The following is a 72,089-nucleotide window of genomic DNA, read 5'->3' on the forward strand; positions in this document are numbered from 1 at the left end:
TCCTCTCTTTACTCCTGTCCAGTGTCCAGTCAGTGTGTGTGAATGAACCCCTCTCTCTCTCAGTGCAGTGTTCATGTACTGGAGTGTCCAGTCAGTCAGGGTGTCTGTGTGAACCCCTCTCTCTCTCAGTGCAGTGTTCATGTACTGGAGTGTCCAGTCAGTGTGTCTGTATGAACCCCTCTCTCTCTCAGTGCAGTGTTCATGTACTGGAGTGTCCAGTCAGTGTGTCTGTATGAACCCCTCTCTCTCTCAGTGCAGTGTTCATGTACTGGAGTGTCCAGTCAGTGTGTCTGTATGAACCCCTCTCTCTCTCAGTGCAGTGTTCATGTCCTGGAGTGTCCAGTCCGACTCTTAACGTGACTCTCCTGTCTCTGCTTCAGAAGCGCCGATGCGCCTTTTTAAAGTCCCTGAGCTGCGTGTCGGTGGAGACAGAAGATCAGGACGAGCCGATGGAGGCTACGGATACCGTAGCTCAGGAGAGGAAGAGCGAGGGAGAGGAGGAGCAGGCTGCTGGGAAGGACAAGAAGAGGAAGAGGAGGTGCAGGTGAGCAGACGGGGACGCGGCCCGGTCGTGTCTGTGATTCAAGGAGGAGTCTCCTCTTGCTGTTTGATGTCATGGTGACGTCTGTGTCTATGTCCCTCACACCTGCAATAACAATATTCTTTCCAGGTTCCTTTCCTGGTTCTGTACCTGATAAGATCTGGACTGGACTATACTGGACTGGACTGGACTGGACTGGACTGGACCGGAGCTGAGGGACACCAGACGACTGGACTGGAGCCTAGGGACAATAGGCTGGACTGGACCGGAGCTGAGAGACACCAGACTGGACTGGACTGGAGCTGAGGGACCCCAGACTGTGCTGGACCGAAGCTGAGGGACCCCAGTCTGGACTGAAGCTGAGGGACCCCAGACTGTGCTGGACCGAAGCTGAGGGACCCCAGTCTGTGCTGGACCGAAGCTGAGGGACCCAAGTCTGTGCTGGGCCGAAGCTGAGGGGTACCAGACTGTGCTGGACCGAAGCTGAGGGACCCAAGTCTGTGCTGGACCGAAGCTGAGGGACCCCAGACTGTGCTGGACTGAAGCTGAGGGACCCCAGACTGGACTGGACTGAAGCTGAGGGACCCCAGTCTGTGCTGGACCGAAGCTGAGGGACCCCAGACTGTGCTGGACTGAAGCTGAGGGACCCCAGACTGGACTGGACCGAAGCTGAGGGACCCCAGTCTGTGCTGGACCGAAGCTGAGGGACCCCAGTCTGTGCTGGACCGAAGCTGAGGGACCCTAGTCTGTGCTGGGCCGAAGCTGAGGGACACCAGACTGTGCTGGACCGAAGCTGAGGGACCCAAGTCTGTGCTGGACCGAAGCTGAGGGACCCCAGTCTGTGCTGGACCGAAGCTGAGGGACCCCAGACTGTGCTGGACTGAAGCTGAGGGACCCCAGTCTGGACTGCACTGGAGCTGAGGGACCCCAGTCTGGACTGCACTGGAGCTGAGGGACACCAGACTGGACTGGAGCTGAGGGGCCCCAGACTGGACTGGACTGGAGCTGAGGGACACCAGACTGGACTGGACTTTTGTAAAGCATCAATAAAATGTTTTAAAAAAAAATCTGTTTAGCTTTTGGTTTTTTCACTCCCCCCCCCAAGGTTGCTGCTGGGAGAGGTGTGAGTGGGGCCAGCAGGGGGCGCTCTCACCCTGCGGTCTGTGTGGGTCCTGATGCCCCAGTATAGTGACGGGGGACACTGGACTGTAAACAGGCGCCGTCCTTCGGATGGGAGGTCAAACCAAGGTCCTGACTCTCTGTGCTCATTAACAATCCCGGGGTGTCTCTGGAGAAGAGTAGGGGTGTTACCCCAGTGTCCTGGCCTGATTCCCCCCCTGGTCTTGACCCATCATGGCCTCCTTATCACCCCCCTCTCTGAACTGGCTCCATCCCTCTGCTCTCCTCCCCACTGAGAGCTGCTGTGTGCTGAGCGGACTGGATCATCATCCAGGGGGGGCTGGAGGGGATCCCCCTGACCTGGGAGGAGCTCTGAGTGGATAGTCCAGACTTATTAATTATTAATATAAGAAGTTTTCACAACCCGGACTCGTGAAGGTACAGGTCTTCTCCCATCGTCCGTAGTAAGGTGAGAGGCCACCCCCTCGGGGCGCAGTATCCCCGATGCACCCCCCCCCACCACCCAAAACGACACACACTTCTGTGACGATTGGGAGACCCCGGTTCGACCAGCCCCTGCGGTGGAGGAAACGACCCGCTGGAGAGAACACGCAGACTCCACACAGAAGGGTCACCTCGGCATTTATTCCAACAGCAAAACAACACCAGAGAGAAACGGTCTCCGAAAGAGAAGCGTACACCGGGAAAAACACGACGGGGTCATTACAAATGGGAATAGGAGTTCTTTTTTTCTTTTCCGGACGTCAGTTGTATCGTGTCCTGGTGATTTCTCCCGTTTCGAACGGAGTTTAATGTCGCGTTTCTACTTTATTAGAGAGAGGCACTGAACTTTGGGGAACGTGACATCCACCCAGTATTACTAGTAGATTGATAAATGTAAATGTTCTTTTTCCCCCTGTATTATATCTCGCGAAATATAACGATGGCCAACTCCTTAAGTCGAAATTTAAACCCTTATCAGCTACAAGACAGTCCGTCAACATCGCCGCGGCCCGAAGCGCGACCTTCGGTATGACGTTAGCCGAAGCGGGTAGGGTAAGTACGTCACAGCCGGGGGAAGCCCCTATCACGTGAGAGGGGTGCGGCGGGCGACGAGCCCCCGGGGGCGAAGAGAAGTTGATTTGCATGGGGTGTGGAAACACTACACGACCGGGCAAGCGAGCCGTTTTTTTTTGTTTGTTTTTTTCCAGAACATCAGAACAACTGCAGAGATGACCATCGATCCACTCCGGACGTTTCCTTTTTTGTCCTCTTTGGCCTCCAAAATAAAAAAAAAACTGGGATCCATCGTGGCGTTGCCAAATTAAAACGTCGACCACTTTTCGGGCTTTCGTGCTGTCCATGATGAAACCGTCATGGTTGTGTAAGGATACGTTACGTCACAGACCGGCGGCGCTCGGGCGTGAGGAGTGTCGTTACGTTTTTGAAACGGGCACGTCAGACAAGATCTCTGAAAAGATCTCCGAAAAACCCAAACCTGTAAGTTTTTTTTATATAGCGCCTTTCACAACAAGAATGCCCCAAGGCCCCGAACAAAGGAGTTGTTCCACACCCCCGCCACCCTCTGTGTACAGTAGAGCCCCCTGTCCTGACTGGAGGAACTCAGCCAGCTGTGTCTGGAGAGAAGCCAGGGTATCGGCTTCAACCACAGGGCTGGGCGGTTTGTTCCCCACCTCCACCACCCTCTGTGTACAGTAGAGCCTCCTGTCCTGACTGGAGTGACAGTAGAGACGGGGTTCATGGGTTATCTGGAGGGGGACTTCGCTCCAACAAAACGCCCAGCCCTGCTGCTCCTACCTCGGACGGAAGACACTTTCCCCAGCTGCTTCATCGTCTTCTCCCTGCGGGAGACCGGCCGCCTGCCGGATCGGGGGGCGCTGTCGCTGGGGCGGGCCGCGGCCCCGACGTCGAGGGGCTCACGGGGGGGGGGGCGCCCCGCTCGTCGTCGGCACCGGCGCCGCGTTCTCTGCCGCCGCCACCACCGCCACCACCGGCGTCGGGCCGCGGGCCTCACCTGGAGGCAACACACCGGCTTCTTTTAACAGATCACCTCGGGAATCGGGAACAACGGAGCTGTGTGCGGCCGTCTGTACGGAGGGGTTCAGCGCAGGGGGGCTCCGGGCTCGGGTCTGGACCCGGGGGGGGGTGGGGGGGACTGTCTGTGTGGAGTCTGCATGTTCTCCCTGTGTTCTCCGGGTCCAAAGACAGGCTTTTGGGCTAATTGGCTTCTGGGAAAACTGGACCTGGTGTGTGTGTGTCCTGAGATGGACTGTTGTCCTATCCAGGGTGTGTGAGTGTGTGTGTGTGTCCTGTGATGGACTGGTGTCCTGTCCAGGGTGTGTGAGTGTGTGTGTCTGTGTGTCCTGTGATGGACAGATGGTACCCAGCCTGGACACCCATGAGACACTGGCTTCCTCAGAAGACTCTCACGGAGGGCACACTGTCCCTAACCCGGGTCCAGAAGAAACTACAGTGATCTATAATTCCTGCGCCTCGGAATGGGTTATGACGTCTATGTCCGGCGCCCGCGCCCGCGCCCGCGGACCGGCGGTTCAGCGTCGCGCTCCGCAGCTCGAGCTTCGGTGCGAGGCAGGGCGGGAGGGAGTCGATGTGGCCTCGGCGCCATCTTTGCTGGTGAGTCAATTGTGACCGTTGCGGTACAATAAACCATCAATAAACCTTTTTCCACCCCGACCAGTATTTCTGTCGCGGCCCACGTCCCTTACAATCGACAAACTATAAAAAAACAGTAGCCCTTCGCAACATTACACGCCATTTTTTTTTATTTTAAACGTCCGTTAGATACGCAGGTGTCTCGATACCTGTCTTAACCTCGCCGGCGTCTTTATACCGGCCAGTGAATTTTATTTGGGGTCCCTCAGAATTGTGACAGAAATGTCAGTGAACCACAATAAAAAACGAAACTTTTTTTTTAAAGGCGATGAATGGATTTTAAGAGTAACCGTGTAGCGACTGACGTAAGGAAAAAAAAGTTGTCTTTCCCTACGAAGACCTTTTGGTACAGGACTTTCTTTAAATATCAGTTGTGCATAGCGTTTTACAAAAAGTTGATGATGATCTTGGAGATAATTGCAAAGGAAAATTGAGATAACTACCAAAACATTACGTGTGAAACGACAGGACAGAACTTTGAACCCACAAAGACACAAAGGTATGATATATTGCCTCGTCATGGGGGGTTGATAATTGTAATAAGTGTTCCTAATTTTCGTAAAGAAATGTATGTTATGGGAGTCACACGTGAGATTTAGTGTATATACGTTTCATATTGTGCATATATACGGGGTTAAAAAGTGGAATGAGTATGATTATAAACTCGTGTGTCCTATAATCAGATCATTTTTGAACAAGCTTTAATTAGACAGGTGAAAAACAACATCATAATATATTCTCACGTCTGAATATCAGCTTCTCCCCTCTGGCCAACATTTCAGGGCTCCCAGGTGTAGATCCCAAATTGAAACAAATATTCATTTGTTACCCAATTAAACAGTTAATAGAAGTGAGTGACCAGGGTAAATAAAGGTGGGTCAGTGTAAACTGTTTATTCTGGACCAGACTTTGTCATGTGTGATGTGTCATGACTTCTTATATTAAGTTTTATCTTTATATTTAGTTATACATGTGTAATAGATGTGATGTGTCCATAAAAAGGTTTCTCCAGGGGAAAATCAAGTTGGTTTTAAAACCGTGTTTCCTTTGTAGGGTACGTTTGCATTCCAAGTGTGGGGTTTTTGCCTTTTTATCATATTTTGGATGTGAATCCGTGGTATTTTTGCTGAGACAAGTTGCCTTTCTTATACGCGGAGGGATCTGCTCGAGAGATGTCCGCCCGGTCCATTTCTGAGCTCAGTATAAGGTGTAGAAAGCATGACTGTCATCATAACCCGCCTCTCACCCAGGTGTGGAATAATGTTGTGACTATTGCTTCAGCAATAACATGCTGATTGCATGTTTCTAGATGGGTATAACAGAGATCTCAACTACTGAGGGGCTGAGCTATATAATTGCTAACACTTATATAGCGCTTTTCTGGACACCCCACTCAATGCGCTGCACAGGGAATGGGGTATCCCTCTACCGCCACCAATGTACAGCCCCCACCTGGATGATGCGACGGCAGCCATAGTGCGCCAGAACGCTCCCCACACACCAGCTCTCAGTGGGGTGGAGAGCAGAGAGATGAAGCCAGTTCAGAGAGGGGGGTTATTAGGAGGCCGTGATTGGTAAGGGCCAATGGGAAATTTGTCCAGGACGCCTGGGTTACACCCCTACTCTTTTCGAGAGACGCCCTGGGATTTTTAATGACCACAGAGAGTCAGGACCTCGGTTTTACGTCTCATCCGAAGGACGGCGCCTGTTTACAGTATAGTGTCCCCCGTCACTATACTGGGGTATCAGACCGCAGGGTGAGCGCCCCCCTGCTGTCCCACTAACACCTCTTCCACCTCTTATTAGCCAGTGAAAAATGGTAGCTTCCTCAGAGACACCGCAGGAAGACAGGAGTTTGTGATGAAAGTTCGAGAGGGATGGCCACACCCTAGTTCGGTCAGACTCGGCTGTCGATATTTTAGCAATCACTCCTGACTCCTCTCCTGAAACACTGTTAATACTGCACGTGATCCCCCTCTCTCCCTCGCGTCCCTCTCCCACCCCGTCTCCACCTGTGTAGCTGCCCCCCCTGGTCACTCCTCCTCGCTGCGCAGGGGAGGTCCCAGCCTCCTCGTCCTCTGGCCAGGAGCCCTCAGCCAAGCGGGTTCAGCCAGATCATCACTCCATGATCCTTTCAGTATGCTAAATTCCTGGTGTTGTTTTTTTTCTCCCCAGAAAACTGACTGTCCGCCCCACCTCTGCGCTAAGTGGACGATGAAGTCAGGTTCCAGTGTGCCTGGTGTTTACAGGTAATACTTCAGACTGGTCGGCCTCACCTCAGGGTGTCTGGGCGTTTGATATTATACAGTTGCAATGCTGAGGCCTGTGACTGTGATGCTGTAAGGCTACAGGAGTCTCTCTGGAGATCCTGAGTGATTTCAGGCGTTCGTGCGGAAACACAGCCCCACCCTCCCGCAGTGTCCAGTCCGCAGAATTGCCTGGAGACGTGGCCTAGCCAATGGGCGACCCCGCCAGCGAGAGACTAGCTGAGGCAGGATGTTCTGTACGGTTCAGTTAATTAGATGCGCACAGATGTTGAGCTCATCGTCCTTTTAATTGTGCCATCTATGCTAACTGTAGCAGAGATCGAACTATCAAGGTGACAGATCAATAATTTTAAATTAAATAGATGCATGATATTGCTAGCGCTGATGCAAGAGGCAAGTCAGAGGAACTGAACACAGAATGGATAGGAGTCGCAGTGAGTGAGAGAGGAATGAGCTAAATTATTTAAGAGGATTAAAACACTGAAGAACAGGAGACACAGTGAGAGAGAGGAGATCACAGGAAATACCTCAGTAACAAACATACTTACACACAGGACAGGAGACACAGTGAGAGAGAGAGGAGATCACAGAGAATCCCTCAGTAACAAACCCACAGGACAGGAGACACAGCGAGAGAGAAGAGATCAAAGAGAATCCCTCAGTAACAAACCCACAGGACAGGAGACACAGCGAGAGAGAGGAAATCACAGGAAATACCTCAGTTTTAAGTGCAGACAACCGGACAGGAGACAGAGTGAGGAAGAGTAAATGAAACACAGTAGGATTGATAGGAGACGGGTTATGAAGAGATGGGACACACAGAGATGGAGAGAAGGGAGGCGACAGTTGAACTCGCTGGCTGAGTTAATTGACGCTGCTGTTTCTTTGGCAGATGAAGTCGGGGTCCAGAGTTTCGCTGACGTGGCAGAACCGTCCCAGCTCGGTCTCCTCCCATTCCTGCAGGTCAGTGCCCCTTCAGTCAGACCCTGTGTTCGGGGAGACACATGGGGAAGTTGCACACTGTGACAAAAGGCTCCAGAGACATCGCCGAACCACAGAATAGCTCCAGAGCATTTGTGCACCTTTTGGAATTCTTCACGTATAGTGAAAGGTGAAAATAAAACCAAGAATGGGTGACGCGTCTTTACACAGAGGCGGGTGGGGAACAAGCTGCCCAGCCTTGTTGTTGATGCCGATACCCTGGCTTCTCTGCAGATACAGGAGGATGAAATCATGGGTCCAATTAATCACTAACTACCAGACAGGCTTGAAAAACCGAATGGCGTTCTCTCGTTTTTAACCTTTCTTCAGTTCTTAGAAAACCTGCACGCAGAAAAAAAATAATTTGCATTTTTTTACAACTTCCAACGGTCAGGTCTGTGGGTATTTAAATCTGACTAGAATGTGTATTGCTCAAAATCTTTTGTTCACTATCAGTGTTGTTGTTTTTAGTGTCATTCTCATTACTCCTGTGGGTTTTATACTGTGGTAAAGAGTTAAAAAAGTCCTCATTTTGTGCTGCTCTCGGTTTGTTGACGGTGGCGTACTCCACATCACTGTTGGGTAGTGTGATGTCTGTAGAGAACAGGATACAGGTCAATACTTATGTTAACTTATACTATACAGGATAAGACTTACATTAACACCATACTGAACAACAGGGCTCACTGTTCACACTCGTATTGACACTGTACAGACAACAGGACTCACTGTTCACAGGCGTATTGACACTGTACAGACGACAGGACTCACTGTTCACGCTTGTATTCACGCTGTACACAACAGCAGGACTCACTATTATTACAAATGTTCACACTTGTGTTAAAACTGGACAGAGCAGCAAGAAGTTATCGTGATGTTTTATTTCTGCTAGTTTAATAGATAGAAGTAAAAGATCCTCACTTTGTGCGGCTCGGGGTTTGTTGACTGTGGAGTATTCAACAGCAGTATCTGTCTGTTTTAATTCTGCAAAGAATAAAACACGTGTTCTCACCCGTTAACACTGTGCAGAGCAAGAAGGAATTCAATGAGTTAACACTGTACAGAACCGGACTCACTGTTCACACTCGTATTGACACTGTACTGAACAACAGGACTCACTGTTCACACTCATATTGATACTTTTTTGATCAACAGGACTCACCGTTCACACTCGTATTGACACTTTGCTGAACAACAGGACTCATTGTTCACACTCGTATTGACACTGTACAGATAAGAGGACTCACCGTTCACACTTCTATTGATACTTTATTGATCAACAGGACTCACTGTTCACACTCGTGTCGACACTGTTCGCATTCGTATTGACACTGTACTGACCAACAGGACTCACTGTTCACACTCGTATTGACACTGTACTGAACAACAGGACTCGTGTCGACACCGTTCACACTCGAAACGACGCTGCTCACACTCGTGTCGACACTTGACACTCGTATCCAGTAATGATTGCCCAACCCACCACTTAGCAGAGCTCCCGGTGGTGGGGCTGTGGTCCAGGGGCTCTGCCCCGACTTCACCTCGCACTGACCTAGCAAGCCCGCGCACCACAGGCGTCTCGCCGCCCCCCGCCGCTGCCGTTTGAGCCCTGCGAGCCCTTACATGCGAGAAGGCAAAACCTACTTCCGCCCGCGGGCCCGGGATCCTGGATCACGGAGTAGTGGAATTCCTGTGTTGCCGCGGTTCCTGAAAGAGAGATAACGGTCAGGGAAGCGTCGCTGAAGACGCGCGGCAGGTAGAGATAACGGTCAGGGAGGGGGCCGTGTCGGCCACCCGCAGGCCGCAGAGGCAGCAGGTTCGGGATCGTTCCACGCGGCCGAGAGAGAGGGGAAAGAGACGCGACATTTCGACTGTGGTCTTTTCCGGCTTCACGCGCCCGAAGGAGGCTCCGCGGCCGAAACGCCGCGTCTCTTTTCCTGTCCTTCCAGCGCAGGGATAAACCTTGACCTGCTCTGCTGCGGGTGAAGACAATTCGGCGTCGCTGGGTTTTTTAAAAAAACCCGCAGAGCCACTTCATACTTCTGACGACGATGGAATGGGAATATTTACAAGTCCTGTTCTAAAAGGTCTTCGGATCTCACCGTTACCGGCTGGGAGTGGGGTTTGCGCCAGGCAGTAGTCGGAGTCCGTTTTCTCCAGGCGTTCTGAAACAACCCAAAACACAGGGTGAGAGACCGCAGTTGTGAAATGAGTTGAAAGCCGATCGTGGGCCGCCCGTTTGCTAACTGAACCAGGCTTGCTCAGGCCGGATCCATTAAAACCCACAAACTTCATGAATACAGGCGACCCGCTTTGACTTTGCTGGACCTTTTATTGACCATCATATCGGACTGCTCCAGTGAGAACTCCGCATTACAGATCTCTCAAGGTCAAACTCACAGAAGAGCCACAGACAGACAGAGACCGGATCAGAGACACAGGGGAGAGTCAGGACGGTGAAGGAGTCCTCATGGAGGAGATCAGATACAGATGCAGCCATTCAAAATGCGCGGTAAAAACCCGCGGTACAGTAACCTACCCACAAGCCACCGCGGGGCACCGGAGGGCACCGCAGGGCAAGTGATTGGCTGGCCAAAATGACCGACATGGGCACTCGTGGTGCATTGGTTGGTAGTGCAAAGATTTAATCATTTAATGTCTTTACTGTGCACATTTTAATCCGCTTAGTTTTGAATATTTATATGGATTTTACCACTAAAGGGAAATTTTAGTAGCTGAGCATAAAAAGAAGAGGAGCATAACGCATCTGAAGGTCATAAACGATATTAATTTAGGAACATAAACATTACTGTATGTATGTAAACTGTACTGTGTATGGCTGGTCTTGGTAGTTTAAAGAAAAAATACACACCAGTCTTCCATTTCTCCCTAAACATTTTAAGCATGAAAGTTTTATGAAACGGTACCCAAATATGCGATTGCTGTATAGAATGAATTTTAATTTAAAAAAATTATTTAACACGAACATTAAGCTGTTTACATCTTCCGCCTGAGAACAGTCACCCGTTGCTACCCAACGCAGAAACACAGCCACTAACTAGCAAAGAGAGGACATTAGCTTCCCAATATGATAAAGAAATAAATGATTATTTTGTTTATTTCTTTTGCACATTTATTTGAACATTTCCATTGATTGTACAAGCGCTTGGAAACTGTCCAATCCCTAGTTCATCAAGCATTTACCGGTCTGGCGCCGGTCTGTGTCTTCCAGGATATAATGCCAGCGAACTCTTGTTTTTATGTCCACTATAACAGACAATCTCCTTTGCTTTTAACCGAGCGTTTAATAATTCCCTAAAATGAAAATGATTTACTTTATTCCCCTCACGGGATCAATAAAAGTATCTATCATCTGTCTAAACTATGGGACAGAATTCTGGGGTCTCCCCATACCAGAGATTATGGTAGGGCTTCAGAATGGTGATTGGCTGACACCATCTGACACCCCTCTGATTGGAGAAAAAAGACGTGCTGGTTTGCTATACATACTGTACCAGGAAGAGGATTTCTTTCTATTCAAAACGTGTATTTTAAAAGTTTAAGAAGTTAAAACCTTACAGCGTACACAGATTTCTAAACTGATCAGGATCGTTATCTTTGTCTTATGCATAATAATGTTCACCGCTCTGTCCAGCAAATTAATCATAAACTTTATTTTATATAGCGTTTTAAACGAATAAGTAATTAGATTGCTCATAAACCTAATCACTTGCTTTTTCTTTTTATTTAGGCTCAGATTTCAACTATAGATCATATTATTAATAACCATAATAACAACCAACCAACAAAAACAACCATATAAACATAATACCAACCAAAAACATAGATAACAACCACAATACAAAATCAAATATATCAAACCATTTTACTCTCGCAAATTCCACCAATTATCATAATCCCGCCCCTTATGCAAAACCAAACCCTCCTCCCATCCCAGTTTATCCTCTTTATCATAAACAAAATCCACCTAAATTTTCAACATAAAGCATTACACAAAATCAATACCTCAACACTCCATACTCAACAACGATAATTCACAAACAGCCAGAACATGTAACTACACATTCCCAAACAGACCTAATTTCCATAGCCCCACCCCTTATGCAAAACCAACATCCCTCCCCTGTTCTCTCTCTCCCCTGGCGGTTGTAATTGTTTTTATTTTCAAATAAATTTTAGCAAAGTCATGTATTTTAAAAATCTTAAGATTTTTATATTTATGTCTTTATTTAGTGGTTTCATTAGTGACAAAGGCTAAACTTTCTTGGAAAAATGTCTTTTATGTAAACCATGTTTGCTATTAATTCATTCAGGGCTAAAATATGTTCATTGTCTTCTAATGAAAGAAGGGTTCCTTTCACCGTAGTCGGGAGCCTAGCCTTTAACTAGTAAGTACTGTACTTACTGGGTTTTTGAGGGGGGGAGGTGTCTTTCGCTGGAAATCTCGCCTCCTACCCGTGAAACCGGTTCAATTCGTCACAGCCAGCACTCCTGCAGAGAGGGGGGTTGTACTTGCAGTGTATACAGTACACGCGTTATGCTCTTCGTTAATGTCTGTGAAGTGTTATTTAATCTCTGAGCCATACTGATTCTTCTTGAAGCCAGTTTCCGCCAGGGAGTAAAAAAAAAAAACACACTATGGTATTCTCTCCAATGCAGTGCAGTTAAAAACATACCTCTGATGCTGCTCCTAAATGAATATCGTTTATGACCATCAGAAGCTTTATGCTCCTTTTCTTTTTTCCAGTGGATTGAACAGGGAGAGGCATTTCATGATGTACTTTTCACTGATGAAACAACAGTGGCTCTGGAACAGTTTTCAACCAAGTCGTTTTATAAAAAGGGGAGATATGTACACGTTACTGAAGCTAAAAGTTTAGCCTTTGTCACTAATGTAACCACTAAATAAAGACATATAGAAATCCCTACGTTACAGACTGTATATGGCTGGTATTGGTAGTTTAAAGAAAAAATACACACCAGTATTCCACTTTCTCCCTAAACATTTTAAGCATCAGAGTCTTACATGTGGTTATTTCGGAAACGTTTGTACGTGCTCCTTCTGACCATGTTACTGTTTACTGTTACTGACCATATTAAGTTTAAGTGCCTGTGGGCACTTTTCCTGTCCGTGGGGGGTGGACCGTCTTTCATTAGAAGATTAGTCTGTTCTACTCTGAGAATGTAGAGGGGGTGGAAAGTGCCCGCGGTCATTTAATTAGTATTAAAATTCACACTGATTCCCTTGCGAAGATACGGACATAGGAATATTCGTGCGTGGTCAAAAAATGGCATAAAAACGACAAAGTGAAGGCTGTGAAAACATTCACAATGTACTTTATACACAAAGCAAATATACCCCCCCCCCTCTCAATTTAATTCAAGCTGCTTTATTAGCATGACAGATGGGTACAATCAGTGTTGGGTATTTACTTTGCTTTGAGATGCCACTTTTAAAGGTGATATATAAAATCAAGGCTTTATTTTGCTTTAACTCCGCAAGTCTGAGTTCTTGTGTCTGTCCTATCCGAACCCGAAAGTATTACAATATGTATCTTTATAGCAGGTGGTGTACAGCTTTTTAGTATAGATTACACTTTTCTAAAATGTATTTAAAAAATAAAAACGATTACAATCTAATCTTTCCACTTTTGATCCCAAAATAAATCTAAACGGGGAGAAAGCTATGCTGAAAGTTTATTAAGATACTTAGAAGACAAAGATATCAATTTATGTGGCATTTGTCTGATTGTGAATCAAAAAACACATATATTTAAACCCGCATTTGCGATTTAAATCAAAACGTTATTTAAATCAATATAAATGTTTATATTGTAGTGCCTAGGTGACTATTCATTGTTATTAAAATGACTTAAATCCGATCATGTTGTGATATTTAGAAATATAAATTTGTTTGGTGCGAGTGAGGTTTTATTTAATCTCTGACTCAGTGATGGCCTGGCATGGTGAGGTGCGCTGGCAGCTATGTGGTGTTACGCAGTGGTGGCCTGACACGGTGAGGTGCCCTGGCAGCTGTATGATGCAGTGGTGGCCTGGCACAGTGAGGTGCGCTTGCAGCTGTGTGACGCAGTGGTGGTCGGGTATGTAGAGGTGCACTGGCAGCTGTGTGTTGTGACGCAGTGGTGGCCTGGCACGGTGAGGTGCGCTGGCAGCTGTGTGATGCAGTGGTGGCCTGGCACGGTGAGGTGCGCTTGCAGCTATGTGACGCAGTAGTGGCCTGGCACGGTGAGGTGCGCTGGCATATAATGAATATATTCATGTGCATCCAACACACAGTTCAGCTAGCAACTACACAAAATCTAAAATATGAGCTCTACTTGCCACTTACAATACCAACAGTACCAGCTAACTTCAGTAGTGACATTTTAATGGATCTTTTTAACAATAAAATTTACAACATCAGACTTCAGACACAATTAAACAGGCCTCAAAAAAGTCTGGTACAAACATTTTCAGCATGGTGAAACATGGTGAACATTTCCACCACTGCGTCACACCACACAGCTGCCAGCGCACCTCACCGTGCCAGGCCACCACTGCATCACACAGCTGCCAGCGCACCTCACCGTGCCAGACCACCACTGCATCACACAGCTGCCAGCGCACTTCACCGTGCCATGCCACCAGCTGCGTCAAACCACACAGCTGCCAGCGCAACTCACCGTGCCCGGCCACCACTGCATCACACAGCTGCCAGCGCACCTCACCGTGCCAGGCCACCACTGCATCACACAGCTGCCAGCGCACCTCACCGTGCCAGACCACCACTGCGTCACACATATTTCAGCGCCATATATTTCATGGATATTATGGAATATAATGGATGGATATCTTAGTTAACTTTCTAGTTCACAGGTTTGCATGCATAATTTAATTTTGAAAGCCACTGAGACATCAGGTACTACTGTTGTATTTATGAAAAAGAAACAAAACAAAAAACATACTAACAACTGTGCCATCCTACTCCTTAGTTAATACATTTTATTATTCATAAACAGTTAACATTGTTAGCAAAATATTTTGAATTATATTTAACCATATTTTTTCTTTAGTTTTGTATTTAACTTATTATATGATAGTCAGACTTAATGTATATTTGAACAATGAAAATATATTTTTACAAGATTTTACATTAAGCACTTAAAATTAATATGGTTAATAATAGTAAACTGTAACATGCTGTAACAAGATCGGTTAAACTGCGAAGAAAATGCTTTCAGAGAAAATGTTTCAGGTGTGAAGAACATAGATCTCCAATGCAATTTCAACCAAACCTGTTCCCACACACCCTGCCCCCACTACCATTAGAATATACACAAACATTTTAGCGTTTCATTCTGAGCAGAAGACCCTCACACCTAAAGAGTGCTGGCTGTGACGAATTAAACCGGTTTTACAGGTTTCAATCACAGACCATGTGACATGGGACTCGGTAAACTACAGTAACACCGTATTTGATAACGCTATAAAAACGCTATAAAATAATGTGACTTAGCACAGAACAAGTTTACAGCACAGTACAAAAATAAATGCTGACCATGACTTTAGAAGCATAAATTGCCTTACACTCAATTTAAACACAAGCTGTCTTTAGCCCTCTAAGCTGGTTCATACAGAAATGTAGAGATCCAGGCTCAGAACACACAGCTTCATTAGCGAATACATATGCAGGACAACTAGAGAAGACGTTTTACAGAGGATGGATTTTTAGAAACATCCCATCAGACATCCCATCATATTCACAACGTGAAATCTAGAAAATAATATTACGTAACCAAAATCCGCAATATGGAAACATAACCTGTGTAATTGTTGATAGATGATGTACTCGTAACATTTTTTCAAGACAAACTACAACATTTAAAAAATGACTTGTATGTACTTGATATCTCTAATCAATCCACGGGTCCCAGCACAAAACGAAACGAAAACGCATATCGTTTTGCGGTTCTTATTAGTTGCTCAAAAGTAATTTGACCGTATGAAATGCATAATATAAACCTTGAAACATATACGTGAGCAGTACTTAAGCACTGTAGTATCGGTGTTAAGACATACCTCTCAAATACTGTAAATCAAGTTAAAAATATCTCAAGACCGATTCTGCTCATAATGAAACCATGTTTCGTGTATGTTTTCTTTAAAGTACCGAGACCAGCCATATACTGTATGTTTATGTTCCAAAATTAATACCGTTTATGGCCTTCACACGCGTTACAGTATGCTCCTATTTTTTTATGCTCAGCTACTAAGATTTCCCTTCAGTGGTAAAATTAGATATGAATATTCAATACTTAAACGGGTACAGTTAAGACATTAAATATACATATACATACTGTATACAGTACAGTTTGCATACGGTAATATGTTTATGTTATGCGATTAAAAAATAAATAAATAAAAATGAAAAGTCCAGCACCAGCTGGATTTGAACACACAACCTGCCAGTTGGTAGTCACGCACATAGACCAGTAGGCTACAAGACAGCTCGCATGAACAGGCAGGGGAAACAGCCCTACACAGCCCTGCCGCAGTACACGGATATAATCATACCGTTATTAAATTCTCGAGATACGCGATTCCATATTATATTCCCTTTTAATCAAATTCTAAAAGTATGCTTGTTGACTCCGGTATCACGTTAGTTAAAGACTTCGAAGCTTACAATGTTTAGGGAGAAATGGATTACTGGTGTGTATTTTTTTCTTTAAAGTGCCGATTCCTGGAACACCCCTCTGAAGTGGTTCCATAAGAAAAGAAAGCGTTGATAAATACAAGTGTCTTTTAATACACTCTTTGCTGTGCTCTTGAGGATCCTTGTGATATTTTAAGCTCTAGTTGAATGATAGGTGTCGCATTTTAAATCATTTTCGTAGTTAGAAATTATGAAACGCCCTGTTAAAAGCAAGGAAGGTTTTATGCCCGTTGAAGTAAAACAAAATGCCTGACAAAGTATGGCTTGGACAGATTCCAAGTGCTTGTACAAATGTGCTAAAGAAATTATACTTTGAGTATACAGCTTGTCCAAAGTCATCCATTATTAATACTATTAGTAATATCTTCAGTAAAGGCTTTGATGCATAAATATTTCTGATAAAGGTAGGTTGTGTACTTTTGTCCAACTGAGCAATCTAGCTTTCATAAAATATACCAACATTTTAATGACTGATGATTAACATGCTGTAATACACAGTTCAAAATTAAAGGCTCAAATGCTGTACATGAGAGGTTAAGCTCCCCCTGGCGGTTTTACAAGGCGACGCCGGATAGTTAGTCACGTGACACACGTGAACCGCGTGATACCCCGGTGGGCGTGTCGCGGTATGCCGCGAAATACCTCACCCATTTTGAATGGCTGCATCTGTACACCGATACCTAGTGTTCTCGGTGCACTCCCAGTGTTCAGAGGATACCCAGTGTTCCCAGTGCACACCCAGTGTTCAGAGGATACCCAGTGTTCACAGTGCACACCCAGTGTTCAGAGGATACCCAGTGTTCTCAGTGCACACCCAGTGTTCAGAGGATACCCAGTGTTCCCAGTGCACGCCTAGTGTTCAGTGGATACCCAGTGTTCCCAGTGCACGCCTAGTGTTCAGAGGATACCCAGTGTTCCCAGTGCACGCCTAGTGTTCAGAGGATACCCAGTGTTCAGAGGATACCCAGTGTTCAGAGGATACCCAGTGTTCTCAGTGCCCTCCCAGTGTTCAGAGGATACCCAGTGTTCCCAGTGCACACCCAGTGTTCAGTGGATACCCAGTGTTCCCAGTGCACGCCTAGTGTTCAGTGGATACCCAGTGTTCCCAGTGCATGCCCAGTGTTCAGAGGATACCCAGTGTTCCCAGTGTTTGAGTTCTGCTTCTCCGGTGTTTCCTCTAAAGCAGCTTTCCTCCCCCGGAAATGCAGTCGGCCTTTCTTACCCAGAGGGGAAAGCATTCCTTCTCTGATCTAGGGTGTTTTTTTTTGTCTGTCTTCTATATCTGTTACCTTGTTTAACAATCGCTAGCTACCGTCATTAGCCATTTTTAATAAAGGTCGTACTTTTGGGTCATTGCAGTTTGCACAGGCCCTGCTTCCTGTCGAAGAGGACATCTTGAGCAAGAGTTTGACCTGCCCAGTGTAGACTTCAGAAACCCTTAATAGGTCTCCACCAACCTGTCCTGCGTTTTTCTGAAGGAAATACAAATGTAATGTAATATGAGCGTTATGTAACACAAGCATGATGTAGTATTGTGAGTATCACTTAGGGATAATTGTGTCTGGGCTCTGCCCACGACATCAGGGAACAACAAAGGCATCCTTTCTGTCCCCTTTAACCAATGTGCAAACAACGTATCTTTTATTCCTCATTTATGTAGAGGCTGGAGACCCTTAATGAAGTTATATACTTTTTCACCTGAACAATCAGTGCAACATGCATCACAATCTGAAAGAGAAACAGAGTTTGATGACGCCCTGCACAGCCATCCTGTCTACTTCAGCCCCCGCTGTCCCCTTTAAACAGCATATAATTTATTTTTAATTCATATAGAGGTCGGAGACCCTTAATGAAGTTATATACTTTCTCACCTGAACAATTAGCGCTGTTTTTATTAAAGTCTGAAAGAGAAACAGAGTTTGATTAGGTACAGCAAAGCCATCCTGGCCCAGTGTTCCCTAGTGCCTAGTGTTCAGTGGATACCCAGTGTTCCCAGTGCACGCCCAGTGTTCAGAGGATACCCAGTGTTCCCAGTGCACACCCTTGAAGTGGTGTTCCAGCCATACTCACTGTGACTTGTGGGAGCAGGAGTGGTGGTGCTGGATGTTGTTAAGTCTGGGAATGAATGAAAGACGTTAGTTCAGCACCAGCTCCAGAAACCAGTGGGAGAGCTGACTTTGGTTTTGCAGGGAGAGCTTTTAAAAAATCATTTGACAGCCCAGACTGATTAATTGATCATTGACTAACTCAACTAACTTGTTCATTAACTAACTTGATTTTTGACTGATCTAATTGCTTGCTGGGTTGTCAGAGGGTTGGCTGATCTGACAGATCGATTCACTGATTTATCCCAGGCAGTTCCTGGTCCAGTCAGTCCGGGGGTCTGTGACTCCGGTCCAGTCAGTCCGGGGGTCTGTGACTCCGGTCCAGTCAGTCCGGGGGTCTGTGACTCCGGTCCAGTCAGTCCGGGGGTCTGTGACTCCGGTCCAGTCAGTCCGGGGGTCTGTGACTCCGGTCCAGTCAGTCCACGGGGTCTGTGACTCCGGTCCAGTCAGTCCACGGGGTCTGTGTCCCCGGTCCAGTCAGTCCATGGGGTCTGTGTCCCCGGTCCAGTCAGTCCATGGGGTCTGTGTCCCCGGTCCAGTCAGTCCAGAGGTCTGTGTCCCCGGTCCAGTCAGTCCATGGGGTCTGTGTCCCCGGTCCAGTTCTGGACACTCCACTCAGAGCTCTTCCCAGGTCAGGGGGATCCCCTCCAGACCCCCCAGTGTGCACCCCCACCTGGATGATGCTCCAGTCCGCTCAGCACACAGCAGCTCTCAGTGGGGAGGAGAGCAGAGGGATGGAGCCAGTTCAGAGAGGGGGGGTGATTAGGAGGCCATCATGGGACAAGACCAGGGGGGGAATCAGGCCAGGACACTGGGGTAACACCCCTACTCTTCTCCAGAAACACCCCGGGATTGTAAATGAGCACAGAGAGTCAGGACCTCGGTTTGACGTCTCATCCGAAGGATGGCGCCTGTTTACAGTCCAGTATCCCCGTCACTATACTGGGGCATCAGGTCCCACACAGACCGCAGGGTGAGCGCCCCCTGCTGGCCCCACTCACACCTCTCCCAGCAGCAATCTTAGTTTTTCCCAGGAGTCTCCCCTCCAGGTACTGACCAAGCTCCCACCTGCTGGGCTCCAGTGGGGAGGGGGCTGCCAGCTGGGAGCTGCAGGGTGAGATGGCTGCTGGGCAAACGATGGCTAAAGAGCTTCCTAGGACACCCTGGACTTCGTGGTCGACTTCCTTCTCTTCAGACGGAGGTGGCTTGAAATCTGTCTCGTTACAAGGAGTATTGGACACGATGCCCCCCCTGCTATATCCCCGCCAACTGGTGGCACGCCGACGACGAGGGCTCTCGGCCTCAATCCGTCAACCACAAACTCTCCGGGATGAAAGAGAAGGACAGACTCTGTTCGTTGTTCCGGGGGGGGGGGGGAGGGAAAAAAACAAAAGCTAAACAGATTTTTTTTTTAAAAATTTTATTGATGCTTAACAAAAGAACAAAAATTACAATACAGATCAATGTCAAGGGTTTATTTAGTGACCCCCCCCCCCATCTTACGATCATCACAGGACCTTAAAATAATACTTAATAATACAAGGTCATGCAGACGGTCTGAGGACTCAGGTGGAGATAATGTGAAAGTTTTCCACAGTCCAGTCTGGGGTCCCTCAGCATCAGTCCAGACTGGGGTCTGGGGTCCCTCAGTTTCAGTCCAGTCCGGTCTGGGGCCCCGCAGCTTCAGTCCAGTCTGGGGCCCCTCAGCTTCAGTCCAGTCCAGAATGTGGCCCCTCAGCTTCAGTCCAGCACAGACTGGGGTCCCTCAGCTTCGGTCCAGCACAGACTGGGGTCCCTCAGCTCCAGTGCAGTCCAGTCTGGGGCCCCTCAGCTCCAGTGCAGTCCAGTCTGGGGCCCCTCAGCTCCAGTCCAGTCCAGTCTGGGGCCCCTCAGCTCCAGTCCAGTCCAGTCTGGTGTCCCTCAGCTCCAGTGCAGTCCAGTCTGGGGCCCCTCAGCTCCAGTCCAGTCCAGTCTGGGGCCCCTCAGCTCCAGTCCAGTCCAGTCTGGTGTCCCTCAGCTCCAGTGCAGTCCAGTCTGGGGCCCCTCAGCTCCAGTCCAGTCCAGTCTGGTGTCCCTCAGCTCCAGTCCAGTCCAGTCTGGTGTCCCTCAGCTTCGGTCCAGCCCAGTCTAGGGTCCCTCAGCTTCGGTCCAGCACAGTCTGGTGTCCCTCAGCTCCGGTCCAGCGCAGTCTGGTGTCCCTCAGCTCCGGTCCAGCGCAGTCTGGTGTCCCTCAGCTCCGGTCCAGCGCAGTCTGGGGTCCCTCAGCTCTGGTCCAGCGCAGTCTGGGGTCCCTCAGCTCCAGTCCAGTCTAGTCCAGTCCAGATCTTAGCTGGACTGTCCAGTCCAGTCGTCTGGTGTCCCTCAGCACCGAACCAGTCCAATCCAGTCCAGATCTTAGCAGGCACAGAACCAGGAAAGGAACCTGGAAAGAATAGTTATTGCAGGTGTGAGGGACACAGACACAGACGTCACCATGACATCAAACAGCAAGAGGAGACTCCTCCTTGAATCACAGACACGACAGGGCGGCGCCTCCCTGTCTGCTCACCTGCACCTCCTCTTCTTCTTCTTGTCCTTCCCGGCAGCCTGGTCCTCCTCTCCCTCGCTCTTCCTCTCCTGACCCACGGTCTCCACCGCCTCCATCGGCTCATCCTGATCATCTGTCTCCACCAACACGCAGCTCAGGGAGTTTAAAAAGACCCACCAGCGCTTCTGAAGCAGAGACAGGAGAGTCACGTTAAGAGTCGGACTGGACACTCCAGTACATGAACACTGCACTGAGAGAGAGAGACGGGTTCATACACACACACTGACTGGACACTCCAGTACATGAACACTGCACTGAGAGAGAGAGGGGGGTTCATACAGACACACTGACTGGACACTCCAGGACATGAACACTGCACTGAGAGAGAGAGGGGGGTTCATACAGACACACTGACTGGACACTCCAGTACATGAACACTGCACTGAGAGAGAGGGGTACATACAGACACACTGACTGGACACTGGACAGGAGTAAAAAGAGGATCAGAGCATTACCCACCTTCTTTTTCTTCTGTCTCACAGGAGGTGGTGATTGGACCTCCTCCAGCTGGAGTCCTTGGAGGGAGAGAGGGGGCAGGAGAGGGACAGCACAGGGAGAGAAAGAGAGAGACAGCTGAGTAAAGTGTCCCAAGAGCACAGAGACTCTGCTGAGATCACACTCGCAGTGAGTGACCTGGGTGTAGCCCACTAATACTGACCCACTGGACACCACAGGACAGAGAGGAGGAGGAGAGAGACACACTGCCTGGACACCAGAGGACAGAGAGGAGGAGGAGAGAGACACACTGACTGGACACCACAGGACAGAGAGAGACAGAAAGGAAGGAGAGAGAGAGACAAAGATGATGGCACAGAAAGACAGCAGGCAAAGAGAAAGATTGAGTTTGAGGGACAAACAAACCAAGAGAGAGAGAGAGGAAAGAGAGAGAGAGAGAGACAGACTGACAGACGGGGCTGAAAGAGAGAGACAGAGAGGCAGGGACAGACAGACAGCAGGCCGAGAGAGAGACACTGAGATCAAAGGGACAGACAGGGCTGAAAGAGAGAGAGACAGAGAGGCAGGGACAGGCAGACAGCAGGCCGAGAGAGAGAGACTGAGATCGAGGGACAGACAGACTGACAGACGGGGCTGAAAGAGAGAGAGACACTGAGACCCAGGGACAGACAGGACAGGAGGCAGGGTGGGACCAGCACTGACCTCCTTCCTCTCTCCTGCCGGAGGAGCTGTCTCCACCTCCTCTTCCTCCTGCAAGTCAAGAGACAGGCTGAGAGAGAGACGGGCTAGCGGGACATCGGGGAACAGAGCTGAAGGCAGAGAGCAGAGGAGACAGGCCCAGCTGGGACAATGCAGGACAGACAAAGAAACAGACAGGGAGATACACTGAGAGACACAGGGAGAGAGACCCAGCTGGGACAACGGAGGACAGACAGAGAGCAGGGAGACATGGAAAGACACAGGGAGAGAGACAGGGAGAGAAGGACAGACACAGAGAAAAAGAGAGACTCAGACAGAAGGACAGAAAGACACAAAGAGAGAAGTACAGACGGACAAAAAGACAGAGAAAAGGACAGATGGACTGATGGACAGAAAGACAGAAAAGGACAGATGGACAGAAGGACAGAGAAAAGAACAGAAGGACAGAAAAACAGAAGGACAGATGGACAGAAGGACAGGACAGAGAAAAAGAAAGAAAGACAGAAGGACAGAGGGACAGAGAAAAGGACAGATGGACAGAGAAAAGGACAGAAGGATAGATGGATAGAAGGACAGACGGACAGACTCTGCCCCACTGGCCTTGTCAGAAATCTCAGCCTCTTTCCTTGCCCTCCGCACCGGGGAGCCCCAGGCGGGGCCTGGCGGGGCCGGGCGGGCGATGGAGGGCAGGACGGGTGGGGGCAGGGGCAGGGGCACCGCCCCCGGGCATCGGGGGGGCTCGAGGGGCATGGCCGGGAGGAAGGGGGGGCGGCGAGGCGGGGCGGGCAGGGGCCGGTTGGGGGGGCCGGGGGCGGGGAGCTGAGGGGGCTCGAGGGCGCGGAGGGGGGGGACACCGAGCGGAACGAGCCGGGCGAGCCCGAGCGGGACGAGCCAGGCGACCCCGGGAGCTCCAGCTGCAGCTCGGCCGCGCTCTCCAGCTTCTGGACGAGCTCGGGGAGACAAGAAGACACCACAGGATTCTGTCCAGCGGGGAGAGGGGGAGACACAACGCAGGGGGGATGAGGAGCAGAGACTACGCCTGGACAGGTGAGTTTGTCCAGTAAGAGTCCGGACAGGTGAGTCTCTACAGTGTGTCCAGTGAGAGTGCGGACAGGTGTGTGTGTACAGTGTGTCCAGTGAGAGTGTGGACAGGTGAGTGTGTACAGTGTGTCCAGTAAGAGTCTGGACAGGCGAGTGTGTACAGTGTGTCCAGTAAGAGTCCGGACAGGCGAGTGTGTCCAGTAAGAGTGTGGACAGGTGTGTCCAACAGTAAGAAGCTGTCTAACCCTTTAACCCAGCTCAGGAAAGTTAGTGGGTGCTCTGTCTCCTCCCCAGATCTCACCTTCAGGTCTGGAGGACACAAGACAGAGGTCAGGTCCACAGAGCTCACTCAATCACTACAGCAAGCTGAGACCTCTCGGCCATCAGGACTGTGGGGTTCAGTGTAGGGAGCTGTAGGGTATCGGGAGTTTAGGGGTCAGTGTGGGGAGCTGTAGGGTATCGGGAGTTTAGGGGTCAGTGTGGGGAGCTGTAGGGTATCGGGAGTTTAGGGGTCAGTGTGGGGAGCTGTAGGGTATCGGGAGTTTAGGGGTCAGTGTAGGGAGCTGTAGGGTATTGGGAGTTTAGGGGTCAGTGTGGGGAGCTGTAGGGTATCGGGGGTTTAGGGGTCAGAGTGTGGAGCTTTATTATTATTATTATAATACAGCGAGCACTGCTGGGGGCGGAGAGGTCAGTCGGTGGAGGGCTGGACGCTGGACGCTGGCGGGCGGGAGGGGTGGACTTACGACGCCTCGCCGGGCCTGGGTCCTGCTGCGACCGCGCACGGCCGTGCGGCATCTCTGTTGGTGCATTGTCCTGCCGAGACAAGCAGAGTCACAGTGGGGAGGGGAGGGGACGCAGCCACACAGCTGGGCGGCTTGTTCCCCACCCCCGCCCCCCTCTGTGTACAGTAGAGCCTCCTGTCCTGACTGGAGGACCTCACCCAGCTGTGTCTGGAGAGAAGCCGGGGTATCGGCTTCAACCACAGGGCTGGGCAGCTTGTTCCCCACCCCCACCACCCTCTGTGTACAGTAGAGCCTCCTGTCCTGACTGGAGGAGCTCACCCAGCTGTGTCTGGAGAGAAGCCAGGGTATCGGCTTTGTTCCACACCCCTGCCACTCTCTGTGTAGAGGTGCACCTCCTCTCAATATCTTTTTACAGCACGATCACACCAATAAGAGTGGAGTAATGTTAAAAAAAACAACTTATTTCTCAACTTATTTTGTTATTTCTCGCCAGCGACGCTTTTGAGCGACTTACCAATTTCACGGGGATACTTCAGAGTGAATCTGAAGCTGAAACTGATTTGATCGAAGTCGAAGTAACCCGCGAATCTTTTTTTGAAGAAACACGTGTTTATTAAGCGCTATATAGTCCTTTCCTCCTCCTCTCTCTTCACTCCTCTGAGCTCACGGGGCTCCGGCACCGCCCCCCGCTAGAATCCGCCGCTCTGTGACGTCAGGCGGCTCATTGTGACGCCCCCGTGACGTCGCCCCCGACGCGCTCACGGCTCGGCCGTGAAACAAAAATGGCCGCCGGGTCCACATTTTTTTTTGGGTGGAAATGTTATTTATCCAACTCTCAGCGGCCAGCCGGGTGTCCCTGTATGACCCCGGTAGTCGCCACCTCGGACAGGCAGGGGAAACGGGTCCAGCTGTTTCCGGCCCAAGGGTTACAAAAGCTGCACTTGAATTTAAAGACAAAATCACGTCGAGGGCGCATTCAGCACCCCCACGTCCAACACGGGTTTCCGTGGGGTTTGGTTCAGTGAAATTAGCATCCCCCCCGAACCCCAAATCAAAGAAAGACCAAACTCCACCCCCCTCTAGCGGCCAAGGGCGGAAATTTCGGGCCACGCCACGTCCAAAAAACACGGGTTCCCCCCCCCCGTCTTGCGGGGAAAAGAGACGCCATTTTCTTTTCCGAGCACTGCGTGGGACCTCATGACCCCCCCCAAAAAAACGGGCTTCGGAGACAAGGAAAACCAGGCACGTCGACCTCTCTACAACACCACCTGGCCGTTTCAGACCGTGGGAAAAAAATAAATACAATTTCGCCCCTCACCGACCGCCGCGCAAAAAAACACAACTTCATGCTACAGAAACGGCCTGTGTGAGGGGGGGGCACGGGAAAAAAATAAAACCTGCGTGTTTTAGGCAGAGTAAGCTCAGCGGGGAAACTCTCTGAATATCGGGGTTGCTTCTTGAACCTCGAAAACGACCTTTTTTCTCTCTCTCGTTTTTTTGGTGTCTGGGATGTTCACGAACTCCGCCGCGTCGGTGCGATTCCCAGCGGGACTTGAACATCACCCCCCCGTGGGGCCACAGCGCCCCCGTGTGGCCGAGAGGACCACCACCCGCAGGGCTGAGCTTTTACTGCCGTGTCCCGCTTTCACTCTGGCGATGAAGGAGGGAATCAAGGAGGAGAATTAATATTGTGATCCACCAGTCCATCACAGGACACACACACACCCTGGAAAGGACAGCAGTCCATCACAGGACACACACAGACTCACACACCCTGGACAGGACAGTAGTCTATCACAGAATGTTCAGTGCCTCTCTCTAATAAAGTAGAAACGTGACATTAAACTCCGTTCAAAACGGGAGAAATCACCAGGACACGATACACCTTGCTCCGGACGATGGGAGAAGACCTGTACCTTCACGTGTCCGGGTTGTGAAAACGTCTTCTGGCAGTTCAAAACGTTTCGAAGAGACTACAGCGCTACCCTGTGTTCCATTTCTATCGTGTGTTATTATACAGTCATAAGTATCTGTACTGATCACAGAGTCCCCCTCTCACTGCCAGGACTGAAGCCCAGTGCAGCACGAATAATAATAATAATAATAATAATAATAAGTCTGGACCCTCCACTCAGAGCTCTTCCCAGGTCAGGGGGATCCCCTCCAGCCCCCCCAGTGTGCAGCCCCCACCTGGATGACAATCCAGTCCGGTCAGCACACAGCAGCTCTCAGTGGGGAGGAGAGCAGAGGGATGGAGCCAGTTCAGAGAGGGGGGTGATTAGGAGGCCACGATGGGTCAAGACCAGGGGGGGAATCAGGCCAGGACACTGGGGTAACACCTCTACTCTTCTCCAGAGACACCACGGGATTGTTAATGAGCACAGAGAGTCAGGACCTTGGTTTGACGTCTCATCCGAAGGACAGCGCCTGTTTACAGTCCAGTGTCCCCCGTCACTATACTGGGGCATCAGGACTCACACAGACCACAGGGTGAGCGCCCCCTGCTGGCCCTACTAACACCTCTCCCAGCAGCAACCTCAGTTTTTCCCAGGAGTCTCCCCTCCAGGTACTGACCAGGCTCCCACCTGCTGGGCTCCAGTGGGGAGGGGGCTGCCAGCTGGGAGCTGCAGGGTGAGATGGCTGCTGGGCAAACGAGGGCTAAAGAGCTTCCTAGGACACCCTGGACTTCGTGGTCGACTTCCTTCTCTTCAGACGGAGGTGGCTTGAAATCTGTCTCGTTTCAAAGAGTATTGGACACGATGCCCCCCCTGCTATATCCCCACCAACTGGTGGCACGCTGACGACGAGGGCTCTCGGCCTCAATCCGTCAACCACAAACTCTCCGGGATGAAAGAGAAGGACAGACTCTGTTCGTTCGTTTCAGGGAGGGGGAGGGAAAAAAAACAAAAGCTAAACAGATTTTTTTTAAAACCATTTTAATTATGCTTAACAAAAGAACAAAAATTACAATACAGATTAAGTCCAGTCTGGGGACCCTCAGGTTAGGTCCAGTCCAGTCTAGGGCCCCTCAGCTTCGGTCCAGCACAGTCTGGGGCCCCTCAGCTCCGGTCCAGCACAGTCCAGTCCAGATCTTAGCAGGCACAGAACCAGGAAAGGAACCTGGAAAGAATATTGTTATTGCAGGTGTGAGGGACACAGACACAGACGTCACCATGACATCAAACAGCAAGAGGAGACTCCTCCTTGAATCACAGACACGACCGGGCGGCGCCCCCGTCTGCTCACCTGCACCTCCTCTTCCTCTTCTTGTCCTTCCCAGCAGCCTGCTCCTCCTCTCCCTCGCTCTTCCTCTCCTGAGATACGGTCTCCGCCACTTCCATTGGCTCGTCCTGATCTTCTGTCTCCACCGACATGCAGCTCAGGGACTTAAAAAAAGATGCACCAGCGCTTCTGAAGCAGAGACAGGAGAGTCACGTTAAGAGTCGGACTGGACACTCCAGGACATGAACACTGCACTGAGAGAGAGAGGGGTTCATACAGACACACTGACTGGACACTGGACAGGAGTAAAGAGAGGATCAGAGCATTACCCACCTTCTTTTTCTTCTGTCTCACAGGAGGTGGTGATTGGACCTCCTCCAGCTGGAGTCCTTGGAGGGAGAGAAGGGGCAGGAGAGGGACAGCACAGGGAGAGAAAGAGAGAGACAGGTGAGTCAAGTGTCCCAAGAGCACAGAGACTCTGCTGAGATCACACTCGCAGTGAGTGAGCCTGGGTGTAGCCCACTAATACTGACCCACAGGACACCACAGGACAGAGAGGAGGAGGAGGAGAGAGACACACTGAGGACAGAGAGGAGGAGGAGAGAGACACTGACAGACAGGGCTGAAAGAGAGAGAGACACTGAGACCCAGGGACAGACAAGACGGCGAAACTCCACCACAGACAGGACAGGAGGCAGGGTGGGACCAGCACTGACCTCCTTCCTCTCTCCTGCCGGGGGAGCTGTCTCCACCTCCTCTTCCTCCTGCAAGTCAAGAGACAGGCTGAGAGAGAGACGGGCTGGTGGGACATCGGCGAACAGAGCTGAAGGCAGAGAGCCGGGGAGACAGGCCCAGCTGGGACAACGCAGGACAGACAGAGTGACAGACAGAAAGGAAGGAGAGAGAGAGACAAAGATGAAGGCACAGAAAGACAACGGGCAAAGAGAAAGATTGAGATTGAGGGACAAACAAACCGAGAGAGAGAGAGGAAGGAGAGAGAGAGAGACAGAGATCGAGGGACAGACAGACTGACAGATGGGGCTGAAAGAGAGAGACAGAGAGGCAGGGACAGACAGACAGCAGGGTGAGAGAGGGACAGAGATCGAGGGACAATAATTTGGTTTCGAAATTTATTCTGAAAATATACAATCATTCACTCCTGAAAAATATCGAGTTCAAATTATACATTATGTCCAATATTATAATCAACATATGGCTAATCATCAATAAAAAAAAACTGTACTGGGGGAAACAGCTGGCTGTGCTGTTCTGGACAGAACACACTGAGGTCCAGTTTCCACCTCCTGCAGGATCAAACAGCACCCCCACTGGCTCTCCAGTGAACAGAAGGACAGACAGAGAGGCTTCAGGCTGCAGGGTGACAGTGTCTCTGTGAGCTGAAAGACAATCAGGACAGAGGATGATAGAAGAACACACTCTGTCAAGAATATAAAGCCCTCTAGTGACCCTACTGTAGACCTGCTCACCGCCCACAGTGACGATCACAGTGCTGATACTGCTTCCCTTAAGGTCCCTCACTGTGTAGTTGCCCTGATCAGCTGGAGTGAGGGAGCGGAGTGTCAGAGAACTGTTCTGCACTGACACTCACTGTTCGTACCTGGGGCCAGGGAGCCCTGCGCTGCTCAGTAAGACTATACGAGACTGGACAGATCCTGCAGGATCAAACAGCACCTCCACTGGACCAGCAGTGTGGAGGGGGAGAGACAGAGAGGCACCAGGCTGCAGGCTATGGACTTCTGAGTGAGCTGAAAAGGGACAGGTAGAAACATGTTGAATATTTAGTTTTACAACAATACCTTGAGTTTGGACTGCGATCAGCTTCATTTTGTATTTCAGCTGTGAAAATGCAATTTAAAAAATGCACGCCCCAGTCATGTTAGGTTCAAGTTACAGTTGCATCACAACTCAATACATTTGTAATTCACTTCAAATGTTGTTTTTGTTTGACCCAGTCTGTCCTCACCTAAAGGAGATATAGACTCAGTCTTTGGAATTTGTATATATATATATTTCAGTGATCCCTCAGCCATACCTTTTGTTTTGTAATTCAATTTCTCTTTTAAAATTCCTTTCCCACTTCTAGGACCTGCAGTTGCTGAACTCCACAATGGCTTCTATTGGAAAGTCTGTGACTGAGACCAAGTAAGTGTTCACTTTTTTATGAAACCATTATTTATTTTGGAGCAATGAGCAATTCTTATATAAATATAATAAAATCATTATGCTCAAACTATGAGAGAGAAAATTAAGGATAATTTAAGAAATCAGTCTTAGCTTGTTTCTATACACAGATGGTATCATTTATTTTCAAAGGAAACCCACGAGGATTCCCCTGGTGTGCAAGATATGCCTGAATACTTTTGATCAGCTTCCTGCTCACTTGGAGAGGGCGTGTATGAAGCACGCCACGGCAGAAGAGATCAAGATGGCCTCTCAACAGGCGAGGAAGGACATGATAAATCACCTGAAGAACATCGTGGATTACAACAGAATAGAGATCGTGTCTGGCGAGGCAAACAGGGCAGTGGTTGTAAGACTGCTGGAGTCCTTGGCATTAGGGACTAAATATACTAAACGCATGATGCTAAAATGTTATTTTCACATATATTAATGTAATAAATGATTGCTTATGCTTTATGCACTACTTCACTGCTTCACTGCTCTATGCTGTCTGGAAATAAATCCTCAGACTGCTTACTGCCCTGGGCATGTACCAATAAATCCGAATGCACATCTGAATCCCAAACAGAATCTCTAGTAAAATACGATCATTTGTGAAACAGGCAAATGACTGTCTCAGGGGCCCATTCCTCATTCTCAAGACACATGTATGTAGTACGTACACCATGCATTGAGCAATAGGGACTGAAGACACCACAGGTAAGGTTAGAAGTCATTCTGAGGTGCCACATGTGAGGGATACAGCTAGGCATCTGAAATGCAGGGTTTGAGAGCCCTTTCATGAGCACTGCATCCTTTGAGACAGACCCGTGCGTGTTAAACAAATGATCATTTCTTTCAGCATTAGGGACTAAATATACTAAACGTATGATGCTAAAATGTTATTTTGACATATATTAATGTAATAAATCATTGCTTATGCTTTAACAACAAATCTAATTAAAATAAAAGCTTAAGTTTTGTATTTATCTTGTACCATAGAACATGATTTTCTTTGTATTTCATGCCCACAAAGTGTCCAAATGTTCTATGATCATTTCTTTCAGCATTAGGGACTAAATATACTAAACATATGATGCTAAAATCCTGAAAAAAGGATGTGCTCCATCTCGTCAGTAGATTGGATTCCAAAACTGATTTGGGTCAATATACATTACCTTTGAAGATAAGGTACAGTCTACTGTAGGGAACCATCAACGTAGAAAGCATTGGCCTTCCCTGGGGGGCAGGTAGGTGCAAAAGATAAACCTTTATCCTATCTTTATCCTAAGATAAGTGGCCAAGACCATCATGTTGCCATAGTAGACAAAGTTCTATAAAATGTTAAATAACTTTTAAAAAAAGCATTTTGGTCTTTCAGTACTGTACAAGGTGAATTAAACTGTCCCTGGTAATGCAAAGTAATTAGAAGCATCCCAGAATTTTTATCTCTAGAGACATTAGCTGTTTTATATCATGTAATTTAGTGTGATGTTGTCAGAATTCAAGGACATTATCACACACAGAAATTGTGCTAACATGGGTTTAAATGTAAAATAGAAGTCTTACCTCTTGTCAAAAGATTTAATTTAAGAAGTGAACCTCAGATCCTTCTTTGAAAAAAGTAAGTTCAAATGAAAATGATTGTTAAAAACTGGGCTTTCAATAAATGACAAATTTAATCTAATACTGCTCTGATCATGGTAGCAGGAAGGTTGCGTTAAATTACTCTGGAGTATTTTGATCCCGAGTTCTGAATCCCAAACAGAATCTCTAGTAAAATAGGAGGCACTGGACTATAAATACCCATCCATGTTATAACACACTCACCAAGGGTTTTTTAGTTTAACTCTGAGCTTTGGGAGATTTAATACCTATGGTACCCATATTCATCCTTTATTTAAGGGAAGTACACATCCTAGACACACAGGAAACCCTCTTGCCCCAAGGGAAGACCGATACTTTGGATGGTAATGATTGAACCTGGCTTACAACAGACATCTTTTGAAATGGTAATTCTTTCAGGTGGCTTGGCAAACTTCCTGCCCCAGCTAAGACAGGTACTTTGGATGTTAATGCTTGAGACTAGACATCTTTGGAAATGGTAATTCTTTGCGAGGGCTTGGGAAACTCTATTTCTTTGAATGCACCTGCACTGTTGAATATACTTTAAACCCATGCTTAGCCATGTTTTTAAAATTAAATTATAACGATTTCTGTGTTTGATAATGGTAGCAAAGGCTTACTGGATACGAGTGTCAAGTGTCGACACGAGTGTGAGCAGTGAGTCCTGTTGGTCAGTACAGTGTCAATACGAGTGTGAACAGTGAGTCCGGTTCTGTACAGTGTCAATACAAGTGTGAACAGTGAGTCCGGTTCTGTGCAGTGTTAACTCATTGAATTCCCTCTTGCTCTGCACAGCGTTACAGGTGAGAACACGTGTTTTATTCTTTGCAGAATTAACACAGATACTGCTGTTGAATACTCCACAGTCAACAAACCCCGAGCCGCACAAAGTGAGGATCTTTTACTTCTATCTATTAAACTAGCAGAAATAAAACATCATGATAACTTCTTGCTGCTCTGTCCAGTTTTAACACAAGTGTGAACATTTGTAATAATAGTAAGTCCTGCTGTTGTGTACAGCGTGAATACAAGCGTGAACAGTGAGTCCTGTCGTCTGAACAGTGTCAATACGCGTGTGAACAGTGAGCCCTGTTGTTCAGTATGGTGTTAATGTAAGTCTTATCCTGTATAGTATAAGTTAACATAAGTATTGACCCGTATCCTGTTCTCTACAGACATCACACTACCCGACAGTGATGTGGAGTACGCCACCGTTAAACCGAGAGCAGCACAAAGTGAGGACTTTTTTAACTCTTTACCACAGTATAAAACCCACAGGAGTAATGAGAATGACACTGAAAACAACAACACTGATAGTGAACAAGAGATTTTGAACAATACACATTCTAGTCAGATTTAAATACCCACAGACCTGACCGTTGGAAGTAGTAAAAAAATGCAAATTATTTTTTTTCTGCGTGCAGGTTTTCTAAGAATTGAAGAAAGGTTAAAAACGAGAGAACGCCATTCGGTTTTTCAAGCCTGTCTGGTAGTTAGTGATTAATTTGACCCATGATTTAATCCACCTGTATCTGGAGAGAAGCCAGGGTATCGGCATCAACAACAAGGCTGGGCAGCTTGTTCCCCATCCACCTCTGTGTAAAGACGCGACACCCATTCTTGGTTTTATTTTCACCTTTCACTATACGTGAAGAATTCCAAAAGGTGCACAAATGCTCAGGAGCTATTCTGTGGTTCAGCGATGTCTCTGGAGCCTTTTTTCACAGTGTGCGACTTCCCTGTGTGTCTCCCCGAATACAGGGTCTGACTGAAGGGGCACTGACCTGCAGGAATGGGAGGAGACCGAGCTGGGACGGTTCTGCCACGTCAGCGAAACTCTGGACCCCGACTTCATCTGCCAAAGAAACAGCAGCGTCAATTAACTCAGCCAGCGAGTTCAGCGAGATGGGACACATCTCTTTATGAAGAGATGTGTCCCATCTCTTCATAACCCGTCTCCTATCAATCCTACTGTGTTTCATTTACTCTTCCTCACTCTGTCTCCTGTCCGGTTGTCTGCACTTAAAACTGAGGAATTTCCTGCGATCTCCTCTCTCTCGCTGTGTCTCCTGTCCTGTGGGTTTGTTACTGAGGGATTCTCTGTGATCTCCTCTCTCTCTCACTGTGTCTCCTGTCCTGTGTGTTAGTATGTTTGTTACTGAGGTATTTCCTGTGATCTCCTCTCTCTCACTGTGTCTCCTGTTCTTCAGTGGTTTAATTCTCTTAAATAATTTAGCTCATTCCTCTCTCACTCACTGCGACTCCTATCCATTCTGTGTTCAGTTCCTCTGACTTGCCTCTTGCATCAGCGCTAGCAATATCATGCATCTATTTAATTTAAAATTATTGATCTGTCACCTTGATAGTTCGATCTCGGCTACAGTTAGCATAGATGGCACAATTAAAAGGACGATGAGCTCAACATCTGTGCGCGTCTAATTAACTGAACCGTACAGAACATCGTGCCTCAGATAGTCTCTCGCTGGCGGGGTCGCCCATCGGCGAGACCACGTCTCCAGGAAATTCTGCGGACTGGACACTGCGGGAGGGTGGGGCTGTGTTTCCACACGAACGCCGGAAATCCTTCAGGATCTCCAGAGAGACTCCTGTAGCCTTACAGCATCACAGTCACAGGCCTCAGCATTGCAACTGTATAATATCAAACGCCCAGACACCCTGAGGTGAGGCCGACCAGTCTGAAGTATTACCTGTAAACACCAGGCACACTGGAACCTGACTTCATCGTCCACTTAGCGCAGAGGTGGGGCGGACAGTCAGTTTTCTGGGGAGAAAAAAAACAACACCAGGAATTTAGCATACTGAAAGGATCAGGGAGTGATGATCTGGCTAAACCCGCTTGGCTGAGGGCTCCTGGCCAGAGGACGAGGAGGCTGGGACCCCCCCTGCACAGCGAGGAGGAGTGACCAGGGGGGGCAGCTACACAGGTGGAGACGGGGTGGGAGAGGGACGCGAGGGAGAGAGGGGGATCATGTGCAGTATTAACAGTGTTTCAGGAGAGGAGTCAGGAGTGATTGCTAAAATATCGACAGCCGAGTTTGACCGAACTAGGGTGTGGCCATCCCTCTCGAACTTTCATCACAAACTCCTGTCTTCCTGCGGTGTCTATGAGGAAGCTACCATTTTTCACTGGCTAATAAGAGGTGGAAGAGGTGTTAGTGGGACAGCAGGGGGGCGCTCACCCTGTGGTCTGATACCCCAGTATAGTGACGGGGGACACTAGACTGTAAACAGGCGCCATCCTTCGGATGAGACGTCAAACCGAGGTCCTGACTCTCTGCGGTCAGTAAAAATCCCAGGGCGTCTCTCGAAAAGAGTAGGGGTGTAACCCAGGCGTCCTGGACAAATTTCCCATTGGCCCTTACCAATCATGGCCTCCTAATAACCCCCCTCTCTGAACTGGCTTCATCCCTCTGTTCTTCTCCCCACTGAGAGCTGCTGTGTGGGGAGCGTTCTGGCGCACTATGGCTGCCGTCGCATCATCCAGGTGGGGGCTGTACATTGGTGGCGGTAGTGGGATTCCCCATTCCCTGTGCAGCGCTTTGAGTGGAGTGTCCAGAAAAGTGCTATATAAGTGTAAGCAATTATTAATAAAGCCCCTCTGTTATACCCATCTAGAAACATGCAATCAGCATGTTATTGATGAAGCAATAGTCACAACATTATTCCACACCTCTAACCCTGCACTAGGGGGCATGCTTCAGGCTCGGGCCAGGGTGAGAGGCGGGTTATGATGACAGTCATGCTTTCTACACCTTATACTGAGCTCAGAAATGGACCGAGCGGACATCTCACGAGCAGATCCCTCCGCGTATAAGAAAGGCAACTTGTCTCAGGAAAAATACCACGGATTCACATCCAAAATTTGATAAAAAGGCAAAAACCCCACACTTGGAATGCAAACGTACCCTAAAAAGGAAACACAGTTTTAAAACCAACTTGATTTTCCCCTGGAGAAACCGTTTTATGGACACACATCGCATCTATTACACATGTAGAACTAAATATAAAGATAAAACTTAATATAAGAAGTCATGACATATCACACATGACGAAGTCTGATCCAGAATAAACAGTTTACACTGACCCACCTTTATTTACCCTGGTCACTCACTTCTATTAACTGTTTTAATAAGGGTAACAAATGAATATTTGTTTCAATTTGGGATCTACATCTGGGAGCCCTGAAATGTTGGCCAGAGGGGAGAAGCTGATATTCAGACGTGAGAATATATTATGATGTTGTTTTTCACCTGTCTAATCAAAGCTTGTTCAAAAATGATCTGATTATAGGACACACGAGTTTATAATCATACTCATTCCACTTTTTAACCCCGTATATATGCACAATATGAAACGTATATACACTAAATCTCACGTGTGACTCCCATAGTATACATTTCTTTACGAAAATTAGGAACACTTATTACAATTATCAACCCCCCATGACGAGGCAATATTTCATACCTTTGTTTCTTTGTGGGTTCAAAGTTCTGTCCTGTCGTTTCACACGTAATGTTTTGGTAGTTATCTCAATTTTCCTTTGCAATTATCTCCAAGATCATCATCAACTTTTTGTAAAACGCTATGCACAACTGATATTTAAAGAAAGTCCTGTACCAAAACGTCTTCGTAGGGAAAGACAACTTTTTTTTCCTTACGTCAGTCGCTACACGGTTACTCTTAAAATCCATTCATCGCCTTTAAAAAAAAAGTTTCGTTTTTTATTGTGGTTCACTGACATTTCTGTCACAATTCTGAGGGACCCCAAATAAAATTCACTTGCCGGTATAAAGACGCCGGCGAGGTTAAGACAGGTATCGAGCCACCTGCGTATCTAACGGACGTTTAAAATAAAAAAATGGCGTGTAATGTTGCGAAGGGCTACTGTTTTTTTATAGTTTGTCGATTGTAAGGGACGTGGGCCGCGAAAGAAATACTGGTCGGGGTGGGAAAAGGTTTATTGATGGTTTATTGTACCGCAACGGTCACAATTGACTCACCAGCAAAGATGGCGCCGAGGCCACATCGACACCTCCCGCCCTGCCTCGCACCGAAGCTCGAGCTGCGGAGCGCGACGCCGAACCGCCGGTCCGCGGGCGCGGGCGCCGGACATAGACGTCATAACCCCTTCCGAGGCGCAGGAATTATAGATCACTGTAGTTTCTTCTGGACCCGGGTTAGGGACAGTGTGCCCTCCGTGAGAGTCTTCTGAGGAAGCCAGTGTCTCATGGGTGTCCAGGCTGGGTACCATCTGTCCATCACAGGACACACAGACACACACACTCACACACCCTGGACAGGACACCAGTCCATCACAGGACACACACACACTCACTCACACACCCTGGACAGGACACCAGTCCATCACAGGACACACAGACACACACACTCACACACCCTGGACAGGACAGCAGTCCATCACAGGACATACACACACTCACTCACACACCCTGGACAGGACAGCAGTCCATCACAGGACACACAGACACACACACTCACACACCCTGGACAGGACAGCAGTCCATCACAGGACACACACACACCAGGTCCAGTTTTCCCAGAAGCCAATTAGCCCAAAAGCCTGTCTTTGGACCCAGAGAACACAGGTAGACTATGCAGACTCCACACAGACAGTCCCCCCCCCCCCGGGTCCAGACCCGAGCACGGAGCCCCCCCGCGCTGAACCCCTCCGTACAGACGGCCGCACACAGCTCCGTTGTTCCCGATTCCCGAGGTGATCTGTTAAAAGAAGCCGGTGTGTTGCCTCCAGGTGAGGCCCGCGGCCCGACGCCGGTGGTGGCGGTGGTGGCGGCGGCAGAGAACGCGGCGCCGGTGCCGACGACGAGCGGGGCGCCCCCCCCCCGTGAGCCCCTCGACGTAGGGGGCCGCGGCCCGCCCCGGCGACAGCGCCCCCCGATCCGGCAGGCGGCCGGTCTCCCGCAGGGAGAAGACGATGGAGCAGCTGGGGAAAGTGTCTTCCGTCCGAGGTAGGAGCAGCAGGGCTGGGCGTTTTGTTGGAGCGAAGTCCCCCTCCAGATAACCCATGAACCCCGTCTCTACTGTCACTCCAGTCAGGACAGGAGGCTCTACTGTACACAGAGGGTGGTGGAGGTGGGGAACAAACCGCCCAGCCCTGTGGTTGAAGCCGATACCCTGGCTTCTCTCCAGACACAGCTGGCTGAGCTCCTCCAGTCAGGACAGGGGGCTCTACTGTACACAGAGGGTGGCGGGGGTGTGGAACAACTCCTTTGTTCGGGGCCTTGGGGCATTCTTGTTGTGAAAGGCGCTATATAAAAAAACTTACAGGTTTGGGTTTTTCGGAGATCTTTTCAGAGATCTTGTCTGACGTGCCCGTTTCAAAAACGTAACGACACTCCTCACGCCCGAGCGCCGCCGGTCTGTGACGTAACGTATCCTTACACAACCATGACGGTTTCATCATGGACAGCACGAAAGCCCGAAAAGTGGTCGACGTTTTAATTTGGCAACGCCACGATGGATCCCAGTTTTTTTTTTATTTTGGAGGCCAAAGAGGACAAAAAAGGAAACGTCCGGAGTGGATCGATGGTCATCTCTGCAGTTGTTCTGATGTTCTGGAAAAAAACAAACAAAAAAAAACGGCTCGCTTGCCCGGTCGTGTAGTGTTTCCACACCCCATGCAAATCAACTTCTCTTCGCTCCCGGGGGCTCGTCGCCCGCCGCACCACTCTCACGTGATAGGGGCTTCCCCCGGCTGTGACGTCCTTACCCTACCCGCTTCGGCTAACGTCATACCGAAGGTCGCGCTTCGGGCCGCGGCGATGTTGACGGACTGTCTTGTAGCTGATAAGGGTTTAAATTTCGACTTAAGGAGTTGGCCATCGTTATATTTCGCGAGATATAATACAGGGGGAAAAAGAACATTTACATTTATCAATCTACTAGTAATACTGGGTGGATGTCACGTTCCCCAAAGTTCAGTGCCTCTCTCTAATAAAGTAGAAACGCGACATTAAACTCCGTTCGAAACGGGAGAAATCACCAGGACACGATACAACTGACGTCCGGAACAGAAAAAAAGAACTCCTATTCCCATTTGTAATGACCCTGTCGTGTTTTTCCCGGTGTACGCTTCTCTTTCGGAGACCGTTTCTCTCTGGTGTTGTTTTGCTGTTGGAATAAATGCCGAGGTGACCCTTCTGTGTGGAGTCTGCGTGTTCTCTCCAGTGGGTCGTTTCCTCCACCGCAGGGGCTGGTCGAACCGGGGTCTCCCAATCGTCACAGAAGTGTGTGTCGTTTTGAGTGGTGGGGGGGGGTGCATCGGGGATACTGCGCCCCGAGGGGGTGGCCTCTCACCTTGCTCCGGACGATGGGAGAAGACCTGTACCTTCACGAGTCCGGGTCGTGAAAACTTCTTATATTAATAATTAATAAGTCTGGACTCTCCACTCAGAGCTCCTCCCAGGTCAGGGGGATCCCCTCCAGCCCCCCCTGGATGATGCTCCAGTCCGCTCAGCACACAGCAGCTCTCAGTGAGGAGGAGAGCAGAGGGATGGAGCCAGTTCAGAGAGGGGGGGGTGATTAGGAGGCCATGATGGGTCAAGACCAGGGGGGGAATCAGGCCAGGACACTGGGGTAACACCCCTACTGTCCTCCAGAAACACCCCGGGATTGTTAATGAGCACAGAGAGTCAGGACCTCGGTTTGACGTCTCATCCGAAGGACGGCGCCTGTTTACAGTCCAGTGTCCTCCGTCACTATACTGGGGCATCAGGACTCACACAGACCGCAGGGTGAGAGCGCCCCCTGCTGGCCCCACTCACACCTCTCCCAGCAGCAACTTTGGGGGGGGGGGGGGGGGAAACAAAAAGCTAAACAGATTTTTTTAAAAAAAATTTTATTGATGTTTAACAAAAGTCCAGTCCAGTCTGGGGCCCCTCAGCTCCAGTCCAGTCCAGTTTGGGGCCCCTCAGCTCCAGTCCAGTCCAGGCTGGGGCCCCTCAGCTCCAGTATAGTCCAGGCTGGGGTCCCGCAGGTTCGGTCCAGTCTGGGGTCCCTCAGGTTCGGTCCAGTCCAGACTGGGGCCCTCAGCTTCGGTCCAGTCCAGTCTGGTGTCCCTCAGCTTTGGTCCAGTCCAGGCTGGGGCCCCTCAGGTTCGGTCCAGTCTGGGGTCCCTCAGGTTCGGTCCAGTCCAGACTGGGGCCCTCAGCTTCGGTCCAGTCCAGTCTGGGGTCCCTCAGCTTTGGTCCAGTCCAGGCTGGGGCCCCTCAGCTCCAGTCCAGTCCAGTCTGGGGCCCCTCAGCTTCGGTCCAGCACAGTCTGGGGTCCCTCAGGTTCGGTCCAGTCCAGACTGGGGCCCCTCAGCTCCAGTCCAGTCCAGTCTGGGGTCCTTCAGCTTCGGTCCAGCACAGTCTGGGGTCCCTCAGCTTCGGTCCAGCACAGACTGGGGCCCCTTAGCTCCAGTCCAGTCCAGTCTGGTGGCCCTCAGCTCCAGTACAGCCCAGTCTGGGGTCCCTCAGCTCCAGTACAGCCCAGTCTGGGGTCCCTCTGCTTCGGTCAAGCCCAGTCTGGGGTCCCTCGGCTCCGGTCCGGTCCGGTCCAGTCCAGTCTAGATCTTAGCAGGCACAGAACCAGGAAAGGAACCTGGAAAGGATATTGTTATTGCAGGTGTGAGGGACACAGACACAGACGTCACCATGACATCAAACAGCAAGAGGAGACTCCTCCTTGAGTCACAGACATGACCGGGCGGCGCCCCCCCGTCTGCTCACCTGCATCTCCTCTTCTTCTTCTTGTCCTTCCCGGCAGCCTGCTCCTCCTCTCACTCGCTCAACCTCTCCTGACTGACGGTCTCCGCCGCCTCCATCGGCTCGTCCTGATCATCTGTCTCCACCGACACGCAGCTCAGGGACTTTAAAAAGGCGCATCGGCGCTTCTGAAGCAGAGACAGGAGAGTCACGTTAAGAGTCGGACTGGACACTCCAGTACATGAACACTGCACTGAGAGAGAGAGAGAGGGGTTCATACAGACACACTGACTGGACACTCCAGGACATGAACACTGCACTGAGAGAGAGAGGGGTTCACACAGACACACGACTGGACACTCCAGTACATGAACACTGCACTGAGAGAGAGAGGGGTTCATATAGACACACTGACTGGACACTCCAGGACATGAACACTGCACTGAGAGAGAGAGGGGTTCATACACACACACTGACTGGACACTCCAGGACATGAACACTGCACTGAGAGAGAGAGGGGTTCATACAGACACACTGACTGGACACTCCAGTACATGAACACTGCAGTGAGAGAGAGAGGGGTTCATACAGACACACTGACTGGACACTCCAGTACATGAACACTGCACTGAGAGAGAGAGGGGTTCATACAGACACACTGACTGGACACTAGACAGGAGTAAAGAGAGGATCAGAGCATTACCCACCTTCTTTTTCTTCTGTCCCACAGGAAGTGGTGATTGGACCTCCTCCAGCTGGAGTCCGAGGAGGGAGAGAGGGGGCAGGAGAGGGACAGCACAGGGAGAGAAAGAGAGAGACAGGTGAGTCAAGTGTCCCAAGAGCAGAGACTGCTGAGATCACACTCACAGTGAGTGAGCCTGGGTGTAGCCCACTAATACTGACCCACTGGACACCACAGGACAGAGAGGAGGAGGAGGAGAGAGACACACTGCCTGGACACCACAGGACAGAGAGGAAGAGGAGAGAGACACTGACAGACAGGGCTGAACGAGAGAGAGACACTGAGACCCAGGGACAGACAAGACGGCGAAACTCCACCACAGACAGGACAGGAGGCAGGGTGGGACCAGCACTGACCTTCTTCCTCTCTCCTGCCGGAGGAGCTGTCTCCACCTCCTCTTCCTCCTGCAAGTCAAGAGACAGGCTGTGAGAGAGACGGGCTGGTGGGACATCGGCGAACAGAGCTGAAGGCAGAGAGTCGGGGAGACAGACCCAGCTGGGACAACGCAGGACAGACAGAGAGACAGACAGAAAGGAAGGAGAGAGAGACAGAGATGAAGGCACAGAAAGACAACGGGCAAAGAGAAAGATTGAGATTGAGGGACAAACAAACCGAGAGAGAGAGAGAGGAAGGAGAGAGAGAGAGACAGAGATCGAGGGACAGACAGACTGACAGATGGGGCTGAAAGAGAGAGACAGAGAGGCAGGGACAGACAGACAGCAGGGTGAGAGAGAGACAGAGATCGAGGGACAATAATTTGGTTTCGAAATTTATTCTGAAAATATACAATCATTCACTCCTGAAAAATATCGAGTTCAAATTATACATTATGTCCAATATTATAATCAACATATGGCTAATCATCAAAAATAAAAAAAAACTGTACTGGGGGAAACAGCTGGCTGTGCTGTTCTGGACAGAACACACTGAGGTCCAGTTTCCACCTCCTGCAGGATCAAACAGCACCCCCACTGGCTCTCCAGTGAACAGAGGGACAGACAGAGAGGCTTCAGGCTGCAGGGTGACAGTGTCTCTGTGAGCTGAAAGACAATCAGGACAGAGGATGATAGAAGAACACACTCTGTCAAGAATATAGAGCCCTCTAGTGACCCTACTGTAGACCTGCTCACCGCCCACAGTGACGATCACAGTGCTGATTCTGCTTCCCTTAAGGTCCCTCACTGTGTAGTTGCCCTGATCAGCTGGAGTGAGGGAGCGGAGTGTCAGAGAGCTGTTCTGCACTGTCACTTACTGTTCGTACCTGGGGCCAGGGAGCCCTGCGCTGCTCAGTAAGACTATACAAGACTGGACAGATCCTGCAGGATCAAACAGCACCTCCACTGGACCAGCAGTGTGGAGGGGGAGAGACAGAGAGGCACCAGGCTGCAGGCTGCAGGCTGTGGACTTCTGAGTGAGCTGAAAAGGGACAGGTAGAAACATGTTGAATATTTAGTTTTACAACAATACCTTGAGTTTGGACTGCGATCAGCTTCATTTTGTATTTCAGCTGTGAAAATGCAATTTCAAAAATGCACGCCCCAGTCATGTTAGGTTCAAGTTACAGTTGCATCACAACTCAATACATTAGCAATTCACTTCAAATGTTGTTTTTGTTTGATCCAGTCTGTCCTCACCTAAAGGAGATATGGACTCAGTCTTTGGAATTTGTATATATATATTTCAGTGATCCCTCAGCCATTCCTTCTGTATTGTAATTCAATTTCTCTTTTAAAATTCCTTTCCCACTTCTAGGACCTGCAGTTGCTGAACTCCACAATGGCTTCTATTGGAACGTCTGTGACTGAGACCAAGTAAGTGTTCACTTTTTTTATGAAACCATAATTTATTTTGGAGCAATGAACAATTCTTATATAAATGCAATAAAATCATTATGCTCAAACTATGAGAGAGAAAATTAAGGATAATTTAAGAAATCAGTCTTAGCTTGTTTCTATACACAAATGGTATTATTTATTTTCAAAGGAAACCCGCGAGGATTCCCCTGGTGTGCAAGATGTGCCTGAATACTTTTGATCAGCTTCCTGCTCACTTGAAGAGGGCGTGTATGAAGCACGCCACGGCAGAAGAGATCAAGATGGCCTCTCAACAGGCGAGGAAGGACATGATAAATCACCTGAAGAACATCGTGGATTACAACAGAATAGAGATCGTGTCTGGCGAGGCAAACAGGGCAGTGGTTGTAAGACTGCTGGAGTCCTTGGCATTAGGGACTAAATATACTAAACGCATGATGCTAAAATGTTATTTTCACATATATTAATGTAATAAATGATTGCTTATGCTTTATGCACTACTTCACTGCTTCACTGCTCTATGCTGTCTGGAAATAAATCCTCAGACTGCTTACTGCCCTGGGCATGTACCAATAAATCCGAATGCACATCTGAATCCCAAACAGAATCTCTAGTAAAATACGATCATTTGTGAAACAGGCAAATGACTGTGTCAGGGGCCCATTCCTCATTCTCAAGACACATGTATGCAGTACGTACACCATGCATTGAGCAATAGGGACTGAAGACACCACAGGTAAGGTTAGAAGTCATTCTGAGGTGCCACATGTGAGGGATACAGCTAGGCATCTGAAATGCAGGGTTTGAGAGCCTTCAGGAGCACTGCATCCTTTGAGACAGACCCGTGCGTGTTAAACAAATGATCATTTCTTTCAGCATTAGGGACTAAATATACTAAACGTATGATGCTAAAATGTTATTTTCACATATATTAATGTAATAAATCATTGCTTATGCTTTAACAACAAATCTAATTAAAATAAAAGCTTAAGTTTTGTATTTATCTTGTACCATAGAACATGATTTTCTTTGTATTTCATGCCCACAAAGTGTCCAAATGTTCTATGATCATTTCTTTCAGCATTAGGGACTAAATATACTAAACATATGATGCTAAAATCCTGAAAAAAGGATGTGCTCCATCTCGTCAGTAGATTGGATTCCAAAACTGATTTGGGTCAATATACATTACCTTTGAAGATAAGGTACAGTCTACTGTAGGGAACCATCAACTTAGAAAGCATTGGCCTTCCCTGGGGGGCAGGTAGGTGCAAAAGATAAACCTTTATCCTATCTTTATCCTAAGATAAGTGGCCAAGCTCATCATGTTGCCATAGTAGACAAAGTTCTATAAAATGTTAAATAACTTTTAAAAAAAGCATTTTGGTCTTTCAGTACTGTACAAGGTGAATTAAACTGTCCCTGGTAATGCAAAGTAATTAGAAGCATCCCAGAAACTTTATCTCTAGAGACATTAGGTGTTTTATATCATGTAATTTAGTGTGATGTTGTCAGAATTCAAGGACATTATCACACACAGAAATTGATTCAGTTAAATCTAAAAAACACAGCTAAACATGGGTTTAAATGTAAAATAGAAGTCTTACCTCTTGTCAAAAGATTTAATTCAAGAAGTGAACCTCAGATCCTTCTTTGAAAAAAGTAAGTTCAAATGAAAATGATTGTTAAAAACTGGGCTTTCAATAAATGACAAATTTAATCTAATACTGCTCTGATCATGGTAGCAGGAAGGTGTGAAAATTACTCTGTACCTAGGAGTATTTTGATCCTGAGTTCTGAATCCCAAACAGAATCTCTAGTAAAATAGGAGGCACTGGACTATAAATACCCATCCATGTTATAACACACTCACCAAGGGTTTTTTAGTTTAACTCTGAGCTTTGAGAGATTTAATACCTATGGTACCCATATTCATCCTTTATTTAAGGGAAGTACACATCCTAGACACACAGGAAACCCTCTTGCCCCAAGGGAAGACCGGTACTTTGGATGGTAATGATTGAACCTGGCTTACAACAGACATCTATTGAAATGGTAATTCTTTCAGGTGGCTTGGCAAACTTCCTGCCCCAGCTAAGACAGGTACTTTGGATGTTAATGCTTGAGACTAGACATCTTTGGAAATGGTAATTCTTTGCGAGGGCTTGGGAAACTCTATTTCTTTGAATGCACCTGCACTGTTGAATATACTTTAAACCCATGCTTAGCCATGTTTTTAAAATTAAATTATAACGATTTCTGTGTTTGATAATGGTAGCAAAGGCTTACTGGATACGAGTGTCAAGTGTCGACACGAGTGTGAGCAGCGTCGATTCGAGTGTGAACGGTGTCAACACGAGTCCTGTTGTTCAGTACAGTGTCAATACGAGTGTGAACAGTGAGTCCTGTTGGTCAGTACAGTGTCAATACGAGTGTGAACAGTGTCGACACGAGTGTGAACAGTGAGTCCCGTTGATCAAAAAAGTATCAATATAAGTGTGAACAGCGAGTCCTGTTGTTCAGTACAGTGTCAATACGAGTGTGAACAGTGAGTCCGGTTCTGTACAGTGTCAATACGAGTGTGGACAGTGAGTCCGGTTCTGTACAGTGTTAACTCATTGAATTCCCTCTTGATCTGCACAGTGTTACAGGTAAGAACACGTGTTTTATTCTTTGCAGAATTAACACAGATACTGCTGTTGAATACTCCACAGTCAACAAACCCCGAGCCGCACAAAGTGAGGATCTTTTACTTCTATCTATTAAACTAGCAGAAATAAAACATCATGATAACTTCTTGCTGCTCTGTCCAGTTTTAACACAAGTGTGAACATTTGTAATAATAGTGAGTCCTGCTGTTGTGTACAGCGTGAATACAAGCGTGAACAGTGAGTCCTGTCGTCTGAACAGTGTCAATACGCGTGTGAACAGTGAGCCCTGTTGTTCAGTATGGTGTTAATGTAAGTCTTATCCTGTATAGTATAAGTTAACATAAGTATTGACCCGTATCCTGTTCTCTACAGACATCACACTACCCAACAGTGATGTGGAGTACGCCACCGTTAACAAACCGAGAGCAGCACAAAGTGAGGACTTTTTTAACTCTTTACCACAGTATAAAACCCACAGGAGTAATGAGAATGACACTGAAAACAACAACACTGATAGTGAACAAGAGATGTTGAACAATACACATTCTAGTCAGATTTAAATACCCACAGACCTGACCGTTGGAAGTAGTAAAAAAATGCAAATTATTTTTTTTCTGCGTGCAGGTTTTCTAAGAATTGAAGAAAGGTTAAAAACGAGAGAACGCCATTCGGTTTTTCAAGCCTGTCTGGTAGTTAGTGATTAATTGGACCCATGATTTAATCCACCTGTATCTGGAGAGGAGCCAGGGTATCGGCATCAACAACAAGGCTGGGCAGCTTGTTCCCCATCCGCCTCTGTGTAAAGACGCGTTACCCATTCTTGGTTTTATTTTCACCTTTCACTATACGTGAAGAATTCCAAAAGGTGCACAAATGCTCAGGAGCTATTCTGTGGTTCAGCGATGTCTCTGGAGCCTTTTTTCACAGTGTGCGACTTCCCTGTGTGTCTCCCCGAACACAGGGTGGGACTGAAGGGGCACTGACCAGCAGGAATGGGAGGAGACCGAGCTGGGACGGTTCTGCCACGTCAGCGAAACTCTGGACCCCGACTTCATCTGCCAAAGAAACAGCAGCGTCAATTAACTCAGCCAGCGAGTTCAGCGAGATGGGACACATCTCTTTATGAAGAGATGTGTCCCATCTCTTCATAACCCGTCTCCTATCAATCCTACTGTGTTTCATTTACTCTTCCTCACTCTGTCTCCTGTCCGGTTGTCTGCACTTAAAACTGAGGTATTTCCTGCGATCTCCTCTCTCTCGCTGTGTCTCCTGTCCTGTGGGTTTGTTACTGAGGGATTCTCTGTGATCTCCTCTCTCTCTCACTGTGTCTCCTGTCCTGTGTGTTAGTATGTTTGTTACTGAGGTATTTCCTGTGATCTCCTCTCTCTCACTGTGTCTCCTGTTCTTCAGTGGTTTAATTCTCTTAAATAATTTAGCTCATTCCTCTCTCACTCACTGCAACTCCTATCCATTCTGTGTTCAGTTCCTCTGACTTGCCTCTTGCATCAGCGCTAGCAATATCATGCATCTATTTAATTTAAAATTATTGATCTGTCACCTTGATAGTTCGATCTCGGCTACAGTTAGCATAGATGGCACAATTAAAAGGACGATGAGCTCAACATCTGTGCGCGTCTAATTAACTGAACCGTACAGAACATTGTGCCTCAGCTAGTCTCTTGCTGGCGGGGTCGCCCATCGGCGAGACCACGTCTCCAGGAAATTCTGCGGACTGGACACTGCGGGAGGGTGGGGCTGTGTTTCCGCACGAACGCCGGAAATCACTCAGGATCTCCAGAGAGACTCCTGTAGCCTTACAGCATCACAGTCACAGGCCTCAGCATTGCAACTGTATTATATCAAACGCCCAGACACCCTGAGGTGAGGCCGACCAGTCTGAAGTATTACCTGTAAACACCAGGCACACTGGAACCTGACTTCATCGTCCACTTAGCGCAGAGGTGGGGCGGACAGTCAGTTTTCTGGGGAGAAAAAAAACAACACCAGGAATTTAGCATACTGAAAGGATCATGGAGTGATGATCTGGCTGAACCCGCTTGGCTGAGGGCTCCTGGCCAGAGGACGAGGAGGCTGGGACCCCCCCTGCACAGCGAGGAGGAGTGACCCGGGGGGGCAGCTACACAGGTGGAGACGGGGTGGGAGAGGGACGCGAGGGTGAGAGGGGGATCACGTGCAGTATTGACAGTGTTTCAGGAGAGGAGTCAGGACTTATTGCTAAAATATCGACAGCCGAGTCTGACCGAACTAGGGTGTGGCCATCCCTCTCGAACTTTCATCACAAACTCCTGTCTTCCTGCGGTGTCTCTGAGGAAGCTACCATTTTTCACTGGCTAATAAGAGGTGGAAGAGGTGTTAGTGGGACAGCAGGGGGGCGCTCACCCTGCGGTCTGATACCCCAGTATAGTGACGGGGGACACTATACTGTAAACAGGCGCCGTCCTTCGGATGAGACGTAAAACCGAGGTCCTGACTCTCTGTGGTCATTAAAAATCCCAGGGCGTCTCTCGAAAAGAGTACAGGTGTAACCCAGGCGTCCTGGCCAAATTTCCCATTGGCCCTTACCAATCATGGCCTCCTAATAACCCCCCTCTCTGAACTGGCTTCATCCCTCTGCTCTCCTCCCCACTGAGAGCTGGTGTGTGGGGAGCGTTCTGGCGCACTATGGCTGCCGTCGCATCATCCAGGTGGGGGCTGTACATTGGTGGCGGTAGAGGGATACCCCATTCCCTGTGCAGCGCATTGAGTGGGGTGTCCAGAAAAGCGCTATATAAGTGTTAGCAATTATATAGCTCAGCCCCTCAGTAGTTGAGATCTCTGTTATACCCATCTAGAAACATGCAATCAGCATGTTATTGCTGAAGCAATAGTCACAACATTATTCCACACCTGGGTGAGAGGCGGGTTATGATGACAGTCGTGCTTTCTACACCTTATACTAAGCTCAGAAATGGACCGGGCGGACATCTCACAAGCAGATCCCTCCGCGTATAAGAAAGGCAACTTGTCTCTGCAAAAATACCACGGATTCACATCCAAAATATGATAAAAAGGCAAAAACCCCACACTTGGAATGCAAACGTACCCTACAAAGGAAACACGGTTTTAAAACCAACTTCATTTTCCCCTGGAGAAACCTTTTTATGGACACACATCGCATCTATTACACATGTATAACTAAATATAAAGATAAAACTTAATATAAGAAGTCATGACATATCACACATGACAAAGTCTGGTCCAGAATAAACAGTTTACACTGACCCACCTTTATTTACCCTGGTCACTCACTTCTATTAACTGTTTTAATAAGGGTAACAAATGAATATTTGTTTCAATTTTTGATCTACATCTGGGAGCCCTGACATGTTGGCCAGAGGGGAGAAGCTGATATTCAGACGTGAGAATATATTAAAAACAAGGATCTGATGTTGTTTTTCACCTGTCTAATTAAAGCTTGTTCAAAAATTATCTGATTATAGGACACACGAGTTTATAATCATACTCATTCCACTTTTTAACCCCGTATATATGCACAATATGAAACGTATATACACTAAATCTCACGTGTGACTCCCATAATATACATTTCTTTACGAAAATTAGGAACACTTATTACAATTATCAACCCCCCATGACGAGGCAATATTTCATACCTTTGTTTCTTTGAGGGTTCAAAGTTCTGTCCTGTCGTTTCACACGTAATGTTTTGGTAGTTATCTCAATTTTCCTTTGCAATTATCTCCAAGATCATCATCAACTTTTTGTAAAACGCTATGCACAACTGATATTTAAAGAAAGTCCTGTACCAAAACGTCTTCGTAGGGAAAGACAACTTTTTTTTCCTTACGTCAGTCGCTATACGGTTACTCTTAAAATCCATTCATCGCCTTTAAAAAAAAAGTTTCGTTTTTTATTGTGTTTCACTGACATTTCTGTCACAATTCTGAGGGACCCCAAATAAAATTCACTTGCCGGTATAAAGACGCCGGCGAGGTTAAGACAGGTATCGAGCCACCTGCGTATCTAACGGACGTTTAAAATAAAAAAATGGCGTGTAATGTTGCGAAGGGCTACTGTTTTTATATAGGCTGTCGATTGTAAGGGACGTGGGCCGCGAAAGAAATACTGGTCGGGGTGGGAAAAGATTTATTGATGGTTTATTGTACCGCAACGGTCATAATTGACTCACCAGCAAAGATGGCGCCGAGGCCACATCGACTCCCTCCCGCCCTGCCTCGCACCGAAGCTCGAGCTGCGGAGCGCGACGCCGAACCGCCGGTCCGCGGGCGCGGGCGCCGGACATAGACGTCATAACCCCTTCCGAGGCGCAGGAATTATAGATCACTGTAGTTTCTTCTGGACCCGGGTTAGGGACAGTGTGCCCTCCGTGAGAGTCTTCTGAGGAAGCCAGTGTCTCATGGGTGTCCAGGCTGGGTACCATCTGTCCATCACAGGACACACAGACACACACACTCACACACCCTGGACAGGACACCAGTCCATCACAGGACACACACACACACTCACACACCATGGACAGGACACCAGTCCATCACAGGACACACACACACTCACTCACAGACCCTGGACAGGACACCAGTCCATCACAGGACACACACACACACACCCTGGACAGGACACCAGTCCCTCACAGGACACACACACACAACCTGGATAGGACACTAGTCCCTCACAGGACACACAGACACACACACTCACACACCCTGGACAGGACACCAGTCCATCACAGGACACACACACACAACCTGGATAGGACACTAGTCCCTCACAGGACACACAGACACACACACTCACACACCCTGGACAGGACACCAGTCCATCACAGGACACACACACACTCACTCACACACCCTGGACAGGGCAGCAGTCCATCACAGGACACACACACACTCACTCACACACCCTGGACAGGAGAGCAGTCCATCACAGGACACACACACACTCACACACCCTGGACAGGACACCAGCCCATCACAGGACACACACACACTCACACACCCTGGACAGGACACTAGTCCATCACAGGACACACACACACCAGGTCCAGTTTTCCCAGAAGCCAATTAGCCCAAAAGCCTGTGTTTGGACCCGGAGAACACAGGTAGACCATGCAGACTCCACACAGACAGTCCCCCCCGGGACCAGACCCGAGCCCGGAGCCCCCCCGCGCTGAACCCCTCCGTACAGACGGCCGCACACAGCTCCGTTGTTCCCGATTCCCGAGGTGATCTGTTAAAAGAAGCCGGTGTGTTGCCTCCAGGTGAGGCCTGCGGCCCGACGCCGGTGGTGGCGGTGCTGGCGGCGGCAGAGAACGCGGCACCGGTGCAGACGACGAGCGGGGCGCCCCCCCCCCGAGAGCCCCTCGACGTCGGGGGCCGCGGCCCGCCCCGGCGACAGCGCCCCCCGATCCGGCAGGCGGCCGGTCTCCCGCAGGGAGAAGACGATGGAGCAGCTGGGGAAAGTGTCTTCCGTCCGAGGTAGGAGCAGCAGGGCTGGGCGTTTTGTTGGAGCGAAATCCCCCTCCAGATAACCCATGAACCCCATCTCTACTGTCACTCCAGTCAGGACAGGAGGCTCTACTGTACACAGAAGGGGGTGGGGGTGGGGAACAAGCTGCCCAGCCCTGTGGTTGAAGCCGATACCCTGGCTTCTCTCCAGACACAGCTGGCTGAGCTCCTCCAGTCAGGACAGGAGGCTCTACTGTACACAGAGGGTGGTGGAGGTGGGGAACAAGCCCAAGCCGCCCAGCCCTGTGGTTGAAGCCGATACCCCGGCTTCTCTCCAGACACAGCTGGGTGAGCTCCTCCAGTCAGGACAGGGGGCTCTACTGTACACAGAGGGTGGCGGGGGTGTGGAACAACTCCTTTGTTCGGGGCCTTGGGGCATTCTTGTTGTGAAAGGCGCTATATAAAACAAACTCAATTGAAATTGAATCTTACAGGTTTGGGTTTTTCGGAGATCTTGTCAGAGATCTTGTCTGACATGCCCGTTTCAAAAACGTAACGATAGTCCTCACGCCCGAGCGCCGCCGGTCTGTGACGTAACGTATCCTTACACAACCATGACGGTTTCATCATGGACACCACGAAAGCCCGAAATGTGGTCGACGTTTTAATTTGGCAACGCCACGATGGATCCCAGTTTTTTTTTTTATTTTGGAGGCCAAAGAGGACAAAAAAGGAAACGTCCGGAGTGGATCGATGGTCATCTCTGCAGTTGTTCTGATGTTCTGGAAAAAAACAAACAAAAAAAAACGGCTCGCTTGCCCGGTCGTGTAGTGTTTCCACACCCCACGCAAATCAGCTTCTCTTCGCTCCCGGGGGCTCGTCGCCCGCCGCACCCCTCTCACGTGATAGGGGCTTCCCCCGGCTGTGACGTACTTACCCTACCCCCTTTGGCCAACGTCATACCGAAGGTCGGCGATGTTGACGGACTGTCTTGTAGCTGATAAGGGTTTAAATTTCGACTTAAGGAGTTGGCCATCGTTATATTTCGCGAGGTATAATACGGGGGGAAAAATAACATTTATATTTATCAACCTACTAGTAATACTGGGTGGATGTCACGTTCCCCAAAGTTCAGTGCCTCTCTCTAATAAAGTAGAAACGCGACATTAAACTCCGTTCGAAACGGGAGAAATCACCAGGACACGATACAACTGACGTCCGGAAAAGAAAGAAAAAAAGAACTCCTATTCCCATTTGGATTAAGGGAGCCTGTACCTTCACGAGTCCGGGTTGTGAAAACTTCTTATATTAATAATTAATAAGTCTGGACTCTCCACTCAGAGCTCCTCCCAGGTCAGGGGGATCCCCTCCAGCCCCCCCTGGATGATGCTCCAGTCCGCTCAGCACACAGCAGCTCTCAGTGGGGAGGAGAGCAGAGGGATGGAGCCAGTTCAGAGAGGGGGGGTGATAAGGAGGCCATGATGGGTAAAGACCAGGGGGGGAATCAGGCCAGGACACTGGGGTAACACCCCTACTCTTCTCCAGAGACACCCCGGGATTGTTAATGACCACAGAGAGTCAGGACCTCGGTTTGACGTCTCATCCGAAGGACAGCGCCTGTTTACAGTCCAGTGTCCCCCCTCACTATACTGGGGCATCAGGACCCACACAGACCGCAGGGTGAGAGCGCCCCCTGCTGGCCCCACTCACACCTCTCCCAGCAGCAATCTTAGGGGGGGGGAGGGAAAAAACCAAAAGCTAAACAGATATTTTTTTAAAAAAATTTATTGATGCTTAACAAAAGGTCATCAGTCCAGTCTGGGACCCCTCAGCTTCAGTCCAGTGCAGTCTGGGGTCCCTCAGCTTCAGTCCAGACTGGGGTCCCTCAGCATCGGTCCAGCACAGACTGGGGTCCCTCAGCTTCGGTCCAGTCTGGGGTCCCTCAGCTTCGGTCCAGCACAGTCTGGGGTCCCTCAGCTTCGGTACAGCACAGCCTGAGGTCCCTCAGCTTTGGTCCAGTCCAGTCTGGGGCCTCTCAGCTCCAGTCTAGTGCAGTCTGGGGCCCCTCAGCTCCAGTCCAGTCCAGTCTGGTGTCCCTCAGCTCCAGTGCAGTCCAGTCTGCAGTCCCTCAGCTTCAGACCAGCACAGTCTGGGGTCTCTCAGCTTCAGTCCAGCACAGACTGGGGTCCCTCAGCTTCGGTCCAGCACAGACTGGGGTCCCTCAGCTTCGGTCCAGCACAGTCTGGGGTCCCTCAGCTTCAGTCCAGACTGGGGTCCCTCAGCTTCGGTCCAGCACAGTCTGGTGTCCCTCAGCTCCAGTCCAGTCTAGTGCCTCTCAGCTCCGGTCCAGTCCAGTCTGGTGTGCCTAGGCTCCAGTCCAGTCGTCTGGTGTCCCTCAGCTCCAGTCCAGTCCAGTCCAGTCCAGATCTTAGCAGGCACAGAACCAGGAAAGGAACCTGGAAAGAATATTGTTATTGCAGGTGTGAGGGACATAGACACAGACGTCACCATGACATCAAACAGCAAGAGGAGACTCCTCCTTGAATCACAGACATGACCGGGCGGCACCCCCCTGTCTGCTCACCCGCCCCTCCTCTTCCTCTTCTTGTCCTTCCCGGCAGCCTGCTCCTCCTCTCCCTCGCTCTTCCTCTCCTGAGCTACGGTCTCCGCCACCTCCATCGGCTCGTCCTGATCTTCTGTCTCCACCGACACGCAGCTCAGGGACATCAAAAAGACGCATCGGCGCTTCTGAAGCAGAGACAGGAGAGTCACGTTAAGAGTCGGACTGGACACTCCAGTACATGAACACTGCACTGAGAGAGAGAGGGGTTCATACAGACACACTGACTGGACACTCCAGTACATGAACACTGCACTGAGAGAGAGAGAGAGGGGTTCATACAGACACACTGACTGGACACTCCAGTACATGAACACTGCACTGAGAGAGAGAGGGGTTCATACAGACACACTGACTGGACACTCCAGTACATGAACACTGCACTGAGAGAGAGAGGGGTTCATACAGACACACTGACTGGACACTCCAGTACATGAACACTACACTGAGAGAGAGAGGGGTTCATACACACACACTGACTGGACACTGGACAGGAGTAAAGAGAGGATCAGAGCATCACCCACCTTCTTTTTCTTCTGTCTCACAGGAGGTGGTGATTGGACCTCCTCCAGCTGGAGTCCGAGGAGGGAGAGAGGGGGCAGGAGAGGGACAGCACAGGGAGAGAAAGACAGAGACAGGTGAGTCAAGTGTCCCAAGAGTACAGAGACTCTGCTGAGATCACACTCGCAGGGAGTGAGCCTGGGTGTAGCCCACTAATACCGACCCACTGGACACCACAGGACAGAGAGGAGGAGGAGGAGAGAGACACACTGCCTGGACACCACAGGACAGAGAGGAGGAGGAGGAGAGAGACACACTGCCTGGACACCACAGGACAGAGAGGAGGAGGAGAGAGACACACTGAGGACAGAGAGGAGGAGGAGAGAGACACTGACAGACAGGGCTGAAAGAGAGAGAGACAGAGAGGCAGGGACAGGCAGACAGCAGGCCGAGAGAGACACTGACAGACAGGGCTGAAAGAGAGAGAGACAGAGAGGCAGGGACAGGCAGACAGCAGGCCGAGAGAGACACTGACAGACAGGGCTGAAAGAGAGAGAGACAGAGAGGCAGGGACAGACAGACAGCAGGACGAGAGAGACACTGACAGACAGGGCTGAAAGAGAGAGAGACAGAGAGGCAGGGACAGACAGACAGCAGGCCGAGAGAGAGACACTGACAGACAGGGCTGAAAGAGAGAGAGACACTGAGACCCAGGGACAGACAAGACGGCGAAACTCCACCACAGACAGGACAGGGGGCAGGGTGGGGCACTGACCTCCTTCCTCTCTCCTGCCGGAGGAGCTGTCTCCACCTCCTCTTCCTCCTGCAAGTCAAGAGACAGGCTGAGAGAGAGACGGGCTGGCGGGACATCGGCGAACAGAGCTGAAGGCAGAGAGCCTTGGAGACAGGCCCAGCTGGGACAACGCAGGACAGACAGAGAGCAGGGAGACACAGGGAGAGAGACCCAGCTGGGACAACGCAGGACAGACAGAGAGCAGGGAGACACACGGAGAGACACAGGGAGAGAGACAGGGAGAGAGGGACAAACACAGAGACTCAGACAGAAGGACAGAAAGACAGAAAGAGAGAAGTACAGACGGACAAAAAGACAGAGAAAAGGACAGATGGACTGATGGACAGAAAGAGAGAAAAGGACAGAAAGACAGATGGACTGAAGGACAGATGGACAGAGAAAAGAACAGAAAGTCAGAAGGACAGATGGACAGAGAAAAGAACAGAAAGACAGAAGGACAGTGAAAGGGACAGATGGACAGAAGGAAAGATGGACAGAGAAAAGGACAGAAGGACAGACGGACAGATGGACAGACAGACAGATGGACGGACAGACTGATGGACAGAGAAAAGAACAGAAAGTCAGAAGGACAGATGGAAAGAGAAAAGAACAGAAAGATAGAAGGAGGGGGCGGAGGGGGCTCTCGGGCGAGGACGGGGGGGACACCGAGCGGAACGAGCCGGGCGAGCCCGAGCGGGACGAGCCGGGCGACTCTGGGAGCTCCAGATGCAGCTCGGCCGCCCTCTCCAGCTTCTGGACGAGCTCGGGGAGACACGAAGACACCTCGGGATTCTGTCCAGCGGGGAGAGGGGGAGACACAACGCAGGGGGGATGAGACTACGCCTGGACAGGTGAGTGTGGACAGTGAGAGTGTGGACAGGTGAGTGTGGACAGTGTGTCCAGTGAGAGTGTGGACAGGTGAGTGTGGAGACTGTGTCCAGTGAGAGTCTGGACAGGTGAGTGTGGACAGTGTGTCCAGTGAGAGTCTGGACAGGTGAGTGTGGACAGTGTGTCCAGTGAGAGTCTGGACAGGTGAGTGTGTCCAGTGTGTCCAGTGAGAGTCTGGACAGGTGAGTGTGTACAGTGTGTCCAGTAAGAGTCTGGACAGGTGGGTGTGTCTCTACAGTGTGTCCAGTAAGAGTCTGGACAGGCGAGTGTGTCCAGTGTGTCCATTAAGAGTCTGGACAGGCGAGTGTGTCCAGTGTGTCCAGTAAGAGTGTGGACAGGTGTGTCCAACAGTAAGAAGCTGTCTTACCCTGTAACCCAGCTCAGGGGTGTTAGGGGGTGCTCTGTCTCCTCCCCAGATCTCACCTTCAGGCCTGCTGAAATGCCGGATCACTAGGAGACGCTGGAAACGAGGACACAAGACAGAGGTCAGGTCCACAGAGCTCACTCAATCACTACAGCAAGCAGAGACCTCTCGGCCATCAGGACTGTGGGGGTCAGTGTGGGGAGCTGTAGGGTATCGGGAGTTTAGGGGTCAGTGTGGAGCTGTAGGGTATCGGGAGTTTAGGGGTCAGTGTGGGGAGCTGTAGGGTATCGGGAGTTTAGGGGTCAGAGTGGGGAGCTGTAGGGTATCGGGAGTTTAGGGGTCAGTGTGGGGAGCTGTAGGGTATCGGGAGTTTAGGGGTCAGTGTGGGGAGCTGTAGGGTATCGGGAGTTTAGGGGTCAGTGTGGGGAGCTGTAGGGTATCGGGAGTTTAGGGGTCAGTGTGGGGAGCTGTAGGGTATCGGGAGTTTAGGGGTCAGTGGGGGGAGCTGTAGGGTAGATGTGGGGCACCGGGCCCACCACAGGGCGGCCAGTCCAGTCTCGCGGATGGCGATCGGGTCAGACTTACGGAAAAGCACCGGGACTTGGGCCGGGACCTCTCCCGCTGCCAGTCCGGGTTTGGCCTGACCGGTGTGACCTGTGAAGACGCCAGACAGCCCATCTCTGAGACAGCTCTAACCACACAGCCCAGCCCAGTCGTGTCGAGACTAGGGGCCTTGGGCAGTCTCTACAGTGTGTCCAGTGAGAGTGTGGACAGGTGAGTGTGTACAGTGTGTCCAGTGAGAGTCTGGACAGATGAGTGTGTCTCTACAGTGTGTCCAGTAAGAGTCTGGACAGGTGAGTGTGTACAGTGTGTCCAGTGAGAGTCTGGACAGGTGAGTCTCTACAGTGTGTCCAGTGAGAGTCTGGACAGGTGAGTGTGTCCAGTGTGTCCAGTGAGAGTCTGGACAGGCGAGTGTGTCCAGTGTGTCCAGTAAAAGTCTGGACAGGCGAGTGTGTCCAGTGTGTCCAGTAAGAGTCTGGACAGGTGAGTCTCTACAGTGTGTCCAGTGAGAGTCTGGACAGGTGAGTGTGTCCAGTGTGTCCAGTGAGAGTCTGGACAGGTGAGTGTGTCCAGTGAGAGTCTGGACAGGTGAGTGTGTACAGTGTGTCCAGTAAGAGTCTGGACAGGCGAGTGTGTCCACTGTGTCCAGTGAGAGTCTGGACAGGTGAGTGTGTCCAGTGTGTCCAGTGAGAGTCTGGACAGGTGAGTGTGTACAGTGTGTCCAGTAAGAGTCTGGACAGGCGAGTGTGTCCAGTGTGTCCAGTGAGAGTCTGGACAGGTGAGTGTGTACAGTGTGTCCAGTGAGAGTCATGACAGGTGAGTGTGTACAGTGTGTCCAGTGAAAGTCTGGACAGGTGAGTCTCTACAGTGTGTCCAGGAAGAGTCTGGACAGGTGAGTGTGTCCAGTGTGTCCAGGAAGAGTCTGGGACGTCCAGAGGCAATCTGTGCTCTCAGAAGGCCATAATGGACCTGCAGCTTGGTGTTCCTCGGACCCGCGACCCTGTCTCTTGAGCCGAGGCGTGTCCTCAGTCAAGATCACCACTGGAATTGTCTCTCCTTGTCTGGAGGTGTTACCGTGAGACCTGGTCTGTCAAGCGCTTTGCGCTGCTATGTGTGTGAAAGGTGCTCTATCAGTGAAGTTTATTATTATTATTATTATTATTATAATACAGCGAGCTCTGCTGGGGGCGGAGAGGCCAGTCGGAGGAGGGCTGGACGCTGGACGCTGGACGGCGGGCGGGAGGGGAGGACTTACGACGCCTCGCCGGGCCCGGGTCCTGCTGCGACCGCGCACGGCCGTGCGGCATCTCTGTCGGTCCATCGTCCTGCCGAGACAACCAGAGTCACAGAGGGGAGGGGAGGGGGCGGAGCCACACAGCTGGGCGGCTTGTTCCCCACCCCCGCCCCCCTCTGTGTACAGAAGAGCCCCCTGTCCTGACTGGAGGAGCTCACCCAGCTGTGTCTGGAGAGAAGCCAGGGTATCGGCTTCAACCACACGGACTGGGCGGCCTGTTCCCCACCCCCACCACCCTCTGTGTAGAGGTGCAGCTCCTCTCAATATCTTTTTACAGCACGATCACACCCATAAGAGTGGAGTAACGGTAAAAAAAAAACAACTGATTTCTCCACTTATTTTGTTATTTCTTGCCAGCGGCGCTTTTGACTGACTTACCGATTTCACGGGGATACTGAAGAGCGATTCCGTTTATTAAGCGCTATATAGTTCTTTCCTCCTCCTCTCTCTTCACTCCTCTGAGCTCACGGGGCTCCGGCGCCGCCCCCCGCTAGAATCCGCCGCTCTGTGACGTCAGGCGGCTCATTGTGACGCCCCCGTGACGTCGCCCCCGACGCGCTCACGGCTCGGCCGCGAAACAAAAATGGCCGCCATTTTTCGCGGTTGTTTTTTTTGGGGGGGCGGACATTTTATTTTTCCAACTCTCGGCGGCCAGCCGGGTGTCCCTGTACGACCCCGGTAGTCGCCACCTCGGACAGGCAGGGGAAACGGGTCCAGCTGTTTCCGGCCCAAGGGTGACAAAAGCTGCACTTGAATTTAAAGACAAAATCACGTCGAGGGCGCATTCAGCACCCCCACGTCCAACACGGGTTTCCGTGGGGTGGGGTTCAGTGAAAGTAGCACCCCCCCCGACCCCCAAGTCGAAGAAAGACCAACCTCCACCCCCCTCTAGCGCCCAAGGGCGGACATTTCAGGCCACGCCACGTCTAAAAAACACGGGTCCCCCCCGTCCTGCGGGGAAAAGAGACGCCATTTTCTTTTCCGAGCGCTGCGTGGGACCTCACGACCCCCCCCAAAAAAAAAAACGGGCTTCGCAGACGAGGAAACCCAGGCACGTCGACCTCTCTACAACACCACCCGGCTGTTTCTGTTTCAGACCGTGGGAAAAAAATAAATAAATAAAATTTCGCCCCTCACCGACCGCCGCGCAAAAAAACACAACTTCACGCTACAGAAACGGGCTGTGTGTGTGGGGGGGGGGGCACGGGAAAAAAATAAAACCTGCGTGTTTTCGGCAGAGTAAGCTCAGCGGGGAAACTCCCTGAATCTCGGGGTTGCTTCTTGAACCCCGAAAACGACCTTTTTTCTCTCTCTCGTTTTCTTGGTGTCTGGGACGTTCACGAACTCCGCCGCGTCGGTGCGATTCCCAGCGAGACTTGAACATAACCCCCCCCCCCCCCGTGGGGCCACAGCGCCCCCGTGTGGCCGAGAGGACCACCACCCGCAGGGCTGAGCTTTTACTGCCGTGTCCCGCTTTCACTCTGGCGATGAAGGAGGGAATCAAGGAGGAGAATTAATATTGTGATCCACCAGTCCATCACAGGACACACACACACCCTGGACAGGACAGCAGTCCATCACTGGACACACACACCCTCACACACCCTGGACAGGACACCAGTCCATCACAGGACACACACACACACTCACACACCCTGGACAGGACACCAGTCCATCACAGGACACACACACACTCACACACCCTGGACAGGCCACCAGTCCATCACAGGACACACACACACTCACACAACCTGGACAGGACACCAGTCCATCACAGGATGTTCAGTGCCTCTCTCTAATAAAGTAGAAACGCGACATTGGACTCCGTTCGAAACGGGAGAAATCACCAGGACACGATACACCTTGCTCCGGACGATGGGAGAAGACCTGTACCTTCACGAGTCCGGGTTGTGAAAACTTCTTCTGGCAGTTCAAAACGTTTCGAAGAGACTACAGCGCTACCCTGTTTTCCATTTCTATCGTGTATTATTATACAGTCATAAGTATCTGTCCTGATCACAGAGTCCCCCTCTCACTGCCAGGACTGAAGCCCAGTGCAGCACGAATAATAATAATAATTAATAAGTCTGGACTCTCCACTCAGAGCTCTTCCCAGGTCAGGGGTATCCCCTCCAGTCCCCCCAGTGTGCAGCCCCCACCTGGATGATGCTCCAGTCCGCTCAGCACACAGCAGCTCTCAGTGGGGAGGAGAGCAGAGGGATGGAGCCAGTTCAGAGAGGGGGGGGTGATTAGGAGGCCATGATGGGTCAAGACCAGGGGGGGAATCAGGCCAGGACACTGGGGTAACACCCCTACTCTTCTCCAGAGACACCCCGGGATTGTTAATGAGCACAGAGAGTCAGGACCTCGGTTTGACGGCGCCTGTTTACAGTCCAGTGTCCCCCGTCACTATACTGGGGCATCAGGACCCACACAGACCGCAGGGTGAGAGCGCCCCCTGCTGGCCCCACTCACACCTCTCCCAGCAGCAGCCTTGGGGGGGGGGGGGGGAGGGAAAAAACCAAAAGCTAAACAGATTTTTTTTTATTTTTTTTTTATTGATCCTTAACAAAAGAATAAAAATTACAAGCTTCAGTCCAGTCCAGTCTGGTGTCTCTCAGCTGCGGTCCAGTCCAGTCTGGGGCCCCTCAGCTCCAGTCCAGTCTGGTGTCTCTCAGCTCCAGTCCAGTCCAGACTGGGGTCCCTCAGCTCCAGTGCAGTCCAGACTGGGGTCCCTCAGCTTCGGTCCAGCACAGTCTGGGGTCCCTCAGCTTTGGTCCTGTCCAGTCTGGTGTCTCTCAGCTCCAGTCCAGTCTGGTGTCTCTCAGCTCCGGTCCAGTCCAGTCTGGGGCCCCTCAGCTCCAGTCCAGTCTGGTGTCTCTCAGCTCCAGTCCAGTCTGGGGCCCCTCAGCTCCAGTCCAGTCTGGTGTCTCTCAGCTCCAGTCCAGTCCAGACTGGGGTCCCTCAGCTTCGGTCCAGCACAGACTGGGGTCCCTCAGCTTCGGTCCAGACTGGGGTCCCTCAGCTTTGGTCCAGCACAGTCTGGGGTCCCTCAGCTTCGGTCCAGCACAGACTGGGGTCCCTCAGCTTCGGTCCAGCACAGTCTGGTGTCCCTAAGCTTCGGCCCAGCACAGACTGGGGTCCCTCAGGTTCGGTCCAGCACAGTCTGGGGTCCCTCAGCTTCGGTCCAGACTGGGGTCCCTCAGCTTCGGTCCAGCACAGTCTGGGGTCCCTCAGCTCCAGTCCAGTCCAGTCTGGTGTCTCTCAGCTCCGGTCCAGTCCAGTCTGGTGTCCCTAGGCTCCTGTCCAGTTCCGTCTGGTGTCCCTCAGCTCCAGTCCAGTCCAGTCCAGTCCAGTCCAGTCCAGATCTTAGCCGGCACAGAACCAGGAAAGGAACCTGGAAAGAATATTGTTATTGCAGGTGTGAGGGACACAGACACAGACGTCACCATGACATCAAACAGCAAGAGGAGACTCCTCCTTGAATCACAGACACGACCAGGCGGCGCCCCCCTGTCTGCTCACCTGCACCTCCTCTTCCTCCTCTTGTCCTTCCCGGCAGCCAGCTCCTCCTCTCCCTCGCTCTTCCTCTCCTGAGCTACGGTCTCCATCGGCTCGTCCTGGTCTTCTGGCTCCACCGACACGCAGCTCAGGGAGTTAAGAAGGGCGCACCAGCGCTTCTGAAGCAGAGACAGGAGAGTCACGTTAAGAGTCGGACTGGACACTCCAGTACATGAACACTGCACTGAGAGAGAGAGGGGTTCACACAGACACACTGACTGGACACTCCAGTACATGAACACTGCACTGAGAGAGAGAGGGGTTCACACAGACACACTGACTGGACACTCCAGTACATGAACACTGCACTGAGAGAGAGAGGGGTTCATACAGACACACTGACTGGACACTCCAGGACATGAACACTGCACTGAGAGAGAGAGAGAGGGGTTCATACAGACACACTGACTGGACACTCCAGGACATGAACACTGCACTGAGAGAGAGAGGGGTTCATACAGACACACTGACTGGACACTCCAGGACATGAACACTGCACTGAGAGAGAGAGAAGGGTTCATACAGACACTGGACACTGGACAGGAGTAAAGAGAGGATCAGAGCATCACCCACCTTCTTTTTCTTCTGTCTCACAGGAGGTGGTGATTGGACCTCCTCCAACTGGAGTCCGAGGAGGGAGAGAGGGGGCAGGAGAGGGACAGCACAGGGAGAGAAAGAGCCCACTAATACTGACCCATTGGACACCACAGGACAGAGAGGAGGAGGAGGAGAGAGACACACTGCCTGGACACCACAGGACAGAGAGGAGGAGGAGGAGAGAGACACACTGCCTGGACACCACAGGACAGAGAGGAGGAGGAGAGAGACACACTGAGGACAGAGAGGAGGAGGAGAGAGACACTGACAGACAGGGCTGAAAGAGAGAGAGACACTGAGACCCAGGGACAGGGAGACAGCAGGCCGAGAGAGAGACACTGACAGACAGGGCTGAAAGAGAGAGAGACAGAGAGGCAGGGACAGACAGACAGCAGGCCGAGAGAGAGACACTGACAGACAGGGCTGAAAGAGAGAGAGACACTGAGACCCAGGGACAGACAAGACGGCGAAACTCCACCACAGACAGGACAGGGGGCAGGGTGGGACCAGCACTGACCTCCTTCCTCTCTCCTGCCGGAAGAGCTGTCTCCACCTCCTCTTCCTCCTGCAAGTCAAGAGACAGGCTGAGAGAGAGACGGGCTGGCGGGACATCGGCGAACAGAGCTGAAGGCAGAGAGCCGGGGAGACAGGCCCAGCTGGGACAACGCAGGACAGACAGAGAGCAGGGAGACACAGGGAGAGAGACCCAGCTGGGACAACGCAGGACAGACAGAGAGCAGGGAGACACAGGGAGAGAGACAGGGAGAGAGGGACAAACACAGAGACTCAGACAGAAGGACAGAAAGACAGAAAGAGCGAAGTACAGACGGACAAAAAGACAGAGAAAAGGACAGATGGACTGATGGACAGAAAGAGAGAAAAGGACAGAAAGACAGATGGACTGAAGGACAGATGGACAGAGAAAAGAACAGAAAGTCAGAAGGACAGATGGACAGAGAAAAGAACAGAAAGACAGAAGGACAGTGAAAGGGACAGATGGACAGAAGGAAAGATGGACAGAGAAAAGGACAGAAGGACAGACGGACAGAAAGAGATGGACAGAAGGACAGATGGACAGAGAAAAGAACAGAAAGTCAGAAGGACAGATGGACAGAGAAAAGAACAGAAAGACAGAAGGACAGTGAAAGGGACAGATGGACAGAAGGAAAGATGGACAGAGAAAAGGACAGAAGGACAGACGGACAGATGGACAGACAGACAGATGGACGGACAGACAGATGGACAGAGAAAAGAACAGAAAGTCAGAAGGACAGATGGAAAGAGAAAAGAACAGAAAGACAGAAGGACAGTGAAAGGGACAGATTGACAGAAGGAAAGATAGACAGAGAAAAGGACAGCAGGACAGATGGACAGACAGACAGACAGATGGACAGACGGACAGACAGACAGACAGACAGACGGGTGGACAGACAGACAGACAGACAGACAGACAGACAGATGGACAGACAGACGGACAGACGGACAGACGGACGGATGGACAGACAGACAGACAGACAGACGGACAGATGGACAGACAGACAAACAGACAGACAGACGGATGGACAGACAGACGGACAGACGGACAGAAGGACAGATGGACAGACAGACAGACGGACGGACAGAAGGACAGACGGATGGACAGACAGACAGACAGACGGACAGACGGACAGACGGACAGACGGACAGACAGACAGATGGACGGACAGACAGACAGATGGACAGACAGACAGACAGACAGATGGACAGACAGACGGACAGACGGACAGACTCTGCCCCACTTGCCTTGTCAGACATCTCCGCCTCTCTCCTTGCCCTCCGCACCGGGGAGCCCCAGGCGGGGCCTGGCGGGGCCGGGCGGGCGATGGGGGGCAGGACGGGTGGGGGCAGGGGCAGGGGCACCGCCCCGGGCAGCAGGGGGGGCTCGAGGGGCATGGCGGCGAGGAAGGGGGGGCGGCGGGGCGGGGCGGTCAGGGGCCTGAGGGGGCCGGAGGGGGGGGCCGGGGGCGGGGAGCGGAGGGGGCTCTCGGGCGAGGAGGGGGGGGACACCGAGCGGAACGAGCCGGGCGAGCCCGAGCGGGACGAGCCGGGCGACCCCGGGAGCTCCAGATGCAGCTCGGCCGCCCTCTCCAGCTTCTGGACGAGCTCGGGGAGACACGAAGACACCTCGGGATTCTGTCCAGCGGGGAGAGGGGGAGACACAACGCAGGGGGGATGAGACTACGCCTGGACAGGTGAGTGTGGACAGTGAGAGTGTGGACAGGTGAGTGTAGACAGTGTGTCCAGTGAGAGTGTGGACAGGTGAGTGTGTACAGTGTGTCCAGTAAGAGTCTGGACAGGTGAGTGTGTCCAGTGTGTCCAGTGAGAGTGTGGACAGGTGAGTGTGTCCAGTAAGAGTCTGGACAGGTGAGTGTGTCCAGTGTGTCCAGTGAGAGTCTGGACAGGTGAGAGTGTACAGTGTGTCCAGTGAGAGTGTGGACAGGTGAGTCTCTACAGTGTGTCCAGTGAGAGTCTGGACAGGTGAGTGTGTCCAGTGTGTCCAGTGAGAGTCTGGACAGGTGAGTGTGTACAGTGTGTCCAGAAAGAGTCTGGACAGGTGAGTGTGTACAGTGTGTCCAGTGAGAGTCTGGACAGGTGAGTGTGTCCAGTGTGTCCAGTGAGAGTCTGGACAGGTGAGTGTGTACAGTGTGTCCAGTGAGAGTGTGGACAGGCGAGTCTGTACAGTGTGTCCAGTGAGAGTGTGGACAGGTGAGTGTGGACAGTAAGAGTCTGGACAGGTGAGTGTGTACAGTGTGTCCAGCAAGAGTCTGGACAGGTGAGTGTGTCCAGTGTGTCCAGTAAGAGTCCGGACAGGCGAGTGTGGACAGTGTGTCCAGTAAGAGTGTGGACAGGTGTGTCCAACAGTAAGAAGCTGTCTTACCCTGTAACCCAGCTCAGGGGTGTTAGGGGGTGCTCTGTCTCCTCCCCAGATCTCACCTTCAGGTCTTGAGAAATGACGGACCACTAGGAGACGCTGGAAACGAGGACACAAGACAGAGGTCAGGTCCACAGAGCTCACTCAATCACTACAGCAAGCAGAGACCTCTCGGCCATCAGGACTGTGGGGGTCAGAGTGTGGAGCTGTAGGGTATCGGGAGTTTAGGGGTCAGTGTGGGGAGCTGTAGGGTATCGGGAGTTTAGGGGTCAGTGTGGGGAGCTGTAGGGTATCGGGAGTTTAGGGGTCAGTGTGGGGAGCTGTAGGGTATCGGGAGTTTAGGGGTCAGTGTGGGGAGCTGTAGGGTATCGGGAGTTTAGGGGTCAGAGTGGGGAGCTGTAGGGTATCGGGAGTTTAGGGGTCAGTGTGGGGAGCTGTAGGGTATCGGGAGTTTAGGGGTCAGTGTGGGGAGCTGTAGGGTATCGGGAGTTTAGGGGTCAGTGTGGGGAGCTGTAGGGTAGATGTGGGGCACCGGGCCCACCACAGGGCGGCCGGTCCAGTCTCGCGGAAGGCGACCGGGTCAGACTTACGGAAAAGCACCGGGATTTGGGCCGGGACCTCTCCCGCTGCCAGTCCGGGTTCGGCCTGACCGGTGTGACCTGTGAAGACGCCAAAAAGCCCATCTCCGAGACAGCTCTGACCACATAGCCCAGCCCAGTCGTGTCGAGACTAGAGGCCTTGGGCAGTCTCTACAGTGTGTCCAGTGAGAGTGTGGACAGGTGAGTGTGTACAGTGTGTCCAGTGAGAGTCTGGACAGGTGAGTCTCTACAGTCTGTCCAGTGAGAGTCTGGACAGGTGAGTGTGTACAGTGTGTCCAGTGAGAGTGTGGACAGGTGAGTGTGTACAGTGTGTCCAGTGAGAGTCTGGACAGGTGAGTGTGTACAGTGTGTCCAGTGAGAGTGTGGACAGGTGAGTGTGTACAGTGTGTCCAGTGAGAGTGTGGACAGGTGAGTGTGTACAGTGTGTCCAGTGAGAGTGTGGACAGGTGAGTGTGTACAGTGTGTCCAGTGAGAGTCTGGACAGGTGAGTGTGTCCAGTGTGTCCAGAAAGAGTCTGGACAGGTGAGTCTCTACAGTCTGTCCAGTGAGAGTCTGGACAGGTGAGTGTGTACAGTGTGTCCAGTGAAAGTGTGGACAGGTGAGTGTGTACAGTGTGTCCAGTGAGAGTGTGGACAGGTGAGTGTGTACAGTGTGTCCAGTAAGAGTCTGGACAGGTGAGTCTCTACAGTGTGTCCAGGAAGAGTCTGGGACGTTCAGAGGCAATCTGTGCTCTCAGAAGGCCATAATGGACCTGCAGCTTGGTTTTCCTCGGACCCGCGACCCTGTCTCTTGAGCCGAGGCGTGTCCTCAGTCAAGATCACCACTGGAAGTGTCTCTCCTCGTCTGGAGGTATTACCGTGAGACCTGGTCTGTCAAGCGCTTTGCGCTGCTATGTGTGTGAAAGGTGCTCTATCAGTGAAGTTTATTATTATTATTATTATAATACAGCGAGCGCTGCTGGGGGCGGAGAGGCCAGTCGGAGGAGGGCTGGACGCTGGACGCTGGACGGCGGGCGGGAGGGGTGGACTTACGACGCCTCGCCGGGCCCGGGTCCTGCTGCGACCGCGCACGGCCGTGCGGCATCTCTGTCGGTCCATCGTCCTGCCGAGACAAGCAGAGTCACAGAGGGGAGGGGAGGGGGCGGAACCACACAGCTGGGCGGCTTGTTCCCCACCCCCGCCCCCCTCTGTGTACAGAAGAGCCTCCTGTCCTGACTGGAGGAGCTCACCCAGCTGTGTATGGAGAGAAGCCAGGGTATCAGCTTTGTTCCACACCCCCACCACCCTCGGTGTACAGAAGAGCCTCCTGTCCTGACTGGAGGAGCTCACCCAGCTGTGTCTGGAGAGGAGCCAGGGTATCAGCTTTGTTCCACACCCCCGCCACCCTCTGTGTACAGAAGAGCCTCCTGTCCTGACTGGAGGAGCTCACTCAGCTGTGTCTGGAGAGAAGCCAGGGTATCGGCTTCAACCACAGGGCTGGGCAGCTTGTTCCCCACCCCCACCACTCTCTGTGTAGAGGTGCACCTCCTCTCAATATCTTTTTACAGCACGATCACACCCATAAGAGTTGAGTAACGGTAAAAAAAAACAACTTATTTCTCCACTTATTTTGTTATTTCTCGCCAGCGGCGCTTTTGACTGACTTACCGATTTCACTGGGATTCTGAAGAGAGATTCTGAAGCTGAAATTAACGATCTAAGTCGAAGTAACTTTATTGGAAGAAACACGTATTTATAAAAGACTATATAGCGCTTTCCTCCTCTTCTCTCTTCACTCCTCTGAGCTCACGGGGCTCCGGCGCCGCCCCCCGCTAGAATCCGCCGCTCTGTGACGTCAGGCGGCTCATTGTGACGCCTCCGTGACGTCGCCCCAAACGCGCTCACGGCTCGGCCGCGAAACAAAAATGGCCGACATTTTTCACGGTTGTTTTTTTTGGGTGGACATTTTATTTTTCCAACTCTCGGCGGCCAGCCGGGTGTCCCTGTACGACCCCGGTAGTCGCCACCTCGGACAGGCAGGGGAAACGGGTCCAGGTGTTTCCGGCCCAAGGGTTACAAAAGCTGCACTTGAATTTAAAGACAAAATCACGTCGAGGGCGCATTCAGCACCCCCACGTCCAACACGGGTTTCCGTGGGGTTTGGTTCAGTGAAATTAGCACCCCCCCCGACCCCCAAGTCAAAGAAAGACCAACCTCCACCCCCCTCTAGCGCTCAAGGGCGTTAATTTCGGGCCACGTCCAAAAAACACAGGTCCCCCCCCCGTCCTGCGGGGAAAAGAGACGCCATTTTCTTTTCCGAGCGCTGCGTGGGACCTCACGACCCCCCCCCCCAAAAAAACGGGCTTCGCAAACGAGGTAAACCAGGCACGTCTACCTCTCTACAACACCACCCGGCTGTTTCTGTTTCAGACCGTGGGAAAAAATAAATAAAATTTCGCCCCTCACCGACCGCTGCGCAAAAAAACACAACTTCACGCAACAGAAACGGCCTGTGTGAGGGGGGACACGGGAAAAAAATAAAACCTGCTTCTTGAACCCCGAAAACGACCTTTTTTCTCTCTCTCGTTTTCTTGGTGTCTGGGACGTTCACGAACTCCGCCGCGTCGGTCCGATTCCCAGCGGGACTTGAACATAACCCCCCCCCCCCCGTGGGGCCACAGCGCCCCCGTGTGGCCGAGAGGACCACCACCCGCAGGGCTGAGCTTTTACTGCCGTGTCCCGCTTTCACTCTGGCGATGAAGGAGGGAATCAAGGAGGAGAATTAATATTGTGATCCACCAGTCTATCACAGACACACACACACCCTGGACAGGACACCCTTCACAGGATACCAGTCCATCACAGCCAGTGTCTCATGGGTGTCCAGGCTGGGTACCATCTGTCCATCACAGGACACACAGACACACACACTCACACACCCTGGACAGGACACCAGTCCATCACAGGACACACACACATATTATATTTCGCGAGGTATAATACGGGGGGAAAAAGAACATTTATATTTATCAACCTACTAGTAATACTGGGTGGATGTCACGTTCCCCAAAGTTCAGTGCCTCTCTCTAATAAAGTAGAAATGCGACATTAAACTCCGTTCGAAACGGGAGAAATCACCAGGACACGATACACCTTGCTCCGGACGATGGGAGAAGACCTGTACCTTCACGAGTCCGGGTTGTGAAAACTTCTTCTGGCAGTTCAAAACGTTTCGAAGAGACTACATCGCTACCCTGTGTTCCATTTCTATCGTGTATTATTATACAGTCATAAGTATCTGTACTGATCACAGAGTCCCCCTCTCACTGCCAGGACTGAAGCCCAGTGCAGCACGAATAATAATAATAATTAATAAGTCTGGACTCTCCCCTCAGAGCTCTTCCCAGTTCAGGGGGATCCCCTCCAGCCCCCCCAGTGTGCAGCCCCCACCTGGATGATGCTCCAGTCCGCTCAGCACACAGCAGCTCTCAGTGGGGAGGAGAGCAGAGGGATGGAGCCAGTTCAGAGACGGGGGTGATTAGGAGGCCATGATGGGTCAAGACCAGGGGGGGAATCAGGCCAGGACACTGGGGTTACACCCCTACTCTTCTCCAGAAACACCCCGGGATTGTTAATGACCACAGAGAGTCAGGACCTTGGTTTGACGTCTCATCTGAAGGACGGCACCTGTTTACAGTCCAGTGTCCCCGTCACTATACTGGGGCATCAGGACCCACACAGACCCCAGGGTGAGAGCTGCTGGCCCCACTCACACCTCTCCCAGCAGCAGCCTTAGTTTTTCCCAGGAGTCTCCCCTCCAGGTACTGACCAGGCTCCCACCTGCTGGGCTCCAGTGGGGAGGGGGCTGCCAGCTGGGAGCTGCAGGGTGAGATGGCTGCTGGGCAAACGATGGCTAAAGATCATCCTAGGACACCCTGGACTTCGTGGTCGACTTCCTTCTCTTCAGACGGAGGTGGCTTGAAATCTGTCTCGTTTCAAGGAGTATTGGACACGATGCCCCCCCTGCTATATCCCCGCCAACTGGTGGCACGCCGACGACGAGGGCTCTCGGCCTCAATCCATCAACCACAAACTCTCCGGGATGAAAGAGAAGGACAGACTCTGTTCGTTCGTTTCGGGGGGGGGAGGGGGAAACCAAAAGCTAAACAGATTTTTTTTAAACCATTTTAATGATGCTTAACAAAAGAACAAAAATTACAATACAGATTAAGTCCAGTCTGGGGACCCTCAGTTTAGGTCCAGTCCAGTCTGGGGTCCCTCAGCTTCGGCCCAGCACAGACTGGGGTCCCTCAGCTTCGGTTCAACACAGTCTGGGGTCCCTCAGCTCCGGTCCAGTCCAGCCTGGTGTCCCTAGGCTCCAGTCCAGTCGTCTGGTGTCCCTCAGCTCCGGTCCAGTCCAGCCTATTGTCCCTAGGCTCCAGTCCAGTCGTCTGGTGTCCCTCAGCTCCGAACCAGTCCAGTCCAGTCCAGTCCAGTCCAGATCTTAGCAGGCAAAGAACCAGGAAAGGAACCTGGAAAGAATATTGTTATTGCAGGTGTGAGGGACACAGACACGGACGTCACCATGACATCAAACAGCAAGAGGAGACTCCTCCTTGAATCACAGACACGACCGGGTGGCGCCCCCCTGTCTGCTCACCTGCACCTCCTCTTCCTCTTCCTCTTCTTGTCCATCCCGGCAGCCTGCTCCTCCTCTCCCTCGCTCTTCCTCTCCTGAGCTACGGTCTCCGCCACCTCCATCGGCTCGTCCTGATCTTCTGTCTCCACCGACATGCAGCTCAGGGACTTCAAAAATATGCACCAGCGCTTCTGAAGCAGAGACAGGAGAGTCACGTTAAGAGACCGGACTGGACACTCCAGGACATGAACAGTGCACTGAGAGAGAGAGGGGTTCACACAGACACACTGACTGGACACTCCAGTACATGAACACTGCACTGAGAAAGAGAGGGGTTCATCCAGACACTGACTGGACACTCCAGTACATGAACACTGAACTGAGAGAGAGAGGGGTTCATACAGACACACTGACTGGACACTCCAGTACATGAACACTGCACTGAGAGAGAGGGGTTCATACAGACACACTGACTGGACACTCCAGTACATGAACAATGCACTGAGAGAGAGAGAGAGAGGGGTTCATACACACACACTTGACTGTACACTCCAGTACATGAACACTGCCCTGCTCTCGGCCTCAATCCGTCAACCACAAAAGAGAAAGAGAGAGACAGGTGAGTCAAGTGTCCCTAGAGCACAGAGACTATGCTGAGATCACACTCGCAGGGAGTGAGCCTGGGTGTAGCCCACTAATACTGACCCACTGGACACCACAGGACAGAGAGGAGGAGGAGAGAGACACACTGCCTGGACACCACAGGACAGAGAGGAGGAGGAGGAGAGAGACGCACTGCCTCTAGTGACCCTACTGTAGACCTGCTCACCGCCCACAGTGACGATCACAGTGGTGATACTGCTTCCCTTAAGGTCCCTCACTGTGTAGTTGCCCTGATCAGCTGGAGTGAGGGAGCGGAGTGTCAGAGAGCTGTTCTGCACTGACACTCACTGTTCGTACCTGGGGCCAGGGAGCCCTGCGCTGCTCAGTAAGACTATACGAGACTGGACAGATCCTGCAGGATCAAACAGCACCTCCACTGGACCAGCAGTGTGGAGGGAGAGAGACAGAGAGGCACCAGGCTGCAGGCTATGGACTTCTGAGTGAGCTGAAAAGGGACATGTTGAATATTTAGTTTTACAACAATACCTTGAGTTTGGACTGCGATCAGCTTCATTTTGTATTTCAGCTGTGAAAATGAAATTTCAAAAATGCACGCCCCAGTCATGTTAGGTTCAAGTTACAGTTGAATCACAACTCAATACATTTGCAATTCACTTCAAATGTTGTTTTTGTTTGATCCAGTCTGTCCTCACCTAAAGGAGATACTTACTTTTAACACCTTTTATTTATTCTGGGAGGTTAACTGGCTTCTGAGATAATTGTTCCTGGTGTTTGTGTTGTGTATGCCTTGCAATGGAGGGGTGAGAAAAAATTGACTCATTACATTATAATGAATAATAATTGCTTACACTTATATAGTGCTTTTCTGGACACTCCACTCAAAGCGCTTTGCAGGACATGGGGACTCCCCTCCACCACCACCAATGTGCAGCCCCACCTGGATGATGCAACGGCAGCCATAGTGCGCCAGAACGCTCCCCACACACCAGCTATCAGTGGGGAGGAGAGAAGAGTAATGAAGCCAATTCATAAATGGGGGTTATTAGGAGGCCATGATTGGTAAGGGTCAATGGGAAATTTGGCCAGGACACTGGGGTAAAACCCCTACTCTTTTCGAGAAACACCCTGGGATTTTTAATGACCACAGAGAGTCAGGACCTCGGTTTTACGTCTCATCCGAAGGACGGCGCCAGTTTACAGTCCAGTGTCCACATCACTAGACTGGGGCATTAGGACCCACACAGACCGCAGGGTGAGCACCCCCTGCTGGCCCCATTAACACCTCTTCCAGCAGCCACCTTAGTTATTATTGTCGAGAAGGAAAGAATATTAGGAACATGAAAAGGCTGAATGTCTTAAATGCATTTTTTATACTGAAACAGAGAGGCACACACACGTCATTACAAACGCACACCCGCACAGAGACGTCCTCAAGCGCCTTGTTCACAATTATGGGCTCCAACAGGAACAAAAAACGCCAGCCTGACAACTCGAGCATTCAAACCAAGAACCCAAACGTTGGCAGCCTGTGCAGAAAAGCATAAAGAACCACAAGCCTTCTCTTTTGGGAGGAAAAACACACAGTCCCTCTCTCACACTCCTGATTTCCTTAAATAGCTCATTCTTCATCTCTGGCTCCTACATACAGTATAGCCGCACTCAGTCTGCTTTGAATAAGCCATAAATCCAAGATTTGTTTAATCTGTTCCTCTTGTCT

The 72,089-nt window shown here is 50.6% G+C and overlaps 2 long non-coding RNA genes across 2 annotated transcripts in view; one reads left to right on the forward strand and one right to left on the reverse strand.

Moving 5' to 3' along the window:
• The first annotated feature begins 4,222 nt into the window (after positions 1-4,222).
• On the forward strand, positions 4,223-40,568 carry LOC138243229 (uncharacterized). The gene is made up of 5 exons (XR_011192052.1): positions 4,223-4,315; positions 6,530-6,603; positions 7,514-7,584; positions 21,030-21,175; positions 40,481-40,568. It is a non-coding gene; the product is annotated as an uncharacterized lncRNA (long non-coding RNA).
• A 24,442-nt stretch (positions 40,569-65,010) lies between these two features.
• Positions 65,011-72,089, reverse strand: part of LOC138243247 (uncharacterized) — a 66,823-nt gene continuing 59,744 nt past the window's right edge. Inside the window, exons 2-3 of the long non-coding RNA XR_011192068.1 lie at positions 66,163-66,232; positions 65,011-65,191 (exon numbers count right to left, since the gene is read on the reverse strand). This is a non-coding gene — a long non-coding RNA (uncharacterized lncRNA). The remainder of the gene's footprint in view (positions 65,192-66,162; positions 66,233-72,089) is intronic.

The sequence above is a fragment of the Lepisosteus oculatus genome, chromosome 14, assembly GCF_040954835.1.
Source record: "Lepisosteus oculatus isolate fLepOcu1 chromosome 14, fLepOcu1.hap2, whole genome shotgun sequence".
Classification (NCBI taxonomy): domain Eukaryota; kingdom Metazoa; phylum Chordata; class Actinopteri; order Semionotiformes; family Lepisosteidae; genus Lepisosteus; species Lepisosteus oculatus.